This window comes from Panicum hallii, chromosome 1 (genome assembly GCF_002211085.1).
Source record: "Panicum hallii strain FIL2 chromosome 1, PHallii_v3.1, whole genome shotgun sequence".
NCBI classification, from domain to species: Eukaryota; Viridiplantae; Streptophyta; class Magnoliopsida; order Poales; family Poaceae; genus Panicum; species Panicum hallii.
In genome coordinates this window covers 38,909,145-38,981,233 of record NC_038042.1, presented here as the reverse complement: position 1 = coordinate 38,981,233, position 72,089 = coordinate 38,909,145, and positions in this window count along the sequence as shown.

Genomic DNA, 72,089 nt, shown 5'->3' with positions numbered 1-72,089 from the left:
GGTTTACCTTGCAAGGTTGAATTCGATTCAGAATCGTCCGCTTCTCACGAAGATTGAGACTGCTTAATTCCTTTACCACATAGAGTAACAAGAGAAACTTTGTGATTATCAAAGATGATGTTTGACTAAAGATTCCATCATGCTTGAATAGTTATAGTTGCTTACCTAGAATGAATAATCAACTAGAACCTGAAAGCTAAAAGTTGAAATGAAGGATCTACTCTTTGTTGCTTTTCAGCTGAAACTAAACCCAGAACCATTATAAACTTTCATAAGTCTAGTTACATGGCTAAGTATACCATGAACGGGTAAGCCTTGCTGAGTATTAGTATACTCAGTCTTGCTAGTTACTTGTTTTTCAGGTAATGTCCTTGAAGACCCTACTCTTCCCCTGTCTTGGCCCTGTGCTCTTCCAGATGGTTGGTCCATGGAATGGGATCCGTCCCCGACCAACACTGATGATACCGAGTGATGTCATGCCCGGGCTTAGCATGACATCCATCTTGTCGACGTGTTGTAAATCATCGCGTATGTTTTCCGCTGCCAAAAACCATTAACTTTAACAGTTTGTAATAACTTTTCTAAATTTGGAACTTCGTACTGCTTTTAGAAACTCTTGTAACGTAATTCTCTGTGATGTAAAATATGATGGTGACTGTATCTCTGGACTCACCTTCGTGTGAGGTAACCTTATTTGATCCTGTATTCGGTGGTTTATCGGGATGTTACCCGACAGGCCAAGGGATTATACCGTTTGAAGCACGTTGGAGCCCTCAGCGAGTACTTGAGCCGGTATAATTCAGGTTGGTTCTGCCACAACTGGTATCAGAGCTATAAGGTTACTCTGGAGATACATTTTACCTTAAAAATGCTTTCAGTATAAAAATTTGACCAACAAGATGTTTGGCAAAGCCGCATTGGATTCATTAAGGATTGTGTTTAGTACGTAAAGCCCTAGGGTAATGCTTATGAGAGAAATAGAGGTGGCTATAATATATATATATAACTCTAAATCCCAGCATTACTTTTCTGTCAAAACTTAAATTCATGCACAACCCAACCTTATATCCTGTAACGACACCTTCGACAATAAGGTAAGAAGGTAAGGATCCTCAGCCAACTGAGGGAGCTTGGCCTTCTCGTCGGTGATGCGAACCGAACGCTGTTTCTCAAGCAGTGGCTTACTTGAGATGCTGCCAATGTACCAACTTCGGTTGACTACATTGGGAGTATATGGTTCGGCGCAGGGTATGGCGATCGCAGTTCATACCCCCGCATTTTTGCGGTACCCCCGTGAATACGTTATCTTGATAACGTATGTTAACGTTGTCTGTACGGCGGTAATTGTACAGATGCTATTTCTATAGTGAACAGTTATGTTTGGGGACGCTTTCATGACATGCTGGCATGAAAGGTTCGGTATATATATATATCTTGTGATTTTCTGCAGGTATGTTAACCACGGTTAAAATAGGTTAAGACGAATAGGATTTATCGACTAGCTATTACAAGGAGAGACGTATTTATATTGTGCCACCGTAACTAACCACGTAAGACCAAGATTACTTGGCAGTTATTTTTGTTTGTGAGGATGTGTAGTACGTGCATGCATCATGTTATCTTGGATGGATTTGATTGCCTTGCTTGTAACATTGTTGTGTTAAAATATGTTGCTTGTATCTGAATGTCCGCCTAGACTTTGTGTTGTAGGAGCCAACGTAATCTGCTAGGTTAACCTGAAGTGAGAAGGTCTTTTGTGAATCAAGTGGGTTGGGTCATGTTTGAACCTTATCACCGATCTTAGCTTGATAGCCAAATCAAACCCTTGATCTTGTTTTGAATCTGTTTCGGCAGAACCATTGAGTTCTTTCCTTTGATGGTTACATCTTGATAATCATCAGCAAACCCCTCAATCCATCATTCCGTGATTCATCTATCCTCTCTTGATGTTGTACCTTATATTGTTGGCTATTCTGGTTACAACATCTGGAAATTGCACCTTCCATTTTTGCTCAGATGATTTTGGAGAAATTAAAAAGATTTATGACAATAACTGCTTTTGAATACAATTCTCCCGGCAAAAGTCATGCATCATAATAAACAATAAAAATAGGGCCTAACTGTAATTACTTTTGAACTAGAGATGGACTGCGGGTTGATTCCTGGAAAGTCCAGGGACTCTTTATGCCACACCCGATTTATAAGAACATAAATCGAGCAATCATATATGCGCCAGGATCAAGTCACGCATATATACAACAGATTATCAAGATATCACAACACATGTCACGAATAAAAAGCGTATAAATTATAAAATGAATATCTTTATTACAACTGAATCAAGAATCAGTTCAAGGAATGCGGAAGCGTAAAACAAATACATGAAGAGCTGGGCGCCACAGGGACGTCGACTGGGAGACAAACGCCTAGAAGTCGTCGAAGCCGCTGACGTAGTCCTCCACGTTGCCGGGCACTGAGCAGCAGTCGAAGATATCCAAGGAAACAGGAGAGTAGAGAGACAAGGGTGAGTACAAGCTAGTACTCAACAAGTATAACACGAGTATGAGGCTCTAGGCTAGCCGACTCAACTGCATTAGCTTTTAGTCTTGGCAAATTTTATTTAAGCTAATTACTACAAGTGGATGAGTTACCATAAACCCAATTGCATAATAAATTAATCAATATTAATTAAGAACTACTGAGAACCAACCGAACCAAACCACCCGGGGAATCTCCCTAATCAAAGGTTGATAACCCCACTAATCAAAAGGAGGATCTGGGCCGCTCATGACTGTGAGCACAACTGATATATCAGTTTTACACTCTCGAGAGGTTGCACAACTTTACCCACAAGTCGTGAGCTACGCTAGTTGTTCATCACACTTCCTTAGGTGAGATGGCTAGCAAGCACACTACGAGACCGTTACAAAGGACCACGTTGGTAAGGTGTAACCGCTAAGGATTCTGGATCAGCGACGATGGGGCCCACCTCCGGGGGTATAAGACACACAGCACAGACCAAGCCGGAGGAGCAGGGACCATTGAAGCTTACCACCCCTCTTGCCCACGCAGGTAAGTTACTCCCGAACCAACACGACCTAATTAGTAAGTCAAGACCGTCCCATTCCAGTCTTGTGGTTGCGCGGTTGTCCCAGGTTGTCGCTCTATGAACCGGTCCTTATGGAGAGTGGCCAACTAAGCACTAAGCACCGTGCTGGCCCCCTAAACCATGTTTCTACAAAAACATCTTTTAAGGACGCACAAACCACTCAAGCACACAGCACAGAGGGTCGGCTCCAGAATTAAGTTGCATAAGACCATTAATCAAATTTAATTAAAAAGGACCAAGTGTGTTATAGCGCAGCAACCTAGCACAACTAACCAAAATGCAACCCAAAGGATATATATAAAGGATATAAAGTGGCTAGGAAATCCTTATAGGCATACAGTATTAAAATGCAGTATGAAATTGTATTTAAAAGTGATAGGAGGTTCATGTTATACTTGCCTTCCTCGTACTCTCCCGGCTGCTGCTCAAACTGCTCGGAAGATGGCTGCTCCTGGTACTGCTCCGGTGGCTCGACGTCTGTTCACGATCGTAACAGCAATACATGGGCCACACATGCACACACATGCAAACAATAGCAAAATATAAGAAACAGTACATCAATACAATGGAACAGCACATAAAACTGGCCTAGAACTATTCTACGCGTTATAACGATCGCGTGGATATAAGGAACGCTTAAAACGGAGCTAAAACGCGAAAACTACGCTTAAAACAGGATCCAGGGACCTATTTGCAAGAAAACTGGAGGTTCTAAGGGGTTCTGCGCAAAAACCGAGGACTTAAACGTAAATAAACCCTAGACACAGGGTCTAGCACGGTAAAACCTTAAGGCTGGACGGCGGGTTATAATACTATAAAGATCAGGGGCTTCGGTGCAAGAAATAGGGCTAAACTGCAATTATTATTACACTGCAGCGGACCGCGGGTTTATTTGAGAAAAACTCAGGGGCTCTTTAGAAAGATTGCCGGGCTGAAGCGGTACTCTCTTTTCTGGGCCCTCGGATCTACTCTCCACGGCTCAGATTAAATCCATCTCGCGAAGGGGTACGCGCTCACCACGGCCATCCGATCTAGATCGAACGGTCCGGACCTATACTTAAATGGATCTAATCTAGACCACCTAATCCAGATCTGACGGCTCCGATTCATCCCTACCCCGAACCGGTACGCACGATTTAGATCCCTTGGATCTCGATCTCACGGTTCGGATCTAAGTGTGCACGATCTAATCTCCGCCCTTGGTTGCAGATCGGGTGGCTCGCGGCGTTTGGGCGCGAAGGGGGCGGCGCTGGGTCGCCGGAGCTCAGCTCCCGTGGCGGCGCTACGCCGGCGATGGCCGATCTTGGCCGTCCGGCCTCTATCCGGGATGAGGTCAAGCTCTAGAGGATGCTTACAGCACATGCAATCCACCTGGGAAATCAGCGCGGCGGATCGGGGCTCGGGTTGGGGCTTCCCACGACGGAGGCGGCACGGGATCACGGCTGCAAAGGGAACGGGCATGCGCAGAGGGAAAAAGGGAGGGAAAAGGGGCTCGGCGCATTCCTTACCTCCCCAGGAAACTGAGATGGTGGCTAGCGATCGGGGATCGGTGGCGCTGGAGAGAATTGCGACGTCGCGGAGCTCGGTCGACGGCAGCGCCCCTCGGTCGAGCGGTGGCATGGCGGTGCAAGGGCACGGGGGAGCTGGGGAAGGCAGAGGCGGCTGAGGGGAGCACGAGAGAGCGGATGACCGGGTTAAGAAAGAGGGTGCGACGGCCTCGGCGTGCGGGTCAACCGAGCAACGGAATTCCGCCCCTCACGGAGTCGTTGCGGCCCGATCTAATCCAAGCGCGGGCGACTTCCAGAAGGATCCAGGCTCGGGTGCTGGCCAGGGCGCGAGCTCGGGTACGGCGCAAGGGCTCGGGGCGCGCAGCAGAGCGGGGCCACGGGCAGCGACAGGGCGGCCGGCCGGCGGGGAAGAGAAACAGACGAGGGGTCGGGCACTGGGAGAAAGAGGAGGGGGAAAAGGAGACGCTGGCGCGCGGGGCCATGCTGCCAGAGAGAGAGAGGGGGAAGAGCGGGCGGCCGATGGGCTGAGCCGGCCGATGGGCTGGGGTGCGGCCCACGCGGAGGAGGGAGGGGAAAGAGAGATCGGAGGAGCTGGGCCTCGAGCGGTTTCGGGCCGTGGGAAAGAAGAGAGGGAGAGACGGGCCCGAGAAGGAGAAGGACTGGGCCGCCGTGGCCCATTCGGGAGAAGGAGAGGGAAAGGAGCCCGAGAAGGAGAGGGAGTTGGGCTGCTGGGCTCTATTTCCTTTACTTATTCTTTTCTTTTCTTTTTCTATACTCTAAGCATTCAAACAATTCTAGTTGAATTCAAATAAATTTGAATTCAAACCCTACAACTCAACACAAATAAAACAATGCTCCAGCATGAATGCACAAACATGTGGACCCTACAATTAGTTTTATTTTCTTGTGTTATAAATTGTCTTAAATGCAAGGTAAATTAGAGAAAAAGCTTGGAAATTTCATTTGAGCCAAAATGAATTCACTATAATTTAAAGAAATTACCTTTGGGGTGTTACACTTTAGCAAAAGGACCAGGCCGAACCGGTATGTTCTAATTAGGACCGCTGGATCGGTATCTAGCGATACAAATCAAAGGGGGGTGGGGATCGGGGGTCCGACGTCGGCGATTGCTCGCCAGAGGTGGCTTCCGCGGTGGCGCCTCGCCGGCATTGGCCGATCTCGGCCATCCGGCCTCCATTTTGGACGAGGTCTGGCCCTAGAGGTAGAGCATGACGCGATGAACACATCTAGGCGCTCAAGAAGGCTAATTAGGGCTCGGGTCGGGGCTCCCCACGGCGAGGGCGGCGCTGGCTCATGGCATCGAGGGAAACTCGCTTGCGCAGAGGGAAAGGAAAAGGGAGAAGGGGCACGGCGCGGTCCTTACCACCCCAGGGTGCTACGACGGCGGTTAGAGGCCGAGGATCGGGGGTGCCGGGGTCGAATCGCGGCGGCGCAAGGTGGATCGGCGGCAGCGCACCCTCGGCTCCGAGCGACGGCACGGCGGCGCAAGGGTACGGGGAGAGTTGGGAGATGCAGTGGCGGCTGAGGGAGAGCGCGAGGGACGGCTGCAGCCAAGAAAAAGGATAGGGCGGCCTCGGCGTGCGGGTCGCCCGTGCAATGAAGCTCCCGCTTCTCATGGGGTCATTGCGGCTTGTCGCAATCTGAGCGCGGCGCGCTTCTAGAAGGATCCAGGCGGGGGTGGGACCGACGTGCGGCTCGGGGGAGAGGGCCTAGGGGCGTGGCGGAGCGGGGCCACAGCCAGCAACGGGCGGCCGGGCCGGCGGGGAAAGGAATAGAGGAGGGGAAAGGAGAAAGGGGGAGAAGAAGCTGACGCGCGGGCCCTGGCTGGCAGAGGGAGAAAGGGAGAGGAGGGAGGGCGCGGCTCGGGCTGGCGCTGAGGGGTTGAGGGAACTGGGCCTCGGGCGCGTGCTGGGCCGCGTGGAGAGGAGAGAGAGAAGAGAGGGGAGAACGCTCGGGCTGGGAAGTTGGGCCGGCATGGCCCACGTGAGAGGTAAGGAGGGAGAGGGGAGTGGGCTGTTGGGGAGAGGGCCGGGCCAAGGGGAAGAGAGGGAAGGAGAGTAGGCCGGGCTGCTGTTGGGCTGGCTTCTTCTCTCTCTTTCCTTTCCCTTTTCTATTTCTTTTCCTGATTTCCAAGCTAAAATTCATGTGAATTCAAATGGAATTTGAATTCAACCTCAACTATTCAAGCAAACAAAAGAAATGCACCAGCATGAATGCACAAACATGTTGTTCCTAGAATAAATTCTAATTACCTGTGGTATAAACTTAATTTAAATGCAAGATAAATCAAGAAAAACCTTAGAAATTGTATTGACGCCAAAATAAATTCATTAAAAATTTGGAAATTTACATTAGGGTGTTACACCGAGCTACTAGACAACAACACCCGCCTTGTGGCCTACATCCAAGAGCAGCCTTATCAAGAAGGCAGACCCCTCACCTCCATCGCAGAGGGAGAGGGCCACACCGTACTGGTTGATAGCAGCTCCAACTCTGGTGAGTACTCGCTAGAGTGCCAAGTCTACATGGCTTCAACCCATGATCATGTAGAAGGCGACGAACCTAGAAACCAGTACGACAACGAACTACTCGCGGACATCTCTGCCGATGAGAACACGGCGAACGCCCCTCAAGACAAAGACGAGGAGCGTAGGAGGGTGCGCAGGGCAAGAAACGCCAAGCGTGCTAAGCATAGGCGAAACACGGAGGCTCATGTGTGACAAGTTCCTGTTCGCAACCTCAACGCTGCTTTCATTGCAATGTATGACCGCCAGTATACCACCCCCATTGTAAACATCGCTGAAGCTGCGATCATGCTCTAGCGACTACCCCAAAACCCGGAGACCCAATGGGTGATGCAGCTGGCTCAACGTGTTATCATCCAGCTTGATCAGCAAAACCCCATGCCATCAGTGCGCCGCAGCCTTTCGAGAAGCACAAGCATCGCTCCTAAAGCTAGTCGTACGTCGGGAGGAAGACCTAATCCCAGAAGCGATAATGACCGTCAGGGCAGCCACAACCACCAGAACGCCCAGCAGTCCGCGGGTGGCTGAGACAACCAGGAGGTCCATTAGCCCCCACATGGACAAGGCAACCAACAACTCGCAAGACCACGAGGCAGGGACCACCCCTCGGGAGGCCGAGGCCACCGCTACTTGCAAGAAGTCATCAGCAACAACCGCGACGCTCGGGACATCATTGATTCAAGACACCACGAGCGTGACACCGATGAAAGTGATCGCTTCCCAGCATTTACGCATAGGATCACCCGCCATGAGTACCCGAGAGAGCTCAAGCCGGTCGGCATCACCAAGTACGATGGCAAGCAGGACCCACGCCAATAGTTGCGCTGCTACCCGATAGCTATTGAGGTGTCGGGTGGCTCCAACACCACCAAGGCCATCTACTTCCCCATGGCATTGGAATCAGTGCCACTCACCTAGCTCGAGAGCCTCAAGCCACACTCCATCGACTCTGGGGAGGACCTGAAGCGGGTTTTCATCGACAACTTAGGCAGAAGATCAATGATGACCGAGACGCATGGCGCATCATTGAGGCAAGGAGATGGGACCATCCCGACAGGTACGACGACAACGACGACAACGACCGCTTCCCCGCCTTCACCTCCAACATCACTGAAAATCATATTCCAAGGATTTTAAACCAGTCGGAATCCCCAAGTATGATCTCAAGCAGGACCCGCACCAGTCGATCTGATGCTACTCCGTTGCCATCAAGGTCTCAGGGGATTCAACTCCACCAAAGCACTCTACTTCCGGGTAGCTTTGGAGCCCGCGCCCCTCACTTGGCTTGAAAGCCTCAAGCTGAACTCCATCGACTCCTGGGAGGACCTCAACTAGGCCTTTATCGACAACTTCTAGGGATCCATGATCTGAGCAGGCACTCGTCATGATCTATCCCAGGTCAAGCAGGAGATGAACAAGACCCTAAGGTCCTACACCTGATGTTTCTTCGAGATACATGCCACCATCGCCAACATCACCGACGAGGACGTCATCCGCTGCATCCAGAATGGACTCTGCTCGAAGCACACGTACCACGACTTCAGATGCAACCGCCCAACTACTGCCATGGAGCTACATGACATGATGGCACGGTGGGCTGACCAGGAGGACAAGGAGAATGACCACTTCCCCAAACGCAACAGCGACAAGCAGGGCAACGGCAACAACCACTTCAACAAGGGCTAGCGGAGCCACTCGGGGAACCCCTGAAAGTGCAAGCCAGACCAAGAAGTCACGGCTGATAAGCGCAATCCGCGTGGCAAGAAGTCGGGGAACAATGAAGCACAGTTTGAGAAGGTCCTGCACAAACAATGCCCGATGCACCCGAAGTCACGACATACGCTCTTCGAGTGTGTCAGCCTCCGAAAGTCACTCAATGCTCCACCCCTTCCCCAAGCTGGAAAGTGAAAGGACCAGGAGGACGATGACGAGGGTGACAAGTCGGGGGCTTAAGATTTCTAGGACCTGAAGAATGTCGTCAACGTCATCTTCGATGGAGATGGCGCCTTCCCCTCAAAGCACGCGCAGAAGTTGGCCCTGCGCGAAATCCTCTCTGTAGAGCCTACCACGCAAAAGCCTCTGAGATACAGCGAGGTCCCGATCTCCTTCTCTAGGGATGATCAATGGACGAGCTTCTCCGAGCCGGGAAAATTTCCGCTCGTCCTAGATCCTGTCGTGGCGGGCTCACAGCTGACCCGAGTACTCATTGATGGCGGGAGTGGCCTCAACCTGCTCTTCGTGAGTACTCTAAAGAAGATGGGTCTGGACATCTCCAAGATGCTCACCCTAGCAGAGCTCTGTTCTACGGCATCGTCCCGAGAAGGCTAGACCACTCGGTTCAGTGGTCTTGCTAGTTACCTTTGGGATGAAGAACAACTACCGCACGGAGTACATCAAGTTTGAGGTGGCTGACTTTGAGTCATTATACCACGCCATCCTAGGCAGACCAGCACTGGCTAAGTTCATGGCCGTGCTCCACTACGTCTACCTTCTACTCAAGATGCTAGGCAAGACAGGCGTACTCACGTTCCACGGTGATCTGAAGAAGTCATACGACTGCGACTAGGAGGCAATCGAGTATGCCGCGACATCACGCGTTCCAGAGCCTTCTGCGGAAGTACTCACAGCTGGGCAAAAGCTCACTGACTCAAAGATGGAGATCTCCAGCCAGAGGCCTAGCCAGTTGAGGGTTAAATCCAACCCCAGCAACGTCGATATCGAGGCTGAAACGAACCGGGTTCCCAAATCGAGTAATCCAACTCCCTGTATCATTGTGATAGTCTCTGAATCAAGTGCTATCACATACAGAACTCATTCCAGGAATAATATCATAGTCATACTCCTTATTAGGTCAAACATTGGTTTAATTATTATATAAATCCATAGGATTTGTAGTACGGAAATTTATTACAAGCCTCTCGGCTAGAGCGGTTCAAGCGGGAAACGTAAGCGGTAGCTAGGCCTCAGGCCATCCTTCGTCTCCTGGAACCTCCTCCATAGGCAACTCGAGCATAGCACGGGCTTCAGTCGTACCAACCATCATCGTTGGGGTCGAACTCCAGATCGGATCCTGCATCGTACCAAGCTATCCTCAAGGTATGGGATAGGATCACATCACCATCCGGATGCAAGCTTTATAGTGGTCTATACTAAGGGTATAACAAAGTTCAAGGGAATAAGGCTGGGGTTTCCTATGCATGCAACAACATATATAAGTATACATATCTTCTGGCACTCGGGCCCTTCTGGCACTCCAGACTCCCGGTCAGTGCACACCTTCCAAGACACCAAGTCGATGCGAGAAATCCCTCTCCTCGCATCTCAACTACCCCCTGGCAGGAAGTCATTCTAGAGGGAGGTAGAAAAACATGAGTAACACTAACTAATAAAAGCAACAGAAGAGTAGGGATGTCCATGACCGAGGACGCGGCTATACGTATAGTTTTCACCCTGTAGGAGTTGTACACCTGGACCCACTCGAATTGGCACTTGTGGGAGATCAGCCGACTAAGAGATGAAACACCGGTCTACTGAAATAGAACTAGAAGCCACGGCACCATCCGGCTTTCCCGGGTCTTGGGCGCATCCTCCCACAGGAGGTCGTCCCGGGACTGTGAAGCCTCCCATGCGTCTCGGGGAATGTGAGGTCAGCACCTCCTTCCCTTGCACCGATACTCGATCCTCCTACCGGCTTGGTACCGCACTTGCTAGCCCCGGACTGGGCCCACCCTCATAATGGGTAAGTGGTGTGCACGCTTAACATATTCCCACAAGTCATAGTTACTCTCACTCTGTCCTTAACTGCCGAAGCGGGCATCTTCATCATATGCATCTCCACCATGGTGGTCCGCGATTGCACCCTTGACGGGTGCCCCAACACCTCAACCCTATAACCCAAAAGTTGTACCCGTCACAGGTACTCCGTAGGGTGTGCCAAGATACACACCCCAAGCCATAGATCCATGATCGGGATAGGTTTGCCCACTCCCGGCTAAAGCCCTAGACACCAACTCCTGAGTAGTGTATCTCCACTCACGCCAAGACTATCCATTCATTTCCACTCATACACATTCAACGTACGGCAAGGTATTTCATATAGTAAACAAGTGTGATAGGTTTGCAAGGAGTACGGGTAAATAAGATAGGCCATGCAAGTTTATCTTGACATAAATACATAAATAGCGATAGCATATCTAACAAACAATGCCTAATAGGTATTCAGATCGTAGATGGGTGTGAACCTAGCGTCTCTTCGAAGTCCTCCTGGGCTTCTGGGTGGTCTTGGCCGTCGGTCAACTCCTCGTAGTCGGGTCCTATTCGTAGATACGAGTAAGAGCAAGGACCAAAGTGCAAAATGCACAAAACTCTCCAAATAAGATCCAAACCACCACAAAACCTACTCTAATGGGTAGTCCATGATTTTAGAAGAGTTATGAAATTGGTTTCATAATTTTTGGAGGTCCAGTCGATTTAGTATGAATTTTATAAGGAAAAACCTATTTGTGGAATTAATAAAAGAATTTAGGAAAAGAAAACATTCAGTGACACGTGGCAGCACCAGAGCGTGCCACATGGCATGCTGACGTTAGCATGACGTCACTGGTGGGGTCAGTGTTTGCTGACATCAGCAGTGGGCCCTACTGACGTCAGCGTTGACCGGTCAACATTAACCGATCAACGGTCAACGGTCAAGGGGGGTTAGTGGGTCCCACGGGTCAGCCTCACCCCGAGGCTAACAGGTGGGGCGCTTTGTCAGGCCGGGTAAAAGAAAAGGAAAAGGGGCTCGGTTGGGTCCTGGGCTCAAAGGGGTTGGGCCGGCTCGATCGGCCCAACAAGGCTCGGCTTGGCTTCGCGGGCCAGCTTGGCCTGTGGCTCAGCAGGCCGGCTCAAACTTGTGGGCTGACTGGCTGACTACATGCAGTGGGCCGGCTCGGCCTAACAGGCCAGCCCACGGCTCACTCCTCTCCCTCTCTCTCTCTCTCTGACAACATAGGCCCAGGGGGCAGCGCCCCGCGCTTCCCCCGAAAGGCGGGACCCGCTTGTCGTGGGGAAAGGAGAGGGAGTGCTGGGCTGGGCCGTGCTTGCGTGGGCTGGCCTTGGGCTGCACGAGCTGGGCCAGTTTCTGGCTATGGGTCCAAAGGGGTTTAGGGGAATAGTGTTTGGAGTTGAATTTGAATGGCCCATTCAAATTCAAATCCCACTCAATTGAACCAAACAATTTGAAAGCTAATCAAATAAAATCCAACAACAATTTCAAAACAAGATAGGTCGCAATTAAATCCAAAAAGACTCCAATTATTCACACTAGCATATGATTGGTGCTTAGGTTAAAATGACAGGTTAATTGACTAAGAGTTCGAGATAGAGAGAACTTAGTGTCGGTGTTTAACCGGCTACCCCACCGAGGGATATGCCCAAGGTGGTAAGTTTTGGGTGAGGGGACGCCGAGATCAGGAACTCGAAGGTGCAAGGAACACAAAGCTTAGACAGGTTCGGGTCGTAAAGCGCGTAATACCCTACGTCCTTTATGGTGGTTTGTATTGCCTTAAGTGTAGAATGACCTAATGATCTCCTCTTTTGAGAGGGGTCCCTGACCTCCCTTATATATCCGAGAGGCCAGGGTTATAAAGATACCAACCAATACCAGCTAAGGAATCGTACCAAAATATTTCCTGAGTAGATTCCTCCCGTATCGGTTAGCCTTATCTCCTATTTAAATGGAATAAATAAGAGATAAACAAGATGAATAAGAGATAAGATGGACTTAATCTCTTAGACCTCTTTAAACTACGTTATGTGCCCAGCCCGGTGGCCTCGGGTCTGACAAGCCCCCGAGCTCTTCGTAGCTGAGTACTGCAGGCTTATCGAGTACTTTCGAAGCAGTCTTCGACTTCTTCTGAAGCTTCGTCTTTAAGTCCTTCTTCGAGTACTTGCTTGGCTGCATCGAAGCTATGAGGTGCTCATGCCCCGAATTTTTGTTATGGTGTGCGATTTGAAAATCGCACTCCATACGGAGTAGCCCCCGAGCCTTAGGTTGAATCGGAGAATCAGGCTGAGGGTCCCATTTGTCTGTAATCCTCCTTATTCATCAAACAAATTTGAAAAATAAGTAGTCGATGCCACGTACCCCGCAGCCCCCGAGCCTTAAATCCAAATCCCACAAATATGGAGATAAGGATCTAAAAACCGTGGCATGCAGGCTAAAAATGATGACTTGAAAGATTACCAAAATGATGATACACTTGATGGAAACTAGATCATCAACCCGAAAAAGCCCTTTTTTCAGGCTAACTAGCCCTGAAAAAATGATTAATCGAATATTTAATCCAAACAGTCCACCAAATGACCTCTCATATTCGGAATATTCCCAAAAAACGACCCTTGAACTTCGGAACAGCAACTTTTCCCCACCCCGCTGGTTATTTAACCCCGCAACAACAGTAGGGAAAAAACTGTGCTTTCAATCCGCATTTTGCCAAGAACCACCAAAATCCCCAAACAGAGCCAAACGCCACCGCCACCTCTCCGTAGAAATCCTCCCCTTCCAATCTCCCCACCCCTCTCCCCGCAGCCCCCGAGAATCTCGTGGCCAGCGGATTGGAGATGGCGCCCAAGAGAGCAGAGATCGAGGGGAAGAAGAAGGAGGCGCAGCCTTCAACCGCGGAGTGGACACACAGTAAGTGCTCCCTCAACCATCTTAAGAACCTAGTTTCCGAGGGGTTGCTGCAAGAAAAGAACCATGTCAATTGGCGCCCCTCTTATCGTGAACCTTTTCCTATGGAAAATGTTGACGAAATCGTCACATTTCTCCATTTTGCCGAATGGGGTTTGGCCCTCCCCTCTTGTTCCTTCTTCCGAGGCCTTCTGTATTACTACGGGCTTGAACTTCATCATCTCAACCCAAATTCTATTTGCCACATTTCAATTTTCATCTATTACTGCGAGGCTTTTCTTGGAATCGAACCCCATTGGGATCTTTTCCGCTTCTCTTCCGCGTCAAACCACAGCCCACCTCCAAGAATCTTTCCGTTGTGGGGGGCGCCGGCATCCAACTACGTCAGCAGGCCAGCGACAAATATCTGACCTACAAATTCCCCTCCAACCTTCCTGGATGGAAAAACCATTGGTTTTACATCAAGAACCATGCTCCCCACCTCCCGACGAAGTCAAACAGACCACCTGTAGTGAGGGGAGAGTGGAATGTTGAACCCTCCGGTGGGGAGATGGATCAAGTCAAAGAGCTGCTAGACATCATAGAATCACAGAAGAAGAAGGGAGTGACCGGCGCCTCTGTCATGTTCGCATTTTACAAACGCCGCGTCCAACCCATCCAACAGCGCCATCGCCTGGGATTCGAGTACACAGGCCCCGCTGATCCTTCTCGCATGTGCGCAGAGGATTTGCCAGATGAAGCCGCGCTCCAGCGAGTTCAGTGGGTGCTGCTGGACGTGGACGTCGTGCCGTACGTGCCCACATTGTTTTCCGCACGAAATCCGCCCAAACCAGTGAGTATTTGACTTCTTTTTTGCTGAAGATAACCTCTGCTACTCCATTACTTAACTGAAGAACTCTCTGTAGGGGCACACAGAGCTATATCGCAGCTACCCGCCGCGACCCGACATCCCTCGACCGGACCACCTCCTCCCCACTGCCGCCGCTGAAGACAAGAAGGCTCGCCTTGCTGCAGCTCAACGCAGCAGCGAGTCCACCGAGGGCGTGAACTCGCAGGCGGGAGAAGGAGTTGAAGGAGAAACGCACCGAGACAACTCCTCCGAGCAAAGCGTGGAGTTGACCAACGCTTTGCCGCTGGTGCCGCAAGGCCATCGACTGGTGCGCAAACGCAAGGCGCAGGAACTCGAAACCACCGGGTAAGAGCCTACTAGTTTGTTGCAATGCGGTACCTTAATGCTGAGTTGTACTTATGACATCCTCCTGTAGTCTTTCCGCGTCCTCCACCCGGGCCGAGCCCGTAGAAGAAAGGACGACCCCGACGGCCGCTGCCGTCGTCACCATCGCCGTGGCGGGGACCGCGCCACAAGCTGGTGAAACCCCGCCGCCGGCAACGGGGACGCAGCGTCAGGCCGTGCGGATGAAGAGAGCCATTAAGAAGAAATATGTACTATGAGTCTGCCTCTGGTTGCATAGCAAATGATTTGATCTTTCGACTTATGTGTTGACTAACTTCGACTTCATTAGCACTGCAAGTGGCGCGGACCTCCAGCTGACGCCGGCTTCGACTACCCCAGCCCCCGGGTCCCCGACCCGGGAGGAATCATCAAGTGCTGGGCCAGTCGCCGCTGCGTCAGCCCCCGAGGCCTCGGCCCCACAAGGATCAGTGCCCGCGGAGCCAGCCCCCAGGACAGACGCGACGCTGCCCGACCTGCCGCCGCCTGAGCTCCGGCAAGTCAAGGTCGGGGCCCGTGGAGAGAAACAAGTCGAGACCCCTAGCGCCGCTCCCACGGATGGCGCAGGTGAGCATCTGACCACCCCGGCTGGCTATCGGGATCTGCATGTTGTAAGCTGAGAACATATGTGATTGCAGGTGCGCAGCAGCTGACTACTGAAGAAGTCGCGGGAGCCTCCGGGGGACCCGATGAGTTGCCGCTGGCCGGGTCTGGTGGCCAGGATGCTGTCGCCACTGACCCGGCAGATGACCTGCTGCTGACGGACGACAATGTAGAAAACCTCAAGAAGGCGCATAACTTTACCATGGTAAGACCTGAGAGCCTTTCTGCCAATGGCTATATCGGGTTGCTAATCTGGGTTTCCCCTTTTTTATGCAGAGTGTGATCGCCCACTCCCGGAAGCAGGCAGAGGAACTGAAGACCCTTGCCCGCGACCGCAAGGAACTCGTTGCCCTGAGGAAGCGCCTTGACGATGAGGAGATGGAAAACGTACATCTTGAGAAGGTAAACACCGAGCTCCAGCGACAACTCGAGGAGCAGAAGAAGGAGCTCGAGGCACATAAGGAGCAGCTCAGGGAGCAAAAGAAGGCGCACCAAGGTAAACCATTGCTCCCCTCAGGTACTTGCACTGTATGACTTAACCTGGGCTCTGAAAAGCTTTCCACCATAGAGCTTAGGAGAATCTTAACCAGAAAAGAAGAGCTACTTACTGAAGTGAAGAACCTGCTCTATCGCCATACAGATGACGTCGAGAAGCTGCAGAAGGTGATCGGCGACACTGAGCAACAATTCGTCGACAGCCTTCAGCGAATCAAGACGCTGGGCGAAGAACTCGAGAGAATCAGGGGGGCCGCCCGGGAGCTGGTGGACGTGGTGGATCCACCGGAAGAAGGAGAAGCAAGCCCCCGGCCCCTGCTAGAGCGTCTCCGCGAGGCCCCAAAGAAAGTGATGGAGTTCCTTTCCGAGTCACCTGTCACGTGCGTCAACAACGCCCTCGCCATTGTGAAGTCCTTCCTGCCGAACGCGAAGCTGGAGATATTTGCTCAAGGCATGGTGGCGGACTGCACCGCGGAGCAATTCGACAGATACCTCCTAGAGGTCCAACCTGTATCAGAATGCATAGTTCAAAGTGTAATGCAGGATTAGGGTACTGAAAACGAGTATTCGCTTCCTTGTACATATATGTTTTCATTTGATGTCTCTACTTGTGTATGTGCCTAGGCTGGATTGGTATCCAGGCTTACAAGGCATAAGTAGTAGACACTACCCTGGGTGCAACGACCCTAAAGGTAGCCATAGCTCCATGTAGGGACTTGTCTAACAAGTTGACTACAACCCGAACTTGTGGGTCTAAAACTGTTAGGAAAGAACATGAGCACCGTCACGCAATTGCCAGGTTTTAAGGCGAAACTACCCCGAGTGCATCGACTCTGGACGTAGTCGGGGTTGCTCCTCATGGGAGCATGCTCCCCAAGTTATATAGCACCCGGACGGACGGATTGGACTTGCTGGGAGCGAATGCGGGCGTCACCGCTGGTATGCCATGCTTTTGGCCGGGACGAGACTACTCTGGGTGCAACCACGGAGGATGTAGTCGAAGCAGCTCTGTGCACGAGCTCATCCAACAAACTGGGAATAAACCAGTCGAACGGGTCGATTATGTTGGGAAAAATGCGACTGCTGTCACGTGCGACCATCCAAGGTCGCGGCGGAAATCTATGTGTAGAGGAGTTAGACGGAGCCGAGGGTTCCGTCAGAGGATGAGGTCGAAAGGATATGAACGTGGCCATAGCCCCCGTAATATTCACGACAAGAAGTCGATTTATATAAGTGTTTGCACGTGACCGCGGCCATCGTGCGTGTAAGAGGGGATGTACAACCCGAATCTTGTGGCTCATAGCCTCCAAATTGATTCGAGGAAACAAAATCTTCCAAGCCCCCGGGGATTCAGCTATCACCGGGCCTCGTTTTATGGGTAGAACTTGCACAGGTTCTGAATGTTCCAGGAGTTCGGGACATCCTGACCCTTAGGATATTGTAGCTGATAAGACCCGGGCCTTGTAACTTGCTTGACGACGAACGGGCCTTCCCACCTTGAGTTGAGCTTGTGTAGGCCAGATTCGTCCTGAATGCGACGCAAGACCAAGTCACCAACATTGAATGACCGCTCTCGGACGTTGCGATCATGATATCGCCGGATCCCCTGCAGGTACCGAGCTGACTGAACAAGAGCGGTGTAGCGAGCTTCCTCCACAGAATCGAGCTCTAACTGCCTCGCCTCATCCGCCTCGCCTTCATTATACAGTTCGACCCTTGGAGACTTCCACATGATATCGGCTGGTAAAATAGCTTCAGATCTATATACGAGGAAGAAAGGTGTTTGTCCTATGGCTTTGGATGGCTGAGTCCGAAGCCCCCAGATGACATGTGGTAGCTCATGCACCCATTTGCCTCGCTTCTTGCTGTTTTCATCATAAAGTCTCTTCTTGAGGCCGTCGATTATCAAGCCATTCGCCCTTTCGACTTGTCCATTGGCCCTTGGGTGTGCGACTGAGACATATTTAACTATGATGCAAGCATTCTCGCAGAACTCCCAGAATTGGTTTGCCGTGAAGTTTGATCCCAGGTCCGTGATGATGGTGTTGGGGAAGCCGAAACGATGCAAAATATCTGAGATGAAGTCGACGACCCGATCTGGCGTGAGCTTGGCTATCGGCTTGTACTCAATCCACTTCGTAAACTTGTCGATAGCCACCAGAACGTGGGTGAAACCGCCTGGCGCCGTCGTGAAGGGCCCGATCATGTCAAGGCTCCAACAAGCAAAATGTCATACCCGATTTATAAGAACATAAATCGAGCAATCATATATGCGCCAGGATCAAGTCACGCATATATACAACAGATTATCAAGATATCACAACACATGTCACGAATAAAAGCGTATAAATTATAAAATGAATAACTGAATCAAGAATCAGTTCAAGGAATGCGGAAGCGTAAAATGAATACATGAAGAGCTGGGCACCACAGGGACGTCGACTGGGAGACAAACGCCTAGAAGTCATCGAAGCCGCTGACGTAATCCTCCACGTTACCAGGCACTGAGCAGCAGTCGAAGATATCCGAAATAGAACAGAAGAGTAAAGAGGCAAGTGTGAGTACAAACTCGTACTCAACAAGTATAACACAAACTATGAGGCTCTAGGCTGGCTGACTCACTGCATTAGCTTTTAGTCTTGGCAAAATTTTATTAAAGCTAATTACTACAAGTGGATGAATTACCATGAACCCAAATTGCATAAGAAATTAATCAGTATTAATTAAGAACTACTGAGAGCCATCCAAACCAAAACCACCCTGGGGAATCTCCCTAATCAAAGGTTGATAACCCCACTAATCAAAAGAAGGATCTGGGCCGCTCATGACTGTGAGCACAGCTGATATATCAGTTTTACACTCTCGAGAGGTTGCACAACTTTACCCACAAGTCGTGAGCTACGCTAGTTGTTCATCACACTTCCTTAGGTGAGATGGCTAGCAAGCGCACTACGAGACCGTTACAAAGGATCACGTTGGTAAGGTGTAACCGCTAAGGATTCTGGATCAGCGACGATGGGGCCCACCTCCGGGGGTACAAGACACATAGCACAAACCAAGCCGGAGGAGCAGGGACCATTGAAGCCTACCACCCCTCTTGCCCACGCAGGTAAGTTACTCCCGAACAACCACGACCTAATTAGTAAGTCAAGACCGTCCCATTCCAGTCTTGTGGTTGCGCGGTTGTCCCAGGTTATCGCTCTATGAACCGGTCCTTAGGGAGAGTGGCCAACCAAGCACTAAGCACCGTGCTGGCCCCCTAAACCATGTTTCTACAAAAACATATTTTTAATGACGCACAAACCACTCAAGCACACAGCACAGAGGGTCGGCTCCAGAATTAAGTTGCATAAGATCATTAACAAATTAATTAAAAAGGACCAAGTGTGTTATAGCGGAGCAACCTAGCACAACTAACCATAATGCAACCCAAAGGATATATATATAAAGGATATAAAGTGGCTAGGAAAGTCCTTATAGGCATACAGTATTAAAATGCAGTATGAAATTGTATTAAAAAAAGTGATAGGAGGTTCATGTTATACTTGCCTTCCTCGTACTCTCCCGGCTGCTGCTCGAACTGCTCGGAAGATGGCTGCTCCTGGTACTCGTCCAAAGGCTCCGCGTCTACTCACGATCATTAAGCATAGTCCACACATACACACATGCACAACCATAGCAAACTATAAGAAAACAGTACACCAATACAGTAGAACAGCACACAAAACTAGCCTAGAACTATTCTACGCGTTACAACGATCGCGAGGACATAAAGAACACCTAAAACGGAGCTAAAACGCGAAAACTACGCTTAAAACAAGGTCCAGGGACCTATTTGCGAGAAAAACAGAACTTCCAGGGGGTTCTGTTCGCAAACTGAGGACCTAAACGTAAATAAAGCATAGACTCAGGGGCTAGCACGTGAAAACACGCGGCATGGACGGCGGGTTCAAAATCTGGAAAGCTCAGGGGTCTAAACGAGTAAAACAGGGCTTATCTGCAATTTCTTTTGAACTACCCTGGAGTGCGGGTTGTTTTTAGAAAAACCTGAGGGCTCTTTAGCAAAAAGGCACGGCTGAAGGGGTAACTTCTGTTCTGGGCCCTTGGATCTACTTTCTATGGCTCGGATTAGATTCATCTCGCGAAGGGGTACGCACGCCCGGTGACCGTCAGATCTGGATCCAACGCTCCCGACTCTCACTTAACTCGGATCTGGTACCGCCCGCTGGATCGGAGATGGACGGCCCAGATTTAAACCGAGGACGAACCGGTACGCGCCGCTTGGATCCCTTGGATCTCGATCGCATGGCTCAGACCTACTCTGGCTCGATCTAATCGTGGGCGTTGGCTATAGATCGGATGGCTGGGGCTCTTGGGCGCTCGGGCGGCGGCGCTGGTCGCCGGAGTCCAGCACCCCGCGGTGGCGCTTCGTCGGAGACGGCCCAAATCGGTGCTCCGGGCTCGGGTCTGGACGACATCAGGCCTGGGAGCTAGGGCTGGGCACTATGAACGCATCTGGGCACTCGAGGCGGTGAATTTGGGCACGGTTAGGGTGTATCGACGGCGAGGGCGGCTCGGGTCAGCGGCGCAACGGCGGCGCACGCGTTCCGGCCTCGGGTGTGGCCTACGGCCTACGACAACTGGCGCAAAAGGAGCAGGGGATGGAGGAGGAGCTCACCAAGGGGTTGTAGAGGCCGGGGCTGCAGCGGAATAGGGAAGTCGACGACGATCGGCGGAGGAAACGGGGCGGCGCTCGTGGACAGGCGGCAGCAGAGTGGCTCGGGATCCCTTGGCCGCACGGATTGGTCGGGGAAGCTCCTGCGGAGGTAACCAGAGGGTCAGGGCAGCCCAAGACCGTCCGGCGACGAAGGAATTTGGGCGGCGGCATGGCTCACCGGCGGTGGTTCTTCGCGGAATTCCGATGCTGCAGAGGTTCGGGGCTCAAGTGCTGGGCTCGAGAAGTCTCCCAGTGGTGAGGTGAGGCGAGTGCGGGGGTTGTCGGGGTCGGTGGCGCTCCGGAGCAGCGGCCCGACGGTGAGGCAGAGAGGGAGACGCGGCGGAGCAAGGGGCGGCGGAGCTGAGGATCTCCAGCGGATGCTGCGACTAGGTCTAGGGTTCTAGGGCGCGGTGGTTCCCTTCTTGTAGGGCGGTGACGCTGCCTTGGCGTGCGGGCCCAGGGGAGAGGCTCAACGGGGATTTCGGATGGCCGGTGTGCGACGGGGAAGGAAGAAAGGAGGGGGAAGATGGGGCGCTACAGGTGGGGACGGCCGGTCAGAGAGAGAGAGGAGAGGGAGGCCGTGTCGGGCTGAGGGACAGGAGAGGAGTTGGGCCAGGCGTGGCCCGTGCGGGGGAGAGGAGAGGGGCCCGGGGGAAAAGAGAAGAAGGGAGGGAGATAACTGGGCCGGGCTTATGGGGTTTGGGTTGCTTCCTTCCTTTTTCTTTTCTACTCAAACATTCAAACAAAACCATTTGAATTCAAAATACAATTTGAATTCAAACCTATAAACTCAACACAAATAAAACAATGCTGCAGCATGAATGCACAAACAATTTAATCCTATGATAAATTTTAATTACTTGCGTTATAAAATTACTTTAAATGCGAGGTAAATCAGGGGAAACTCTGGAAATTTTATTTGAGCCCAAATAAATTCATTAAAATTTAAGGAAATTACCTTAGGGTGTTACAAACCTACCCCCCTTACAGGAATCTCGTCCCGAGATTCGGATAGGCTAGCTAGCAAAGAGATCGGGATATGTCTTCCTCAGTTCGTCTTCTCGCTCCCAAGTAGCCTCATCCTCCGTGTGATGACTCCACTGCACACGGCACATCTTGATCTTCTTGTTTCTAGTAACTCTCTCAGACGTTTCCAGAATCTTCACCGGATGCTCGATGTAGGTCAGATCTTCCTGCACATCCAACCCTTCTATCGGTGCTTGCTCTTCTAGCACTCGCAAGCACTTCTTCAGCTAAGACACGTGAAACACATCGTGCACTCCTGAGAGATTGAGAGGCAACTCCAAACGATATGCCACCTCACCTTTCCGTTCCAACACCTTGAACGGTCCGATGTATCGAGGAGCTAGCTTCCCTCTCACGTTGAACCTGCGGATTCCTCTCATCGGCGAGACCTTCAGGTACACATGATCGCCCACTGCAAAGGTCAGATCTCGTCGACGAACATCCGCATAGCTCTTCTGACGAGTTTGAGCGACCCTCAGATTTTCTCGCACCTGCTGTACCAGCTGTTCTGCCTCTTCAACAATATCCGGACCAAACACCTGCCTCTCACCAATCTGATCCCAATACAATGGAGTCCTGCATTTCCGACCATACAGGGCCTCGAAAGGAGACTTCTTCAGACTAGCCTGATAACTGTTGTTATATGAAAACTCGGCATACGGCAGGCATCTATCCCAGCTGGTACCATACTGAATAGCACAAGCTCGAAGCATATCCTCCAACACTTGGTTGGTTCTTTCTGTCTGCCCATCTGTCTGAGGATGATACGCAGTACTGAAGCGTAGCTTCGTATCTAACGAATCATGCAACTGCTCCCAGAACCGCGAAGTGAACTGAGATCCTCGGTCAGATATAATCTTCTTTGGAACACCATGCAGACAGACAATCCTGGAGATGTACAACTCTGCGAGTCTAGCGCCGGAGTAGGTAGTGTTCACTGGAATGAAGTGAGCAACCTTCGTCAACCGATCCACTACTACCCATATGGAGTTGTACCCTTTCTGAGTACGAGGCAAGCCAACAATGAAGTCCATGGTGATCTCCTCCCACTTCCACTCTGGAATCTTCAATGGCTGCAATAACCCTGCTGGCCTCTGATGCTCTGACTTGACACGCTGACAAGTGTCACAGATAGCCACGTACTCCGCAACGGAACGCTTCATTCCATACCACCAGAATCGTTCCTTGAGGTCGTAATACATCTTCGTGCTGCCTGGATGGATAGAATATGCTGTATCATGAGCCTCACTCAGAATCAGTTTCCTGAGATCATTCACATCCGGCACACATATACGACCCTTGTACCACAAGGTACCCTGATCATCCTCTTTGAAATGAGGTGCTTTGCCAATCTTGATCAGTTCACAGATCTCCTGCAGCTTCTCATCTTCCTTCTGATGCCGCCTGATCTCTGCCTCTAGAGTAGGTTCTGCCTCGAATGCTGCACTCGAGGTATGATGCAAGAAACCCAGACTCAACTGCTCAAACTCCTCGCATAACTCCTGAGGCATCTGAAAAGCCACGGCCATGTTAACATAGCTCTTCCTACTCAGAGCATCTGCTACAACATTGGCCTTGCCCGGATGATAGTGAATCTCCAGGTCGTAATCCTTGACCAACTCTAGCCATCTTCTCTGCCGCATATTCAGCTCACTCTGAGTGAAAATGTACTTGAGGCTCTTGTGATCGGTGTAAATATCACACCTCTGCCCAAACAAGTAATGTCTCCATATCTTCAGAGCATGCACAACCGCGGCTAACTCCAGATCATGAGTGGGATAGTTCAGCTCGTGCCGGCGCAACTGCCGCGAGGCATAAGCTATCACTCTGCCTTCCTGCATCAGGACGCAACCAAGACCATCCCTCGAAGCATCACAATACACTGTGAACCTCTTGCCCTGGTCTGGCAGAGTAAGGACTGGCGCCGTAGTCAACCTCTTCTTCAACTCCTCGAAGGCCTTCTGACGCTCATCCGCCCAAGAGAAATCCACACCCTTCTCCAGCAAGGAAGTCAAAGGCTTCGCAATCTTGGAGAAATTCTCAATGAACCTCCGATAATAACCTGCTAAGCCCAGAAAGGAGCGGACTTCCTTCACTGTCTGCGGTACAACCCAGTCAAGCACATCCTTCACCTTTCCGGGGTCCACAGCAATACCTCCCTTGGAGATAACATGACCGAGGAATGGAACCTCGTCAATCCAGAATTCGCACTTGCTGAGCTTGGCATACAGCTTGTGCTCTCTGAGCCTCTGCAACACAAGCCTCAGATGGTTCTCATGCTCTGCTTCTGATTTGGAATATATCAGGATATCGTCAATGAATATCACCACAAAGGTGTCCAGATAATCCATGAAAACCTTGTTCATCAAATGCATGAAGAAAGCCGGAGCATTGGTCAAGCCAAAAGACATGACCGTATACTCGTATAGCCCATACTGGCAGGTGAATGCCGTCTTCGGGATATCCTCGGAACGAATCTTCAGCTGATGATAACCCGAACGCAGATCAATCTTCGAGAACACACAAGCACCCTGAAGCTGATCGAAGAGATCCTCAATACGAGGCAATGGATGCTTGTTCTTGATAGTGACTGCATTCAGATCCCGGTAATCGACGCACATTCTCTTCGCACCATCTTTCTTCTCTACGAGCAAGACAGGAAAAGCCCAAGGAGAGAAACTGCGACGGATATAACCCTTGGCTAGCAACTCGTCAATGGTCTTCTTAACTTCCTCATGCTCGACGGGAGCCATACGATAGGGCCGCTTAGCAATAGGAGCTGTGCCAGGCAAGAGATCAATAGAAAACTCAATGTCGCGATCAGGCGGCATACCTGGCAAATCATCCGGAAAGACATCCGGGAATTCAGACACCACGCGAATACCATCCGTGGGTCTAGCCTCCATGTGATGAAGAAATCCAGAAGGCTCTGTAGCTCCAACAGTGACCTCCTGACCATCCGGTGCTGACAGAAGAACAGTCCTCTGAGCACAATCTATCCGGACTCCCCACTTAGCAAGAGTCTCCATCCCGAGGATCACATCAATGCCCTTGGAGTCTAGCACCATCAGATTCGCACTGAAATCTACCCCCCTTATGGCCACACTGACTCTCGGACAGAAGACATGCGACCTCAACTGTCCTCCCGGTGAAGATACTAACATGCACCTCTTTAATGTGCTAGTAGGAATACCATGATGCTCAACAAAAGACTGAGTGATGAAAGAATGCGTAGCACCGGTATCAAAAAGCACTGTAGCAGGATGGGCATTAACCATGAACGTACCAATGACCACGTTAGGAGCCTCGGCCGCTGACTCGGCCGTCACGTGGTTCACCCTGCCCTGAGCGGGGGCCTTGGGCGGTGCTGCACGTCCCTGCTGTCCTGCCTGCGCCTTCCGAGGGCAGACGTTGGCGTAGTGCCCCGGCTCGCCGCAGTGGAAGCACACTCACGGAAATGCAGCGGCCTGCTGCCCGGCAGGAGGAGTGGGCACTCCCTGCCTCTGAGCTGGTGGAGCAGGAGGCGCTGGAAGCCTCTGACCCTGTCCCACCTGCTGCTGCTGCTGAGGACGAGACGGGTACTGCTGCCGCTGCTGGTACTGCTGGGGCGGCCTCTGCTGCTGCTGCTGTGGATGCTGATAGCGGGGACGAGTGTTGCTGCCCGAAGAGGATGAAGCCATCTTCCTCTTCTTGTCCTCAATCTCCCGGCACTTGCGCTCGGTGTTGAGGGCTGCATCAACCAGCTGGTTGAAGTTGTCGAAGCGGTGGTTCAGCAGCGCATACTGGATGTGATCATCCAGTCCCTCCTTGAAGTACTCCTGCTTGTTGCTATCAAGGGCGACGTCAGCAGGGGCGTAGCGGGCAAGCTGAAGGAAACGGTCACGGTACTCCGTCACCGTCATAGATCCCTGAAATAATGGACACAGATAACAAGGATAGAGATCGCTCAATATGTCAAGCTTACGAAAGGAGATCAAGGATAGATCGAAGCTCAACAGAAATTGCCGAGAATCCCATTTAATTTTACCTGCTTAAGGGCACGGAACTCCTTCTGCTTCATCTTCATGATGCCCTCAGAAATGTGATGGTTCCTGAAGCGCTCATGGAACTGGTCCCACGTGATAGCATCATGATCCCGAGCTGGGTAGGACTCCCACCAATCAAGAGCGGAACCTCGCAGCTGCCCTGCTGCGTACAGAACCCGCTCTCGGTCGTCGCACTGAGTAACAACCAACTGGCGCTCCACTGAACGAAGCCAGTCGTCCGCCTGGAGTGGGTCCGTGGCGTGAGAGAAGGTCGGAGGGTGACCTCTCAGGAAATCTGCACGCCTGTCACGGGGCTGAGGCGGCGGAGGAGGCGGTGGCTGAGCGTGGATCTACTGCAGAGCCTGAACGGTGTTGTTCAGGGTCGCCATCATCTGCATCTGGAGCTGGAAGAACTGCTCCGGTGTCAGTGGTGGCGGCATCGGCAGCGGCTGACCAGTACTCTGGTTGTTCTGCTCCTGCTGGTCAGAACCGGAACCGGTGCGCCTGGTGTTCACCATCTGATTGCAACGACCGAAATTTATGAGAAAAGATATGGTGCGGCTGCGGAAATGAAACTTCGGTAGAATATGACAGAGAGAAAGGAATATAGGTTTTACCCCCAATGATCTAACTCAAATTTTTATTATTTAGTTCAAGTTGGGTTAGGGTCGATTTGCATGAACAAGTTTAACTACTAGCCTATGCAATCAACCAAAAATCCAAATCAAACATTTGCACAATAACAAGCATTCAATATTCACAACTTAGTTGAGTTTATCACACTACTCGACTAAAACACTCGTTCTAGCGCATTTTCATTGGGACAATCTAAACTTTTAGCTTATAAGATTAGGCGACTCAGGCCAACGTCTACGGAAAGCTCAAGCTATTTCTCAGAAAAGACAGGAGAGATAGCAAATCAAGGACTTGAGACTCAAGGAATAGAAGCAAAAATGAATGTTTGGGTTTTGCGGAAGCGGAGCAAGCGAAAAGAAGTCCTAAACTCGATCAGTTCTATCTAGGTTTCGTCCTACAGTCGACACGGCTCTGATACCAATCTGTCACACCCGATTTATAAGAACATAAATCGAGCAATCATATATGCGCCAGGATCAAGTCACGCATATATACAACAGATTATCAAGATATCACAACACATGTCATGAATAAAAGCGTATAAATTATAAAATGAATAACTGAATCAAGAATCAGTTCAAGGAATGCGGAAGCGTAAAATGAATACATGAAGAGCTGGGTGCCACAGGGACGTCGACTGGGAGACAAACGCCTAGAAGTCATCGAAGCCGCTGACGTAATCCTCCACATTACCAGGCACTGAGCAGCAGTCGAAGATATCCGAAAAGAACAGAAGAGTAAAGAGGCAAGTGTGAGTACAAACTCGTACTCAACAAGTATAACACAAACTATGAGGCTCTAGGCTGGCTGACTCACTGCATTAGCTTTTAGTCTTGGCAAAATTTTATTAAAGCTAATTACTACAAGTGGATGAATTACCATGAACCCAAATTGCATAAGAAATTAATCAGTATTAATTAAGAACTACTGAGAGCCATCCAAACCAAAACCACCCTGGGGAATCTCCCTAATCAAAGGTTGATAACCCCACTAATCAAAAGGAGGATCTGGGCCGCTCATGACTATGAGCACAGCTGATATATCAGTTTTACACTCTCGAGAGGTTGCACAACTTTACCCACAAGTCGTGAGCTACGCTAGTTGTTCATCGCACTTCCTTAGGTGAGATGGCTAGCAAGCGCACTACGAGACCGTTACAAAGGATCACGTTGGTAAGGTGTAACCGCTAAGGATTCTGGATCAGCGACGATGGGGCCCACCTCCGAGGGTACAAGACACACAGCACAGACCAAGCCGGAGGAGCAGGGACCATTGAAGCCTACCACCCCTCTTGCCCACGCAGGTAAGTTACTCCCGAACCAACACGACCTAATTAGTAAGTCAAGACCGTCCCATTCTAGTCTTGTGGTTGCGCGGTTGTCCCAGGTTGTCGCTCTATGAACCGGTCCTTAGGGAGAGTGGCCAACCAAGCACTAAGCACCGTGCTGGCCCCCTAAACCATGTTTCTACAAAAATATATTTTTAATGACGCACAAACCACTCAAGCACACGGCATAGAGGGTCGGCTCCAGAATTAAGTTGCATAAGATCATTAACAAATTAATTAAAAAGGACCAAGTGTGTTATAGCGCAGCAACCTAGCACAACTAACCATAATGCAACCCAAAGGATATATATATAAAGGATATAAAGTGGCTAGGAAAGTCCTTATAGGCATACAGTATTAAAATGCAGTATGAAATTGTATTAAAAAAAGTGATAGGAGGTTCATGTTATACTTGCCTTCCTCGTACTCTCCCGGCTGCTGCTCGAACTGCTCGGAAGATGGCTGCTCCTGGTACTCGTCCAAAGGCTCCGCGTCTACTCACGATCATCAAGCATAGTCCACACATACACACATGCACAACCATAGCAAACTATAAGAAAACAGTACACCAATACAGTAGAACAGCACACAAAACCGGCCTAGAACTATTCTACGCGTTACAACGATCGCGAGGACATAAAGAACACCTAAAACGGAGCTAAAACGCGAAAACTACGCTTAAAACAAGGTCCAGGGACCTATTTGCGAGAAAAACAGAACTTCCAGGGGGTTCTGTTCGCAAACTGAGGACCTAAATGTAAATAAAGCATAGACTCAGGGGCTAGCACGTGAAAACATGCGGATGGACGGCGGGTTCAAAATCTGGAAAGCTCAGGGGTCTAAACGAGTAAAACAGGGCTTATCTGCAATTTCTTTTGAACTACCCTGGAGTGCGGGTTGTTTTTAGAAAAACCCGAGGGCTCTTTAGCAAAAAGGCACGGCTGAAGGGGTAACTTCTGTTCTGGGCCCTTGGATCTACTTTCTACGGCTCGGATTAGATTCATCTCGCGAAGGGGTACGCGCGCCCGGTGACCGTCAGATCTGGATCCAACGCTCCCGACTCTCACTTAACTCGGATCTGGTACCGCCCGCTGGATCGGAGATGGACGGCCCAGATTTAAACCGAGGACGAACCGGTACGCGCCGCTTGGATCCCTTGGATCTCGATCGCACGGCTCAGACCTACCCTGGCTCGATCTAATCGTGGGCGTTGGCTATAGATCGGATGGCTGGGGCTCTTGGGCGCTCGGGCGGCGGCGCTGGTCGCCGGAGTCCAGCACCCCGCGGTGGCGCTTCGCTGGAGACGGCCCAAATCGGTGCTCCGGGCATGGGTCTGGATGACATCAGGCCTGGGAGCTAGGGCTGGGCACTACGAACGCATCTGGGCACTCGAGGCGGTGAATTTGGGCACGGTTAGGGTGTATCGACGGCGAGGGCGGCTCGGGTCGGCGGCGCAACAGCGGCGCACGTGTTCCGGCCTCGGGTGCAGCCTACGGCCTACGACAACTGGCGCAAAAGGAGCAGGGGATGGAGGAGGAGCTCACCAAGGGGTTGTAGAGGCCGGGGCTGCAGCGGAATAGGGAAGTCGACGACGACCGGCGGAGGAAACGGGGCGGCGCTCGTGGACAGGCGGCAGCAGAGAGGCTCGGGATCCCTTGGCCGCACGGATTGGTCGGGGAAGCTCCTGCGGAGGTAACCAGAGGGTCAGGGCAGCCCAAGACCGTCCGGCGACGAAGGAATTTGGGCGGCGGCACGGCTCACCGGCGGTGGTTCTTCGCGGAATTCCGATGCTGCAGAGGTTCGGGGCTCAAGTGCTAGGCTCGAGAAGTCTCCCAGTGGTGAGGTGAGGCGAGTGCGGGGGTTGTCGGGGTCGGTGGCGCTCCGGAGCAGCGGCCCGACGGTGAGGCAGAGAGGGAGACGCGGCGGAGCAAGGGGCGGCGGAGCTGAGGATCTCCAGCGGATGCTGCGACTAGGTCTAGGGTTCTAGGGCGCGGTGGTTCCCTTCTTGTAGGGCGGCGACGCTGCCTTGGCGTGCGGGCCCAGGGGAGAGGCTCTCCGGGGATTTCGGACGGCCGGTGTGCGACGGGGAAGGAAGAAAGGAGGGGGAAGACGGGGCGCTGCAGGTGGGGACGGCCGGTCAGAGAGAGAGGAGAGGGAGGCCGTGTCGGGCTGAGGGACAGGAGAGGAGTTGGGCCAGGCGTGGCCCGTGCGGGGGAGAGGAGAGGGGCCCGAGGGAAAAGAGAAGAAGGGAGGGAGATAACTGGGCCGGGCTTATGGGGTTTGGGTTGCTTCCTTCCTTTTTCTTTTCTACTCAAACATTCAAACAAAACCATTTGAATTCAAAATACAATTTGAATTCAAACCTATAAACTCAACACAAATAAAACAATGCTGCAGCATGAATGCACAAACAATTTAATCCTATGATAAATTTTAATTACTTGCGTTATAAAATTACTTTAAATGCGAGGTAAATCAGGGGAAACTCTGGAAATTTTATTTGAGCCCAAATAAATTCATTAAAATTTAAGAAAATTACCTTAGGGTGTTACACAAAAGGCCAGGATGGCGGTATAGTGATGGGGCTATGGGCTGGAACATGAGTCTGTTTGCCGACGAATTGACAATTTTGGCACCTGCGCACGGGATCTTCCGCGTCGGTGACTGCAGTGGGCCACCAGCAACCGGCCCTGTATGCTTTCCCCACCAGCGTTCTTGAAGCCGCATGGTTTCCGCAGACGCCCTCGTGGATCTCCCGCAGTATGTTGTAACCATTTTCCTTTGTGACGCACTTCATGAGAACTCCTGACCGAGCGCCACGCCGATAAAGCTTGCCATCGACTAGGACGAAACCCTTGCTCCTTCATAGGACGCATGCCGCCTCTGCGCTCTTGGCGTCAATTCCCGCTGGTAGCTTTTGATCTCGAAGGAAGTCGATAAAAGCCTCTCGCCAGTCCTCCCCTAGCACCATAACCTCTCGATCGGGTTGTTGGGAACCCGTGTCGATGGTTACCTGCGGAGAAGACTTGATGGATGGCTTCTTGAGCTCCTGGACGAAGACTCCCAGCGGGACCTGAGCACGTGTGGACCCAGTTTGGACAGGATATCCGCGCCAACATTGTGCTCCCGCAATACATGGTGAACCTCCAAGCCGGAGAAGTTGCTTTCCAACCTGCGCACTTCCTGTACATAAGCATCCATCGTCTCCTTGTTGCACTCCCATTCCTTGTTGACCTGTTGAACAACAAGAAGGAAATCGCCATATACAAGTAGTCGCTTGATCCCTAGTGATATCGCCAAACGAAGCCCGTGAAGCAAGGCTTCATACTCGGCTTCATTGTTGGATACCGCCCACAGGATCTGAAGGACATATTTCAATTGTTCGCCTCGTGGAGAAATAAGCAGAACACCAGCGCCGCCGCCGTCGAGCTTGAGGGAGCCATCAAAGTACATGGTCCAATGCTCTGGCTTGTCTACTGGAGTGGGGACTTGATTCTCCCTCCATTTAGCCATGAAGTCGACTAGAACCTGTGACTTGATTGCAGTGCGTGGCTTGAAGTCGATTGACAAAGCCCCCAGTTCCACTGCCCACTTGGATATGCGCCCCGTGGCGTCTTGATTATGAAGGATATCCCCAATGGGGAATCTGTGATCACAGTAATCTTGTACTCGTCGAAGTAATGGCGTAGCTTTCTTGATGTGATTAAGACTACATATAAAAGCTTTTGAACAGCTGGATACCGTACCTTGGATTCGGAGAGGACCTTGCTGACGAAGTAGACAGGCCTCTGCACTCCAAACGCATGGCCTTCCTCGCCACGCTTGACTACAATAGCACTGCTGACAACATGAGTTGTGGCCACGATGTAAAGTAGTAGATCCTCCCCTGGCAATGGTGCTGTAAGGATCGGAGGTGTCTGAAGATGATGTTTCAGATCCTGCAAGGCCTGCTCGGCCTCCTCCGTCCATTGGAACTTATCTTGGCGTTTGAGGAGCTTGAAGAAAGGTAGTCCTCTCTCCCCGAGTCGGGAGACGAACCTGTTCAGGGCCGCCATACAACCTGTTAACTTCTGCACATCCTTGATTGTGGTCGGAGCCTCCATATCAATGATGGCCATAATCTTTACAGGGTTGGCTTTGATGCTTCGGTTGCTGATGATGAACCCGAGCAATTTCCCTGAAGGTACTCCAAAAACACACTTTGTGGGATTGAGTTTCCACCGAAATCTACGCAGACTGTTGAATGTTTCCTCCAAGTCTGCAATCTAGTCGCTGGATGCCCTGGTCTTGACGACGACATCGTCCACATAAGCTTCAACATTTCGGTGCAGCTGATCCGCGAAACACATCTGGATCGCACGCTGATAGGTTGCTCCTGCATTCTTCAACCCGAAGGACATTGTTTTGTAGGCATAAGTCCTGTACGGGGTGATAAATGCAGTCTTGATTTGGTCCTCCTCCTTAAGCGCGATCTGATGATAACCTGAGTAGCAATCAAGAAAACAGAGAAGGACACAACTAGCCGTCGAATCGACAACTTGGTCAATGCGCGGCAGCCCAAAATGGTCCTTTGGGCAGTGCTTGTTGAGATCAGTGTAGTCAACACACATTCTCCATTCATTGTTCTTTTTCTTTACAAGAACGGGATTCGCTACCCACTCTAGATGGATTACTTCTTTAATGAATCCAGCCGCGAGAAGTTTAGCGATCTCCCGTTTAATGGCCTCACGCTTGTCGTAGGAAAACCTCCGCAGGCGTTGCTTTTTAGGCGTAGCCTTCGGGTGTACATTCAAAGCATGCTCGATCAACTCCCTGGGCACCCCTGGCATATCCACTGGTTTCCATGCGAATATATCTCGGTTAGCCCGAAGGAAGCTGACGAGTGCGAGTTCCTATTTGTTATCTAAGCCCGCACAGATGACAGCGGTCTTAGATGAATCTCCCTCCTGAAGCTGGATCGTCTTGAGGGCCACGTCATCAGTCGACTGGATGCTTGACTTGCTGGCCTTCTTGGAAGGAATCTCCAACCCGGACTGGGAAAGCTGCTGCATGGCCGCGAGTACTTCTCCAGAAGCATCTGGCACGCGAGTAGTCGAAGCATATTGGATCGCCTCCTGATTGCACTCGTATGACTTCTTCAAGTCGCCACGGAGGGTAAGTACTCCACTGAGTCCTGGCATCTTAAGAAGCAGATAGACGTAATGCGGCACTGCCATAAACTTGGCGAGTGCCGGACGACCCAATATGGCATGGTAAGAAGATTCGAAGCTAGCCACTTCGAATTTGATGAACTCGGTACAATAGTTCTCCCGCGTGCCGAAGGTGACTGGGAGGACCACCGTACCCAGCGGGTGTGCCGCGTTTCCTGGGACGATGCCGTAAAAGGGGGACTTGCTGGGAACCAGCATGTCCTTGAAATCCAGGCCCATTTTCTTCAGAGTGCTGATGAAGATGAGATTGAGCCCACTCCCGCCATCAATGAGGACCTTGGTGAGCTTGACCTCTGCCACCACAGGATCCAGGACCAAGGGGAACTTATCACGCTCCGAAAAGCTCGTCCACTGGTCGTCGCGGGAGAACGAGATGGGGACCTCCGACCAACGGAGTGGTCGTGGTACCGCCGGCTCCATGGACAAAATCTCCCGGAGAAGCAGCTTCTGGTCCCGCCTGGAACCAAAATCCTCGTCTCCCCCGAAGATGACGTTGACAACCTTTGAAGCGTCTTGAAACTTCGGGTTGCGCCCATGATCCTCTTGATCATCATCCTCGGGTTCTTTGTCAGTGGGCTTCTTGTTCTTCTTTCCGCCACCGGAGTTGCTGAACGTCCTCCGAAGGTGGTAGCAGTCGATGGCGGCGTGGTTGGCGCCCGGATGCCATGGGCACTTTTTCTGCAGGAGCTTCTCTAACTCCTCCTGCGTCGTCGACTTCTTGCCCCGCGAAGGACGATCGATAGCCGCGATGACATCATCTGGCTTTCGCTTCCGGGGTGGACCCGAAAAGTCCGCGGGCCCTTGTCATTGCGGTTGTCGTTTGGGCGCCGCCGATTGCTATCTTGACGCCGCGGAAACCGCTCCCGCATCTTCTCCTCCTGTTCGGACCAATCGTGCATCATATCACGAAGGCCTGCAACAGTCTTCGGCCTATTCCGCCCGAAATCCCTGTAGATGCCCGGGTCGGTGATGCTGTTGTAGAAACAATCAATGATGTCATCCTCCGAGATGTTGGCGATGGTGGCGCGAACGTCGAAGAAACGACGTGTATAGGACCGCAGAAGCTCATTACGTTCCTGCTTACACTGAGCAAGATCGTGACAAGTACCTGCACGTGCAATCGCTCCCTGGAAGTTGTCGATGAAAACCTTCTTAAGGCGCTCCTAGGAGTCGATTGAATTGTTGCTGAGGCTTTCCAACCAAGTAAGCGGTGCAGGGTCCAAAGCCATCGGGAAGTAGACGAATTTGGTGATATTTGACCCCCCTGCAACCTCAATGGCCGTGGAGTAGCAACGGAGCCACTGCTGAGGAGCTTGCTTGCCGTCGTACTTGGTAATGCCGATCGGTTTGAAGCCTTCTGGATACTTGTAGCTGCTAAAACGAGCAGAAAAAGCAGGGAATCGATCGCTACAGTCAGTACCTTCAGTTTTGACTTCTTCGCGGACCTTGCACCTGGAGGAGATCATAGTCCGCGCGTCGCGACCTTCATTGTTGTGCTGGCGCAGGTCCTCTGGAGAAGGTCGATGATTGGCCTATCACGGATGACCCCCTTTCGGTGGCTGCTGCCTCTCACCAGGGGCTGCGCTCGAGGATGGCCGTCACCCTGGCGATGTTGGCCACCGGAGTCCTGAAATCCCGTTCGCTTATGGCGGCGAACTCAGGGTCAAGCTCGCAATGCTTAGATCGCCTACGCTCGTTGGCCCTCCTCTGCCGGATTATGCGGGCCCTGTTCCTGGCCCTCCGCGCCTCACGATCGGCGTCGTTCTCATCGCCGGCGTTGGCCGTGATCTCATCTTCGGAGATCGCTTCAAAGTTGATGATGGGAAGATCCCCATCGTCCTCGCCTTCTTCGGCCATCAGCACCTGGCGAGAGGAAGGCTCATGAGAGCTTTCGTCGACTAGTTCAGTCGACCCCTCCACCGTGGTGGCCAATGGCCTGCCTTCTTGAAAAGGCAAGGACTCGAGGTGAGCCATAAGTCGACCCTCTGCCTCGAGTAGATCAGAGAGCATCATGCCCTTCCAAAGCACAATGCATCCCTCTGGCAAAGAGGTGATCACCAGATCACCGGTACCAGAACAACCCGAAGCCCCCCGACACGCGGTGGCTTCCGGCTTTCCGCCCTGGAGTAGCAAATCCAGGTCCTTCTCTAACATGGAGAGGGACCTAGAGACATCGGCCTCCTGAAGATCAGTGGCCAGTTTGCATGAGCCGAGTTGAGATCGGCTATGCAGATCCCTAGATTGGAACAAGTCCAAACCAGGGGAAGTTGTCGCAACACTAGAAGAAGTCGAGCTTGGAGCAGACTCCATCTCGATCTGTGCTGTAGAGGCATGAAGCGGCAAGTTGTCGAGCCCATCGACGAACTTGTCGAGGTCGCTGCGAAGATCCGCAGCGAAGGTCTTCGAACTCATGTCAACAAGGAATCGCCGAAACTTGCCCACACCATCTGCGATGCAGACCCACGAGCCAAAAATGAATGTTGTACCCTGCGAGGGGACCGACCTAGCGAAATTGAAAGATGCCATCGAGCTCGCCGGTGGATCTTCGACGCGCTCCCCTACCTGGCGCGCCAGCTGTCGGTGTTTAACCGGCTGCCCACCGAGGGATATGCCCAAGGTGGTAAGTTTTGGGTGAGGGGACGCCGAGATCAGGAACTCGAAGGTGCAAGGAACACAAAGCTTAGACAGGTTCGGGCCGCAAAGCGCGTAATACCCTACGTCCTGTATGGTGGTTTGTATTGCCTTAAGTGTAGAATGACCTAATGATCTCCTCTTTTGAGAGGGGTCCCTGACCTCCCTTATATATCCGAGAGGCCAGGGTTACAAAGATACCAACCAATACCAGCTAAGGAATCGTACCAGAACATTTCCCGAGTAGATTCCTCCCGTATCGGTTAGCCTTATCTCCTATTTAAACGGAATAAATAAGAGATAAACAAGACAAATAAGAGATAAGACGGACTTAATCTCTTAGACCTCTTTAAACTACATTATGTGCCCAGCCCGGTGGCCCCGGGTCTGACACTTAGGCTTATATTTGGATCCAGTTAAGCACATACATGAAAAGGTTTTGAAAACTCAAAATTTTGTACATTTATAACATTCCGGAAAATCCCAGGATGTTACAGACTCCCCCCCTCACAAGAATCTCATCCCCGAGATTAAAGGTTTACCTGGTCCTCGAAAAGGTGCGGGTACTTTTTCTTTAGATCGGACTCTTTTTCCCAAGTGGCTTCCCGTTCCGTGTGATTACTCCAAAGGACCTTGCAGTAGGGAATGGAGGTCCTCCTCATCTCTTTATCTGCCCGAGCCAGTATCTTTAGGAGATACTCCACATACTCAAGTGTTTCTTGCAAGTCCACTACCTCTGGAGGTATTGTCTCATCTGGCACTCGCAAGCATTTGCGTAGTTGAGAAACGTGGAAAACTGGGTGTATCCCAGCAAGTTCTCCTGGTAGTTTCAACTTGTATGCCAATTCGCCGATCCTTTGAATGATCGGGTACGGTCCAACAAACCTGGGAGCTAGTTTCCCATTAACATGGAATCTCTTGGTGCCTCGAAGCGGTGACACTTTCAGGTACACGTGATCTCCGATGTCAAACGAGAGGTCTCTCCTTCTCTTGTCGGCATAGCTGTTCTGTCTGCTTTGTGCTATCTTCAGGTTTTCCCTGACCTTGGCGACATTCGCTTCAGCTTCTACAATTGAGTCAGGACCAAAATACAATCTCTCCCCAGTTTCTAACCACATCAGCGGTGTTCTGCATTTTCTGCCATAAAGTGCTTCGAAGGGTGAAATCTGCAAACTGGCCTGATGGCTGTTGTTGTACGTGAACTCTGCATAGGACAAACTCTTTTCCCAATCACTCCCTTAGGCTAACACACATGCCCTCAGCAAGTCCTTGAGTATTTGGTTCACTCTCTCAGTCTGCCCCTCAGTTTGGGGGTGAAAGGCGGTGCTGTAATCTAGCTGAGTCCCTAGGGACTTGTGCAAACTCTGCTAGAATTTTGCAGTGAATTGAGGGCCTCGATCTGACACTATGCTCCTTGGTGCCCCTTGAATTTTAGAATGTTTTCTATGTACAGCTCTGACAGTCGACTCACGGTGTAGGTGGTTTTGACGGGGATGAAGTGTGCTACTTTGGTCAAGCGATCAACGATTACCCATATGGAGTCATTGCCCTTCTGTGTCCGGGGCAATCCTGTTATGAAGTCCATACAAATATCATCCCACTTCCACACGGGAATATCTAGTGGTTTCAGCAGACCGGCAGGGCGCTGATGTTCAGCCTTGATCCTTCTACAAATGTCACACTTAGCTATGAATTCAGCTATGTCCGTTCTCATGTCGTTCCACCAGAAATGGTCCTTCAGGTCTTGGTACATCTTCATGCACCCCGGGTGTATAGTGTACTTGGAGTTATGCGCTTCATCTAGTATCTCGGTACGGATCCCTTGATCCTAGGGTACACATATGTGATTTTTCAGCCAAAAGGTCCCTTGGTCGTCGACCCTGTAGTCAGTTGGTTTTCCATCCCGCATTGCTCGCTTGAGCTTCTAGAGTTTTGGGCATTGTTTTTGAGCCTTTTTGATTCAGTCCTCCAGGTTGTACTTGACTATTAACGCGTTCAGGTGCCCTTGCTCTACCATTTCTAGCTTCAGTCTCTCGAGTTCAGCGCACAGTTCGGGTTGTTCGTCACAAACCATCAGATTGTTGCAATAGTGCTTTCTGCTTAAAGCGTCTGCTACTACGTTGGCCTTGCTAGGATGGTATTGAATGTTCAAATCGTAGTCCTTGATCAGCTCTAACCATCTCCTCTGCCTCATATTCAGCTCTGCTTGGGTGAAGAAATACTTCGGACTCTTGTGACCGGTATAGATATCGCACTTGTTGCCAATTAGGTAATGCCTCCAAATCTTCAAGGCATGTACCACGGCTGCGAGTTCAAGGTCGTGGGTAGGGTAGTTCTCTTCGCGCTTCCTCAACTGCCGAGAGGCATACGCAACAACTTTGCGATCTTGCATTAGCATGCAACCGAGGCCTTGACGAGAAGCATCGCAGTAGACTATGAAGTCTTTCTGGATGTCCGAAAGAGTAAGGACTGGGGTAGTAGTGCATCGGGATTTGAGCTCCTGAAAGTTGGCTTCACACTCTGGTGACCAGATGAATGGTACATTGTTCTTGAGTAGCTCGGTCATTGGCTTGGCAATCTTGGAGAAATTCGCAATGAATCGCCGGTAATAACCTGCTAAACCTAGGAAGCTTCGGATATCGGTAATATTCTTTAGCTGCTGCCACTCTGGCACTGCTTTGATCTTCTCGGGGTCTACGGCTACACCATCTGCTGTCAACACATGGCCTAGGAAGGCAACCTTCTCTAGCCAGAACTCACACTTACTAAACTTGGCATACAACTGGTTCTGCCTCAACCTCTCGAGCACAACCCTCAGGTGCTCAGCGTGTTCCTCAGCGGACTCGGAGTATATCAAGATGTCATCAATGAAGACTACGATGAACTTGTCCAATTCCTCCATGAACACCTTGTTCATCATGTTCATAAAGTAGGTGGGTGCATTGGTTAGCCCGAAGGATACTATGTTGAACTCGTACTGGCCATATCTGGTCACGAATGCTATCTTCGGAATATCGCATTCCCGAATCTTCATCTGATGGTACCCGGACCTCAAATCTATCTTGCTGAAGAATCTGGCCTTTCTCAACTGGTCAAGCAGATCATCTATTCTGGGTAACGGATACTTGTTCTTGATAGTCACGGCGTTCAGCGAACGGTAGTCGATGCATAACCTCATGGTCCCATCCTTCTTTGTCACGAACAACATGGGTGATCCCCATGGCGAAGCACTAGGCCTGATGTACTGTTTATCTAGCAGGTCCTTCAGCTATTTCTTCAACTCGGTGAGCTCTTCTGTGGACATGCGGTGGGGTCGCTTTGCGATCGGCGCCGTACCTAGCACAAGGTCAATCACAAACTCGACATACCTGTCTGGTGGTAGCCCCGGCAATTCCTCAGGAAATACATCCAGATACTCGCAAACCACTGGCACATCTTCTAGAGTTCTCTCTCCCAAGTTGTTCAAATTGTACACCTGAGGTACATCCCGGGACTTCAATGGTTCCACCTAACCTTCTTCCCACTAGGGTGTTCTAGTGTCACTAACCTGGGTGAGCAAGATATGACGCCCTTGTGTGCAGTCAACCAGTCCATCCCCAAAATGACATCTATCCCCTTTGATGGCAACACTGTCAAGTCAGCTGTGAACGGCAACCCCTGTATCATGATTCTCACTCCCCTACAAGCTAGTGTGCACCTATGATCTCCAAGCGGAGAGCCAGTGATGATGGGGTGGCTTCTCGGGGTCATCAGAAGGGATTTTTGTGCAACACACTTCGAAGAGATGTAGGAGCAAGTGGCTCCTGAGTCAAATAACACCAAGGCCTTAGAGCCATTGATAAGGTACTCACCTGTCACAACGTCGGGAGCATCCCGGGCCTCTTCCTCAGTCAGGTGGGTGAGGCGGCCACGGTCTACGGAGCGCGGAGCCTGAGCGGGCCTGCCGGCGGAGCCAGGCGCGTGAGTCGGAGTCGGGGTCTTCTTCTCGGGGCACTCGTAGGACTTGTGGCCTGGTTTGTTGCAAGTGAAGCAAACAAACGGCGTCGAGCCACCGTTGGTCCTCTGTGCCGGCTGCTGGCGGTGGTTGCTACCTCCTCCTTGGTTCTACCCTCCATAGGTTTTGTTTGCCAGAGTAGTGGTTGCCTCCCCCACCGTAGTTCCTGTTCAACTGACTAGGACCGGAACGGGAACCGCTCCTTGGTGGAAGGAGTGGCGCGTTCCTTGCCTTCTGGAAGGGCCTATCTCGTACCTAGTGGTCGGCCTTGCGCTTCTTGTTGCGCTGCCGATCTTCCCATCCCATCCTCTCTCTCTCTCCACAGCAATGGTGTGGTTGACCAAGCTGCGGAGTGATGGGTACTCGCATCCCGTCACAATTTGATGGATGCCGTGGTGCAGTCCGTGGAGAATCTAGAATTGTTTCTTCTCCTCGGTGTTGGTGTCATCCGCAACGTACCTCATCATCTTGGTGAAGTGGCGCTCATACTCCTCCACCCACATCGTACGAAATTCCTGGGCCTTCTGGATCATCACCTGCCGGGGCACGTGCTGCTGATGAAATGCCCTAGCGAACTCCTCCCAGGTGATGTGCGCTGGGTCCTGGTGGGAGTCACAGTAGCTGTCCCACCTTGATTTGGCGGTACCCTCGAGCTGGTGCACAGCGAGTGCGACGCACTCCTCATCAGTGTAGTTCGGGAGGTCCAGCTTGGTCTTGATCACCCTCAGCCATTCGTCGGCCTCCATGGGGTCTTCGGCGTAGCTGAAGGTCGGGGCCTTCAGGCGGATGAACCTCTCGATCTTGCGCTGGAGGTCCTCCTCAGGCGGGCCCTGATGGTGGACCCTGTTGTTCCTCTGCTCAACTGCCTCGGTCAGGCGCTGAAGTAGCTAAGTCTGCCTATCCATGACCTTAGCGAGGGTCGGCGGTGGTGGCGGTGGCTGCTGTGCGGGTTCAGCGTCGAGTTACTCGTCGACGTCCTTGTGACAGTTCAATTACTTGTAAGCTAGGCATAATTTGTTAGTGTGAAGTATGTGCTTGTTAGTGTAAAGCTTGTGTGTGTTTATGTGAAGCTTTTGAAACTTTAAATTCACATAAAAGGGTATTTTTATAATTACAGAAAAACGTAGGGTTGTTTTTGCAAAATGTATTAGATGAAAAGAAATTTCAGAATAAGTGAAGGATGGTTTTGCAAACACATTTTTCTCACTTTACCCCCTGTAAAAACAAATTGTATTTATGCTGAATTGTGTAAAAATTTGAGTAAAGTTGTGAAAATAAGGTTGTTTATATAATTTTACAAAAGTACAAGTCCTTTTATTCAAGTAGTTGAATTATAAAAGTAACTCTCTAAGTTACTCAGGGCTAAAGTGTAAAAGGTGCAAGTCATCATGACATGTCTATCCAATCATTATGACGTGTCTATCCCGTCATCATGACGTGTCATAAATGCTTGCATTTAGGTCCCAAATGTTATAAAGTTACACTCTTTAGGACAAAAGTAATTCAAATCCAACCTTTGTTCAAAATTTATCGTGTAAAGATATAAGCTTTGAGTTTTTGAACTTAGGCCCTAAAGCAATGTTGTAGAGTTTGAAAAACTCTACAACTTTCATTTTGGGCATTTCCTCATTAGGGTTTTAGATTAATGGGAAATTTTACTTTACCAAGAGGTCCTTGTATTTTCTAAATTTACGCACAAGTCCTTGGGAAATCCCTTTTCTCCTTCTCCTCTATTTCTCTTCTCTCTGGCGCTTTCTTTTTTCCCCAACTGGCGGTGGCTCTATCTGGGAGCTTCCCCCGCATCCCTCCCTCTGCTCGGCTTCAAGACCGGAGGCGCAAGCGGAAGAGGAGCGGCGCGGCTCCAGGCGGCGCAAGGCGCTGGCGCGGGCGCGCGGGTGCGGCGCGAGCGGGCGGCGCTGGCGTGCGGCTCAGCGCGGGCGTGGGCACTTGTGGCTCCAGGCGGCGCAAGGCGCTGGCGCAGGTGCTGGAGCGGGGCCAGCGGCGCAAGCAGGCGCGGGCGCGCGCGGCTCGGGCGGAGCCGGAGCGGGGCGCGGCCGCGGCTGCCGGAGCTAGCATGCCGGGCCGAGGAGGTCGGAGCGCATGGAGGACAGGCACAACTGCAGGAGCTCGCACGCCGGCGCGAGGAGGCTGGACAGCGTGGAGGACGGGAGCGGCCGCAGCACGCGACGCTGGCGGTGCTGGAGCAAGCGCGGGTCCGGCAACTGGAGGAGGAGGAGTAGCTGTGCAGGGCGACGGCGTGCAGGACGACGGCGTGCAGGGCGATCACGCGCGGTGCGGGAGGAGCTGCAGTGTGGCGGCTGCCGGCGGATCCGCACGGGAGCAGTGGAGCCACGCGTGGAGAACGTCGGAGGCCGATGAGGAGAAAGCAGCGGACGAGGTCAGGCGGCACTACGAACTATTCGTGGAGGACATGGAGGTGGCCTGGTGCGAGCGGACCACGGCCCTCGCGGAGGCAGAGAGGGTGAGTATGGCGCGGCAAGCTCGAAAGGAGCAGCTGCGCAGCGGAAAGGAGGTCGAGGCAGGAGCAACGCGGCGCGGGTTCGACGCGCAGCGCAAGACCGGCGGCGGTGGTAGACCGGTCCGGATGGCGTACAACAGGCGGAGAGGGCGGCAGAGCTACTTTTTGTGCGAGCGGGAGTAGCGCGCAGGAGATGTGACCAGGCGCGGTGGTCCTGCAAGAGGCTACGCGGGTGTGCCGACCGTGTTTCTGCAGCACACGCGCGTGAGCAGAGGAGGCTTAGCCCGTGAGCAGGATGACCCTGAGGTTCACGGAGGAGTCGGCGTAGCGAACCAATCCGATACAACCACACCTAGTTACCTAGGATAGCACTTAGGCACATCTCAGTTAGACAGTCAGTGCAAAGTAAGACAATCAGCTACACAGCTGATATGCCCCAGTAAATATAGGAGAACATTAAGGATGAAAACCAGCTACACAGCCAACCCACCAATCGGCTGAATACGCCAAGACACAGACCATACGAATACATAGTTCGACTAGTCTACCAATACACCATCGGCTAGTTACTCGCACTAGTCAACTAGCTACGCTGATACAGGTTTAGCCAATCAACTAGCACCAGTAAACCTCCAATCGGCTAGACCTGATGCACATGAATCGGTTAAGGCCAAGACCAATGCACCAACCAATTAGATAGACCAAAGACATGCTGATAGTCCAATCCGTAAGATCCTTCCTTTTTCTGTACTTGAAGTACTGTACCTTCAATGTTCCTCTCCATATCAGCCAATTTGACCTTAGGTGAACCCAAATCGGCTAATCTTTTCTACTCATATACAGAGATTGCTCCTGCCGATTTCCCTTCCAAACATAAATCAGCAGGTTTCCTAATACTATGTAGATGGCTCCCTCCTTTACCGATTCTATCGACTAAACCCCTGTTGTTTCCAATCGGCTCTATCGTAATCTTCAACAAGTAGCCGATTCTAATTAATTGTCCCCCTAAAGCTCTGTCTAAGTTTAGTTTCAGATCTTTTTGGTTGTTATGTGAGTAGTATGTTAAATGAGTGTTGGATTGCAACTTTATCGTGAATTAAGATAGTTTTATGTGCACACTTTGAATGTAATGTTGCATTGCATGTAGATACGACTACTTCCGTAGACGGTACCTACGAGATCTCCTAGGAGTCTGCAGAGGATATTTCTGAAGACCAAGTGAACATCACCAAAGGATTATCTGAAGCCCCGAACCAAAGTTCGGAAGATAACAATACTAACATCCCTGACTCCAGCCCCACCAGTAAAGGCAAGCCCCGATGCATACCCCAGTATTAAATTTTTTTACCATTTCTCTTATACATTATATATATCTTGCATTACATCTAGGAGTTGAAATGAAACCCTAGTTGCATAAGATCTTAGGAATCCAATGTATTGTACCCGAGTCCTTATCGCTTAGATGCTCTGCTAAATAGGACCGGTAAAAGTCGGGTGATTTCCTGTAACTCGCGCGATATAGGAGTTGCTTGTTTACAATTCTGCAACCACTATAAGGATGATGGACAGGGTCATGTGCTATATCATGACCTGAAGTTTTACCCTGTCTATTTTGTTAAAAGTTGATAAGGTCGATATGTGTGGTAGTGGTGGCTAAGCGTTTGAAAGTACTAGCCACATGCCATGAAATATGGTAAGCGGTAAGCCTAGTACCCGAATGGCCCGGCAAATGGACATGTCTCCACCACTCGATCTTTATTTTATGTTCACACGCACCAACATGTGGAAGTACATTCTGCAAGGCAGACAGGAATACGGGATCATGTAGTCGCGCTACAGACGTATGTCCTGCACAATTGGTGTGCGTACGGTCCTGCAGTCGCTTGTGGTGGCCCTGACCCATAACCTAGAATATGAGGGAAACGGTTGCTTCAGAACGATCTTTGGATGTTCCAAGCGTGTGAGTTAGGTTTACCCTTGCAAGGTTGAATTCAATTCAGAATTGTCCGCTTCTCACGAAGATTGAGACTGCTTATCCCTTTTACCACATAGAGTAAGAAGTGTAACTATTGATGAAACAATCTTGATGGAAGATAATCCCTACCTTGCTTGCTTAGTATAGGTGCTAACCTAGAGTGGAAAATCAACTAGAATATAAAGGCTAAAACTTGAAAATAGATCATACTCTTTGTTGCTTTTCAGCTGAAAATAAACCCAGAACCTTTACAATGCCTTCATAAGTCTAGTTACGGGCTAATGTATACCCAACCCCAGGTAAGCCTTGCTCACTCAGCCTTGCTAGTTATATGTTTTTCAGGTAATGTCTTTGAGGACCCTACTCTTACCATGCCATGGCCCTATGCTTTGCCTGATGGTTGGTCCGTGGAGTGGGATCCGTCCCCGGCCAACACTGATGATACCGAGTGATGTCGTGCCCGGGCTTAGCATGACATCCGTCTTGACGACGTGTGTAAATCGTCGCGTATGTTTTCCGCTGCCAAAAACCATGACTTTAACAGTTTGTAATAACTTTTCTAATTTGGAACTTCATACTACTTTTGGAAACTCTTGTAATGTAATTCTCTGTGATGTAAAATATGATGGTGACGGTATCTCTGGACTGACCTTCGTGTGAGGTAACCTTATTTGATCCTGTATTGGTGGTTTATCGGGACGCTACCCGACAGGCCAAGGGATTATACCATTTGAAGTACGTTGGAGCCCTCTGGAATGGACTCGCGTACTTGAGCCGGTATAATTCAGGTTGGTTCTGCCACAGTCCTCCTCGTCGACTTCTTCTTCACTATGTGCCAATCCAAAGATGCGGGGTGTGACACCTACGGTTGGTCCCCTACCTCTCCCACGTCCCACCATCGGGGCACGTGCTGGGGCAGCACGCTCGCTTCCTCGGCCAAACTGGCGGCCTCGTCCGCGTGCCTCAGCTGCGGCTTCCTCCTGAGCGGCTTGCTTGAAGCGGGCCATCAAGCGGTCGGATCTCCGGATAGACATTTCCTGTATAAGGTGAAGGGGAACTCTCTCAAGTCAACTTCGTCACTCACCATCCAAAGTAAAAGAATACACACGAGGACAAATCATGCCAATCATCCAGAAAGATGCAAGAATAAAAAGCAATAACTTCCAGAAAATCCATCCATTCATACATCATTCAGGTAGTACAAGGAAACACCGGTGTTATCTCGAGTTCAACTCATACGCCTTCAAGATAACACCCCCAACTCACACTCTATGAATACATCGTGAAAGTTTACAAAAAGGTGGTGACTCCTAACGTGTCTACGTGAACATCTTGTGACAACATAGGACACTAGCCGGAAACATGACATCAGCTCAGTACAAGACTCATGAAGACTCACGCCAGAATGGGTCATCGGCGACTACCTATCTTACACCTACTCTTATTCTATGACTCTGACTCACTCCCTAGTAGAAGGTGACGCGCGGCTTCTTGTAGGTCGGCACACGCTTGTAGTCCTCCGGGTAGTCATCTGGAGAGATGGCATCGATGGTTGCGATGGCCTCCACCACCTCCTCAGTCTCGATGGCAGGTGGCATCTCCTCGTGGGGGCACAGGTGTAGGCGGAGCTCGGTGGGGATGAGCTTGAAGTCCTCCTTCCTCACCATGGGCTGGCTCTCCTCGGGTAGCTGGTTCCTCAGCTCATGGATCTCGTCAACACGGATCGAGTCAGAAATCTCCCATGTCTGCATGGTGCGTGCGACCTTGTCGTGAAGGTACACGGCAGTGCAGGTCAGCATAGCGATGTTCCTCTTGTTTCTTTCCAACCTGGTCTCGAGCTCCTTCACCTTGTCCTCCACCTCGGCCACAAGGTAGCCGTGAAGGGACATGAAGTCCTGCTGATCCTCCACCTGGGACTGTAGCTGACGGCACTCGGCCTCACTGTCAGTCACCCTATCCTTGAGCTTGCTGATGGAAGTGAGGTAGTCCTTCTCCTTGCACTCCCACTCGGCCTTCTCAGCCCGGGGCTTCTAGAGCTCGGTCTCGGACCGAACTAGCTTCGCTTCAGCGGTCATCCTCAGCTGGGCTTTGGCCTCACGCCTCATGTTCAACTCCACGTAGTTCATCCGGTTGTTGCGGGCCTCCACCTAAGCCGCGGCGTAGATCCGGTTCCACCCTCGGATCTCGTGCTCGAGTACGTCGATGTGATGTGTCTCACACTCTCGTAGAATCCCTAGTGGAGTCGCTCGCTCTCCAGGGAAAGGTTCACCATCAGGTGATCCAGGTTGTACAGGTAGGACCCGGTGGTGTGGACCAAGGGCTGGTCCCCTCCGGCCTCCTGAACTGGGGCAGCAAACATCTCCATGTACACGACCTCGGGATCCTCATTGGGCAGGACTACCCGAGGTAACAAGCAGAAGGAGGAACCTGCAAACTTGGCCTGCCATTACTAGGCGAGTAGCTCCATCGTCATCTTCCGAGCTGCTGACTGAACTGCTGTCTCGGTGAGTAGGCCAAAACTGTAGACCATCTTACCCTCGAAGTCGGGTACTGCGGGGTCTAGCATGACGACAAGTGTGGTGGTCTTGGAGTGGTATGGGTGGGCGGAGGTTGTCTTTAGGGAGATCTTGACGCAGGTCAGGTTGATGCCGATGTGCTCCACTACGCGCTCAAACCACTTGAAGACACCCCTCTGGTGGTACTGCGCATAAAGCTCGGGGTCTTTGCTCACACTCTCCATCGTGGTCATCATCGCGGCTTCTACCCTCCGTAGGAACGTAAGAACTGAGTCAGCGTAGGTAAGAGAATAAATCAAGAGTGGAGAGGGAAACTGAGTCAAGGTAATGATGAAGATAATCCAAGGTAATATAGTAAATAGATAGAAATGTGTAGACTTTCCTAGGTCTACCGACCATGTCTAAGGCTCGTGCCACGGTCAAATATGGCTCTGATACCAACTGAAACGAACCGGGTTCCCAAATCGAGAAATCCAACTCCCTGTATCATTGTGATCGTCCCTGAATCAAGTGCTATCACATACAGAACTCATTCCAGGCATAATATCATAGTCATACTCCTCATTAGGTCAAACATGGGTTTAGTTATTACATAAATCCATAGGATTTGTAGTACGAAAATTTATTACAAGCCTCTCGGCTAGAGCGGTTCAAGCGAAAAACGTAAGCGGTAGCTAGGCCTCAGCCGTCCTTCGTCTCCTGGAACCTCCTCCACAGGCAACTCGAGCGTAGCACAGGCTTCAGTCGTACTAACCGTCATCATTGGGGTCAAACTCCAGATTGGATCCTGCATCGTACTAGGGTATCCCCAAGGTATGAGATAGGATCACGTCACCATCCGAATGCAAGCTTTATAGTGGTCTATACTAAGGGTATAACAAAGTTCAAGGGAATAAGGCTGGGGTTTCCTATGCATCCAACAACATATATATAAGTATACGTATCTTCTTCCATCCTCGGCTCGGGCCTTTCCGGCACTCTAGACTCTCGGTCAGCACACACCTTCCAAGCCACCAAATCGATGCGATAACTCCCTCTCCTCGCATCTCAACTGCACCCTGGCAGGAAGTCATTCTAGAGGGAGGTAGAAAAACATGAGTAACACTAACTAATAAAAGCAACAGAAGAGTAGGGATGTCCATGACCGAGGACGCGGCTGTACGTATAATTTTCACCCTGCAGGAGTTGTACACCTGGACCCACTCGAATCGTCACTAGTCGGAGATCAGCCGACTAAGAGATGAAACACCGATCTACTGAAATAGAACTAGGAGCCACGGCACCATTCGGCTTTTCCGGGTCTTGGGCGTATCCTCCCATAGGAGGTCGCCCCGGCACTGTGAAGCCTCGCATGTGTCTCGGGGAATGTGAGGTCAGCACCTCCTTCCCTTTCACCGATACTCGATCCTCCTACCGGCTTGGTACCGCACTTGCTAGCCCCGGACCGGGCCCACACTCATAATGGGTAAGTGGTGTGCACGCTTAACATATTCCCATAAGTCATAGTTACTCTCACTCGGTCCTTAACTGCCGAAGCGGGCATCTTCGTCATATGCGTCTCCACCACGGTGGTCCGCGATTGCACCCTTGACGGGTGCCCCAACACCTCAACCCTATAACCCAAAAGTTGTACCCGCCATAAGTACTTTGTAGGGTGTGCCAAGATACACACCCCAAACCCTCGATCCATGATCGAGTTAGGTTTGCCCACTCCCGGCTAAGGCCCTAGACACCAACTCCTGAGTAGTGTATCTCCACTCACGCCAAGACTATCCATTCATTTCCACTCATACACATTCAAGGTACGGCAAGGTATTTCATATAGTAAACAAGTGTGATAGTTTTGCAAGGAGTACGGGTAAATAAGATAGGCCAGGCAAGTTTATCTTGACATAAATACACAAATAGCGATAGCATATCTAACAAGCAATGCCTAATAGGTATTTAGATCATAGATGGCCGTGAACCTGGCGTCTCTTCGAAGTCCTCCTGGGCTTCCGGGTGGTCCTGGCCGTCGGTCGACTCCTCGTAGTCGGGTCCTATTCGTAGATACGAGTAACAGCAAGGACCAAAGTGCAAAATGCACAAAACTCTCCAAATAAGATCCAAACTACCACAAAACCTACTCTAACGAGTAGTCCATGATTTTAGAAGAGTTATGAAATTTGTTTCATAATTTTTGGAGGTCCAGTCGATTTATTATGAATTTTATAAGGAAAAACCTATTTCTGGAATTAATAAAAGAATTTTGGAAAAGAAAACATTCAGTGACACGTGGCAGCACCAGAGTGAACTTTACTGGGGTCAATTGAGATACCATTACTGGAGATAGTATGGCCCAAAAATTTCACACTATCCAACCAGAATTCACATTTGGAGAACTTAGCATATAACTGATGGTCTCTGAGGTGTTGGAGAACAATGTGTAAATGCTTAGCATGGTCCTCCTCGTCCTTGGAATAAATAAGAATGTCGTTGATGAAAACCACGACAAACTTGTCAAGCTTCGGTATAAAAACCGAATTCATGAGATACATGAAGTAGGCTGGAGCATTTGTGAGACCAAAAGACATGACTAAGTACTCATATAGTCCATATCGAGTGGAGAAAGTGGTCTTGGGAATATCACATGGTCTAATCTTGATTTGATGATAGCCAGAACGAAGATCAATCTTGGAGAATATTTTTGCTCCAGTCAACCGACATCACTGGTGGACCTTCTGGAAAATCAGCAAGTGTAGTGAAATTGATCCTTCCCTGCTGAACTTGAACAGTGTGTCTTTTTCCCTTGTTCTTATTGTTCTGACTAGAACCTTGCACCTGTTTTGGCTTCCTAGGCTGGGGGCATTCTCGTGCAAAGTGGATAGAACTCCCACAATTAAAGCAACGATTTGTGTTGCTCGGACGACCAGGCTATTTGTTACCTAAGGTGTCCTTACTGGCATACCTACTGAGCTTTTCTTGGGTGTGGTGCATCTGGCATGGTCCATCTTTTTTCGGACAGGCGAGCGAGTTCTTGCTCTTATGACTGTGTTGGCATTAGTAGTACTACTGGTTTGCCTTCTACCACGTGGAATGAACTCCGTGCATGTAATTTCCCATCCACTTAAGTCTACATCGCAGGTGTCGTGCTTGATAGTCCGACACTTTACTTGGGGATCCTTAAGTTCCATTGGAAGTCATGGTAGTGGTATTAGGGAGTTCGAGTAAACATCCCTTGTCTCCTTTATTTCCTTATTGAGCTCTTTATATCTCCGTTGATGGTGTTGCTGCTGCAAGAATTGATGAATCGCTTGCTGCTCTTGAACAAGATGTCGGAGCAATTCGATTTGAGCGGCCATCACTTCCACCAGACTAGGTGGCGGTGGCGGTGGCGGCAACTTGCTATCGCTAGCTCCAAACCCATCAGTATTTCCACATGTTGCCCCAACCATCTGAAACCTGGAGGTTTACTATTAGCAAGGGCTTCATAATTCTCCCATGGTTCAAAAAGATAGTATGGGAAAAAATGTAGAACTTGATAGGCTTGATACAAACGGCTGGTTATGAGAAATTTCATAACTCATGTTTTCTTTATCTGAACCCTTTCAAAGGTTGGTGGTGTTTAGGAAATTCAGTGGCCTAGAACTGTGGTATTCAGAACACCTCCAACTATTTCATCTCCGACTGCATTTCCGACTACCAGGACTACCAATCCGACTACTATGGCTGCATCATGGACTACCTCATCTGCATTTCCGTATACCCGGACCACAACTCCGACGGCTACGACTCCCTCATGGACTACATCAACTACCATACGGCTTCTTTGACTACATTGCTGACTGCTTCGACAACATCTACTACTCCTTCGACTACATCTTCGACTGCTTAGCCAACATTTACTTCGACTTCAACTACATCTTCGATTGCTTGAATTGTACCATCATTTGCTACGGCTACAGTTCAACTACACTATATCTCCGACTACCTCGACTGCATATCCGACTGCTTCCATCTTATCTCCGGCTACTAGGACTATACCTCCAACTACTTTGGTTGCACCTCTGTCTAGTACGACTACAACTTCAACTACCTCGACTGCACATCCGACTACTTCCACCTTGTCTCCAGCTACTACGACTATACCTCTAGCTGCTTTAGTTGCACCTCTGTCTAGTACGACTACAACTTCGACTACACTGTATCGATGACTGCTTCGACTGTATTTCCGACTGCTTCCACCTCATCTCTAGCTACTTCAGTTGCACCTCTGTCTTGTACAACTACAACTTAGACTACACTGCATCTATGGCTGTTTCGACTACTCTCCGACTGCATCATCCTTACCTCTAACTACGACGACTGCATCTCTGACTGCTTTAGTTACACTTCCATTTACTACGACTACATCATGGCCTGCTTTTACTGCATCTCCAACAAGTACGACTACTTTTTTGATATGTCGGCTACATTTTAGGCTGCTTGGACGACACTTCCAACTACTCTGACTACATTTTCGACCACTTTATCTTCATCTTTCACTACTTCTCTGTTTTGGCCATTTTTAGATGAACTACTGCATCCTTGATTTCCAACTGCCTGCCAATATTCACATACATCCAGTCCTTCACTAAAGCCTACATACATTCAAGTGTTCGAGCTTGTAGGCTACATTCCTATATCTGGTGGTACTTAACTCGAAGCTAGCCTATTACCACCTATCCAAAAAGTTAGGCTACACTAAGAGGAGTATATACCAAAGTACTCCAAAGTCTTCGCCTAGTAGTCGTCAAGATTGTTGACACTCCCATCAGTGCGGGCTGCGAGGCTACAACATCATAGTCAAAGTCAGAGACACCCTCTATCTCCTCAGGCTCCTCGTCACTGTCAATATCCATCATATTTGGTGGAATGTGAAGGGCTACCTGCTGTGCATGATGAATGTCGATATGTCCATTGGCATCCTCCGAATCGATGTTGAGGTCATGGATCTGCTCTTCCAAGAACTCGATCCTTGCCTCGTGCTCACCCACGGTGCTCTCAAGTGTTAGCACTTGGCCTTCAAGCTTGCCAATCCTAGCATCTCGATCACCAATCTCCTCAACCAAGTACTGCATCTGCTCGTCCCTCAAATTTACTTCCCACTAGAAGGACTGAGCAAGGTCTATCACCTATGCCATTCCCTTACTCTGAGGAGCCTGCAGTCGGTAGAGTGTATTCATGCACCGGACTGAAAAGACTATGGTCTCGACAGGAACCTGATCTACCAAGTGGCCTAGACGTGCCAACCTATCAAGCCATAGAGGGTCGCTTTCGCTGACTGCCAAAAACAGCCCAGCTGGAGCCAAGATCACCTCCAATGGGTGCTGCTCACAAAATGTGGTGACCGCCTTCATTGTTGCTGCCTCCCACGAGTCAATGAGGTGGTGTCCGACTACATCTATCTCAATGGCGAGCCACGTGGGGTTGAGTCGGTGCTGAGGAATGGTCATGCGCACATGGCACCGATGGACACCTGTCTCCATGAACTCCTACCCCACATAAAGAGGCAAATTCAGGTACCTAGTGGTGCTCGACACACCCCAAAAGATGGAGGGGAAGCTCTCCCAATGCAGGCACGCTGAGTGCGCATGTCCTTCCTCGTCAACCACCATAAGAACCAGATCAGCCATCTGATTGAAAAGGTTAAAGGGTGAGATAATGAAAACTGATGCTCAATCAAATAAATAGATTATAGATAGTGCATAAAACTGAGCATAACGTCTGCAGGTGATGTGCAAAAATTCTCAAATGTTACTAGAGCATAACTAAGGTACTTGTGCACAACTTTGGTGGTCAAACCCAAAGCTAGATCAGACTCTAAGATAACTATATCCTTACATTTCTGACTTACTGTCCAGCCTAAAATTCCAGGAAATAGAGGCTAACGTTTTGTAAACCTGGGAAAAATCTATCTGGCCAACGATTACCAAATTTTAACAGTAGCTTATTTACTCACTTTACAACAACTTGCTTGTTGAACTCCTATAGATAAGGTCATTTGTTATGATTAATAAATTGATTTCTTTAGATAGGATAGAAAACAACGGGAACCAAGATTAGTTTTGGTTGGTGATTTAGTTATTTTAGGGGTGCATTTTGTCCGATTCATCCATAACTCAATTTTAAGATATGCAGCATGTACGACCTTTCTGTCCTCACAACTTCATAGTTGCCATTAACTTGGCCTTACGGAGTTAATTCGGTGGCTTAATTTAGTACCTCTCTCCCTATAATAACTAGTTGAGCTCTCTTCGTTCTTAACCTATCGTACTCGCGGTACTCGCGATTAGTGTACTTGCAGAAAACTCTCATAGATATATAAATCCTAATTCATATTGCCATCTAGCTATATTCCCATATTCTCATAGGGCTTTACGAACCAGATATAATCCTTAACGAGTCTAATGCATTTTTCAAATAGGAGTTTTGTGGTCAAGTCTTAAACTCTGGTGTACACTTTTCGCTCTGATACCAGCTGTGGCAGAACTGCCTGAATTAACCCGGCTCAAGTACACTAACCATCATCCATAAAGATGAACTGGCTACCATGCACTTCAAACTGAGTAATCCGATGGTCTGTCGGGTAATCCCGTTGCGACCACTTAATATTTCGATCAAAACAAAGTGTACACTTAACTGGCATGAAGTCGAGTCCAGAGATTACAACATTCCATAGCTTTTATCTCACAAGTCTGACATCAATTATTACTAGTCAAGTTCACCAAACGAGTACTTTAGAGTTCAAACATAAAACTTTGATCAGAGTTTAACAGCAGCAGAAGGAAAACATGATCATCTAGCATTGATTGGATACCACGATGAAGCCCATACATGGCATCACTCGGCAGAGTCATTATTGGCCAGGGACGGATCCCACTCCATGGACCAACCAGTCGGCAAAGTACTCGGCCAAGGCAAACCAGCTATCATATCTTCAAAAGGCACACCTAAAAACATTGCCACAAACAAGGCTGAGTATACTAATACTCAGCAAGGCTTACCCGACTAGTGGTATGTAAATACCGACTACTAAGCATGCATGGCTCTAAGGTTCTAGGGTTTCTTTTTGCTGAAAAGCAATAAAGAGTAAGTCCTTAATTTCATATTTTAGCTTTCAATATTCTAGTTCATTTAACCATTCTAAGTGAGCATCTATCTGTAAGCAAACATGGTGGAAACCATTTAATCATCCGACAAGTATCATCATAGCCATAGTTCCTCTTGTTACTCTATGTGGCAAGAGTATTAAGTAGTCTCAATTACCACGAGAAACGGATGATTCGAATCGAATTTCTTAACCTTGCAAGGCAAACCTAACACACACGCCTGGAGTACCGAAGGGTCACCCCAATCAACTATTCCCCTTTCTTTCCAGGTTGTGGATCAGAGTCACCCTCCCCGACTATAGAGCCACGCTCTGCACTCGCGTGTATATATCCATCTAAACTTTGTTCAAGTAGGGTGAAAGTAAAGTCCACTTGCCGGGCCAATCAAGTACTTAACTTATCGAGTACCATATTTTCGACATGTGGTTAGTACGTTCAAACGCTTAACCATTGCTACCACACACTATGGCCTTAGCATTTTTCTCTACTTAGACGGGGCCTCAACCATGAGCATCATACCACAGCCCCGCCCGTTGACCTTATAGTTGCAGGATGAGGTAAATCATTCAACTCCTAAAATTCTTTGGAGTGGCCGAAAACCACTCGACTTTTACCGAACCTATTAGCAGAGCATCTACTCGAACTTCCAATTCTAGTATTCAACACATAGTTGCCTAGGATCATGCAGCTAGGGTTCCAATCAACTCCTATGAACTTAAATGTACAGGTAAAAAGGAACAGTAGTTGCATGAATTTAAAACACTGGGATCATGCACCGGGGCTTGCCTTCTTGGGCAAAACTAGTTGAGAGTTCTTCCGAATGTTGATTCGGATCTTCAGCGACTTCTGTTAGATTAACTTGAGCTTTGCGCTGCTCACTCTTGGACTCGGCACCAGATCGTAGGTTCCGTCGGCGAGAGTAGTCGATTCTATATGAATGCACATGTATGAAAGGTTTTAAAATGGTACAGATAAGCAACTATTTTACAGATAAGTAGTCAGTCAACAAAAACTCAAGTTAAGTAGTCAAGTAGTTCATTTCTTTTGCATTTTCAAATTTAATAGATTGGTTTTTACAGTTCTAGTTTCAGGCTTACAAATGAGTCCTTAATATTTTACTGAAATCTTCTCGGAAAGATTGAAATCGAAGCAAATGGGTCCTTTGCACAGGGGAATGGCAACTGTCGGCCAGATTTCGGCGACTAATGTCACCGGCAGTGAGGGGTGAAGGTGGTAGAGGCAAGAGGGGAACAAACCACACCTATTTGAGGCCTTGGGTGGGGAAGGGGTGGATCGAGGCGGCTTGCCAATGGTGGCATAGAGCCGGCGGTGGGTGCGGGTGGTGGTGACGATGCTCCGATGAGGAAGAGGGCGCAGGGAGCGGCTATGCAGCTATGGGGTGAGGTGGAGAAGGTGGTGGGAGGGTTAGTTTGGGCAATGTGGGGGCGGAGTGGTGCATCCATGCGTTAGGTGACTGCTCGCTGGAGTTGGTGTTGGGGGCGACGAGCCTAGGGGCCTCTGGTGGGGCTTTTATAGGCGCGAGAGGGAGAATGGTGGCCTAGGCTCGAGCCGCAGGAGAAGGCCCGACCAGGGGGCAAAATCGGGGTTGCACTTGCCTTGCTGGTACCGGCGGGGGCTCGGCGTGGTGCCAGCAGCGCCCGTGGCAGAAGAAAGGCACCGCATGGAGACTTCCTGAGGGAGAAGTGCGAGATTTTGTGGGCCAATGGGGGATTTCCCGTGCGCTGGCAAGCCCACTTGGCCAGGTGGCCTCAGCTGTGCTGGGTTGCACTAGCCAGCTGGCCTGCCGGTGATGGGACAAGGCTGTGGGAGGAGAGAGGAGGGAGAAGATGATGGGACTTAAGTGTGAAAAACGACAATAGCAGGGGTCTGGGTGGAAAAGGGAGCTAAAACTCATTCTTCCCAAGGTCAAATAAAAAAAATTTGAATACCATTTTTTTTCAAGTTTTCAAGAAAAACATGTTCTCTTTTATGACTATGTCCATTCAGAGCAATGTATAAAAAGTTATTCTGAATTTCTGAAAATAAGTATTTATGTGACACATCATTTCATGTGAATTTTTGCACTATTAGCCCTAGAGTTCAACTAGACTTTTGTTGCTCTTGTTACGACAGATGTGCCATTAAATTTTTAGAGTCAGTTGTAATCAACTTTGAAAGTTACAAGGGTTTGTTTGCAAAAGTTCAAATGTTTATGCATATATACATATACACATATTCATTTGCTTGAAAGGTAGATTTGATAGGTTTTTTCATAATTCTCTTGCTCTTTTGTAACTGATTTCATGGGGTGGATCTTTGTTTAGTCTTTTAGACACTTAGGGTGGCACATAAGTACTCGATAAAAGGCTGCCCAAGGAAAAAAATAAAGTGCTCGACTACTTAACTTGAGTTTTGTTGAATGACTACTTTATAGTGAAATGATTATTTATCTTGTACCATTAAAACCACTCATACATGTGCATTCATATAGAATCGACTACTCTCGCTGATGGAAACTATGAGCTGGTGCCCGAGTCCGAGATTGAGCAGCGCGAAGCTCAAGTTAATCTAACTGAAGTCACTGAAGACCCGAACCAAAGTTCGGAAGAACCCCTGACTAGTTTTGCCCAAGAAGGCAAGCCCCGGTGCATGATCCCAGTATTTCAATTGATGCAACTACTGTTCCTTTTTACCTATGCATTTAAGTTCATAGGAGTTGATTGGAACCCTAGCTGCGTGATCCTAGGCACATATGTATTGAATACTAGAACTGGAAGTTCGAGTAGATGCTCTGCTAATAGTTTCGGTAAAAGTCGAGTGGTTTCCTGCCACTCGCGAGAATTATAGGACTTGAATGATTTACCACATACTACAACTATAAGGTCGACGGGTGGGGCTGTGGTATGATACTCATGGTTGAGGCCCCGTCTGAGTAGAGAAAAATGCTAAGGCCGCAGTGTGTGGTAGTGGTGGTTAAGCGTTTGAACGTACCAACGACATGTCGAAAATATGGTACTCGATAAGCTTAAGTATCTGATTGGCTTGGCAAGTGGACTTCACTCTCACCCTACTTGAACGAAGTTCAGATGCGTATACACATGCGAGTGTAGAGCGAGGTTCTGTAGTCGGGGAGGGTGACCCTGATCCACAACCCGGAAAGAAAGGGAAAAAGTTGCTTGGGGTGACCCTTCGGTACTCCAGGCGTGTGTGTTAGGTTTAACTTGCAAGGTTAAGAAATTCAATTCGAATCATCCATTTCTCATGGTAATTGAGACTGCTTAATACTTCTACCACATAGAGTAACAAGAGGAACTATGGCTATGATGAAACTTGTTGGATGATTAATTGTTTTCCACCATGTTTGGCTAGAGATAAATGCTCACTTAGAATGGTTAAATGAACTAGAATATTGAAAGCTAAAATATGAAATTATGGACTTACTCATTGTTGCTTTTCATCCAAAAGAAAACCTAGAGCCTTAGAGCCATGCATGCTTAGGCGTCGGTTAGTTTATACCTCAGTCGGGTAAGCCCGGCTGAGTATTAGTATACTCAACCTTGCTTGTGGCATTGTTTTCAGGTGAGTCTTTTGAAGAAATGATTGCTGGTTTGACTTGGCCGTGTACTTTGCTGCCTGGTTGGTCCATGGAGTGGGATCTATCCCCGGCCAACAATAACTCTGCCGAGTGATGCCACGTATGCGCTTCATCATGGTATTCGAATCGACGATAGATGATCGTGTTTTCTTTCCGCTACTTTTAAACTCTGACTAAGTTTTGATGTTTGAACTCTGAAGTACTCGTTTGATGACCTCAGATTGTAATAAATAATTGCCAGACTTGTGAGGTAAAAGCTGTGAAATGTTGTAATCTCTGGACTTGCCTTCGTGTAAGTGAAGTGTACGATCGCATTAGGAATTACCCGACAGACTGTCGGATTACTCCGTTTGAAGTGCATGGTAGCCATTTTGCCTTTATGGATGATGGTTAGTGCAATTGAGCTGGATTAATTTAGGCAGTTCTACCACACTCGAGTGGTTAGCTAACCCTGTACCAGTCTTGAAAAAGAATAATAATGAATGGAGAATGTGTGTGAATTATACTGATCTCAACAAACACTGCTCGAAGGATCCCTTCGTGCTCCCAGGGATCGACTAGGGCATCGACTCCAAGGGTGGCTGCATCCTGCTCTCCTTCCTTGACTGCTACTTGGGTTACCACCAGATTGCTGTCAAGAAAGAAGATCAGATCGAAACGGTGTTCATCACCCCCTTTGGAGCATATGCATACACAACCATGTCCTTCGGGTTGAAGAATGCAGGAGCCACCTATCAGCGGCCATCCAGCTATGCCTTGCTGATCAGCTACATCACAACGTTGAAGCCTACGTGGACGATGTGGTCATCAACACCAAATCCCACGACAAGTTCATCCCTGATCTCGGGGAAATCTTCAACAGCATACGCAAATTCCAATGGAAGCTTAACCCAACCAAGTGCATCTTCGGCGTACCACAAGGAAAACTACTTGGTTTCATTATTAGTCACCAAGGAATTGAAGCAAACCTAGAGAAGATCACTAGCATCATAGCCATGGACTCTCCACAGATGATCAAGGATGTCTAGAAGCTCACAAGTTGTATTGCGGCCTTGAACAGATTTATCTCCCAACTTGGAGAACAGGGATTACCCTTCTTCAAATTGCTCAAGCACCACGACAAGTTTCAATGGACCGAGGAGGCAAAGCAGGCGCTGTAAGATCTCAAGCATCATCTGTAGTCGCCCCCCATTCTGACGGCTCCCCAACCAGGCGAGAACCTGCTACTCTACATCGCCGCGACTACTCACGTCATCAGTACGGCAATCGTTGTGGAGCGCCAGGAGGATGGCCATGGTTTCGGTGTGCAGTGGCCAATCTACTTCATCAGCGAAGTCCTTTCTAAATCCAAGGTTCGTTACCCGATAATTTAGAAACTACTCTACGGTATACTCATCACTTTCAGGAAGCTTCGCCATTATTTCGACGCATACAACATCTCGGTGGTCACTGATTTCCCATTGGCGGATATCCTCCACAATCGGGACGCCACCGGGCGCATCTCCAAATGGGCAGTGCAACTGGGAGCTCTCAACCTCGACTTCAAGCCCCGGACGGCCATCAGGTCGCAGGCACTTGTCGGTTTCATGGCGGAGTGGCGAGAAAATCAAGTGGAAGCCCTGGCCAACCAGCCAGAGCATTGGGTCATGTACTTCGATGGCTCTCTCAAGCTCGGAGGCGGTGGCATGGGAGTACTCTTCATCAGTCTGAGTGGAGAAAAACTCTAGAATGTGCTCTAAATACTATTTGAGGACTCCAACAACAAAGCTGAGTACGAGGCACTATTGCATGGGCTACGCTAGGCAGTCCCTCTGGGCATCAAGCGACGACTTGTCTACAATGACTCCTTTTTGGTGGTCCAACAAGTCAACAAAGAGTGGGACGTCAACAAGGACACCATGGACGCATACGTCACGGAAATACGCAAGCTCGAGAGCAAGTTCTCGGTGCTGGAAATCCATCATGTGATTTGCGACAACAATGTGGAAACGGATGTGCTCTCAAAACTGGGTTCTAATCGAGCTAACATCCCACCGGGAGTTTTCGTTCATGAGTTGCATCACCCATACATCAAGACACCACATTCAAGTACCATCGCTTAGGATCCAAAGGAACTCGAATAAGAGGTCTTGATGATCGAGGTCGACTGGCGGGTGACCTTCATCAACTATATTCAGGAGCACAAACTACCCCCCATCAACCCAAAAAGCGCTGAGGCTACACACATCTTAAGGTGCAGTAAAGGGTACGTTCTATTTAGGGATAACTAGTACAAGTGTGGATTAGTGTCAGGCATACTCATGAAGTGTGTCCACAAGAAGGAAGGTAGAGAAATACTCCAGGAGATTCATGAAGGCGTGTGCGGGAACCATGCTGCCTCTCACACACTAGTCAGCAAGGTTTTTAGATCTGGTTTCTACTAGCTGACTGCTTTGGCAGACGCCAAAGCACTCGTTCACCGGTGCACAAACTACCAGTTCTTTAGAAAACAACCCTATGTCCCGGCTCACAACCTTATCACCATACCACCTTCTTCGTCGTTTGCATGCTATGGCCTGGATATGATAAGGCCTTTGACAACTGCGCCAGGTGGTTTTACTCACGTGTTGGTGGCCATCGATAAGTTTACCAAGTGGATCGAGTACAAGCCAATCACAACGGTCTCTGCAGATCAAGTGGTTAGCTTCATCTGTGACATCTTGCACCGTTTTGGCTTCCCCAACACCATCATCACGTTCCTGGGATCCAATTTCCACTCGCATCAATTCTGGAATTTATATGAACACAATTCCATTGAAGTCAAGTACGTTTCAGTGGCTCATCGGTGGGCCAACGGCCAGGTTGAGCGCACCAATGGCTTGATTCTTGGTGATTTGAAGAAAAGACTCTACGATGAGAACAGTAAAAAGGGTGACAAGTGGATCGACGAGATCTCATCAGTAATCTGTGGCCTTCACACACTGTCGGTGTTTTACCGGCTGCCCACCGAGGGGTATACCCAAGGTGGTAAGTTTAGGTTGGGAGACACCGAGATCAGGAACTCGAAGGTGCAAGGAATACGCGATTTAGACAGGTTCGGGTCGCGATGTGCGTAATACCCTACGTCCTGTATGGTGGTTCGTATTACCTTGGGTGTAGATGTTATATTTTGAGGGGGTCCCTACCCCCCCTTATATATCCTGGAGGACAGGGTTACATAAATCTTAGTCCAATACTAGTCAAGGAATCGTACTCGAGTACAACTCGAGTAGTTTCCTTCTGTACCGACTAGTCCTACTTCGCATGCGAGTAGAGTACAACACAAATAAGAGATAGGACAAGCCTTATCTCTTAATCCTGTTTAAACTACGTTATGTTCACAGTCGTGTAGTCCCGGGTTTGACACACACAACCAAGCAAAGCCATAGGACGGTCACCTTTCCTCCTCGTATACAAGTCTGAAGCTATATTACCGGCTGACATCATGTGGAAGTCTCCTCGACTGGAGATGTACGAAGAAGGCAAGGCTAAGAGCACCAGACATCTCGAACTTAACTCAGCTAAGGAAATCAGATGCAACGTCTTGATCCAGTCGGCTCGCTACTTATAAGAAGTTTGTCGTTACCACGACTGGAATGTCCAACGATGGGAGATATGGTTCTTCGACGTATCCAGGATGAAATCGGGCTCCACAAGCTTAACTCAGGATGGGAGGGGCCTTTCATCGTGCACAAGGTTACAGGATCATATCGCTTATAGTACCCTGATGGCCAGGAGGTTCCAAATTCTTAGAATATCGAGCATTTACGATGTTTTCATCCTTAGCCAACCAAGACATCTTCTATTGGCGCCTGGAGATCAAAACTTCCAATACAACTCCGTTTTACTAGTTTACGACTGGTATCATGCGCAAGTTTACTGAAGAGGCCTCGCTCCCATACTTCCAGTAGCAGATTACTAGTTTCCGACTAGTATCCTATGTTACTGAAGGGGCCTCGCTTCCATACTTCCAGTACAACTCCGTTTTACAAGTTCACGACTGGTATCATGCGCAAGTTTGCTGAAGGGGCCTCGCTCCCATACTTCCAATAACAAATTACTAGTTTCCGACTAGTATCCTATGTTACTGAAGGGGCCTTGCTCCCATACTTCCAGTACAACTCTATTTTACTAGTTTACGACTGCTATCATGTGCAAGTTTGCTGAAGGGGTTTCGCTCTCATACTTCTAGTAACACATTACTAGTTTCCGACTAGTATCCTATGTTACTGAAGGGGCCTCGCTACCATACTTCCAGTACAACTCCATTTTACTGGTTTATGACTGGTATCATGCGCAAGTTTGCTGAAAGGGCCTCACTCCCATACTTCCAGTAACAGTTTACTAGTTTCCGACTAGTATCCTATATTACTGAAGGGGCCTCGCTCCCATACTTTCTGTACAACTCCGTTTTACTAGTTTATGACTGGTATTATGCACAAGTCTGCTGAAGGGGCTTCACTCCCATACTTCAGTAACAGATTACCAGTTTTCGACTAGTATTCTATGTTACTGAAGGGGCTTCATTCCCAGGACAAGGCGTTTACTAGTTCCCGACTAGTTTTACCTGTGTTCGACTACTTCGACTACTCGTCTTGCTATTCAACACTAGTCGGAAAGGACTTCGACTAGGCAGCTTCATCGGCAGTTCAAGATTCAACATCAACTTGGCCGATGCTTGGGCTTGGGGGCTGGATACGACATGGCACTCAGCTACCAAGGTTTCATTTGAGTGGTAATTTCGACCGCTTTTTGGTGAACTTATTTTTTCAACCATTTTTTAGGGAATTCATCCTGAAAAGAGCGGTTTTCGAATCCCTGAACCAATTTGCCCACCTTAACCATCAAATCTTTACTGTCATATATTGCATGCCACGATTCTTTGGATTCTTTATTCAAATCCTTGAGGATTTGGATTCAAGGCTCGGGGCTGCGGGACACGTGTCATCAGCTACTTATTTTTCAAATATGCTGGAGGATAAGGATAGATGACTCAAGATTAAATTGACCCTCAGCCTGATTCTACGAGTCAACCTAAGGCTCGGGGGCTACTCCATATTGAGTGCGAGTTTAATCGCACCCATATAAAAGAAGACTTGATAACTACTCAGGGCATGAGCACCTCACAGACTTGACGCAGCTAAGGAAGTACTCAGAGGACACTTTCAAGATGAAGTTTGGGAGAACTCGAAGATGCCTTCACAAGTACTCGGACGCCTGCAGTACTCGGTTACGAAGAGCTCGGGGGCTTGTTAGACCCAGGCACACGAGACTGTGCACATGGCATACTTTTCCTAGGATAAGGGATGGGACATGGCCCACGCCCTACATCCGTTGTAACTACTCATAGCCTAGTAGAACCACACGGGTAGGACCCCTGGGCTCGTATCCGACTAGGACTTCCATGTAACCCCGTCCCCCCAGACTATATAAGGGCGGACCGGGACCCCTCCAAATAGGAGGTCACTCAATCACCACCTAAGGCAATACAAACCACACAAGACGTAGGGTATTACGCTCTCGGTGGCCCAAACCTATCTAAACTTTATGTTTCTCACCTTCGAGTTCCTGATCTCGGTGACACCCTACCTACGAGCTCACCACCTCGGGGTATCCCTCGGTGGGTGTGGCAATAAAACACTGGCAACCTCTTCCCGATCAAGACGGAAAGAAGAAGGACAAGGAGGATGGCGAGCGTGACAAGTCGGAGGTGCAGGGTTTCCAACACCCTGTGAACGTCATCAACAGCATCTTCGATGGCCACTCCAGCTTCCCCACCAAATGAGCATAGAAGCTCACTCTGCACGAGATCATGGTGATCGAGCCAGCCATACAGAGACCCCAGAGACACAGCAAAGTCCCGATCTCTTTCTCTAGAGAGGATTAGGGGACCAGTTTCTCCGAGTTGGGAAAATTTCCGCTCGTACTGGATCCCGTGGTGGTAGGCTCACAACTCACACGAGTACTCATCGATGGCCGGAGTGGCCTCAATGTGCTTTTCATGAATACTTTAATGAAAATGGGGCTGGACATCTCCAACATGCTCACCCCCAGCAAGGCGCCGTTCTACGGCATCGTCCTAGGGAACTTGGGTACACCGATCGGCGTGGTGACACTGCCGGTCACCTTCGAGACCAAGGAAAACTACCGCACCGAGTACATCAAATTCAAGCTAACCTCTTCAACCTCGGAAGATCTACTCTAGCCAAATTGATGGCCATGCCCCACTACGTCTACCTGCTCCCCAAGATGCCGGGCAAGATAGGGGTACTCACCTTTCATGGCGAGTTGAAGAGGCCGTACGACTGTCACCAAGAGGCAATCGAGTATGCCTCAACTACCCGTGTGCCACATACTCCCACTGAAGTCTTCGTGGCCGTGCAACAGCTCCCTCAGTCTAAGATGGCGATCCCGACTAAGAAGCCGAGCCAATCCTCAATGAAGCTCATGTCAGACCCGCGCACACGGGATTGTGCACATGGCGTACTTCTTCTAGGATATGGGATAGGATATGGCCCACGCCCTACATCTGTTCTAACTACTCGTAGTGCAGTAGGACTACTTGTACAGTAGTGAAACTAATCGGACACGGTAGGAAACTACCCAAGCAGCACTCGGGTAAGACTCTTAGGCTTGTACCTGTGACACCCTAGGTGTAAAAATAGTAAAATATTAGGAAAGAATGTGTAATGTATGTATTGAATTGAGTGAAATTGAGTGAATGTGTGGAAATAAGGACTTATGTGTAATTTTTCAAAAGTATGAGTCCTTTTATGCAAAATATTTGAATTACAAATGTAACTTTCAATTTTTACTAGGGGTTAAAGTGTAAAATTAATAGTCATCATTACATTGCATGAAAACTTGCAATTAAGTCCAAGGTTACATGAAATTTACCCTAATAAGGACAAAAACTTTAAAAAGTTTGAAATTAGTCCAAGGTTTTAAAATAAATTTCTATCCTTTGAGTTTTTGATTTTGAACCCTAAATAAAAGTTGTAGGGCTTGAAAAGTTCTACAACTTTTATTTTGACCATTTTCTCATTTGAGATATAAAACAGTGAGAAAACTTGACTTTACACCGAGGTCCCTAGAGTTTTTGGAGTTTACATCTCAGCTCCTGGCGCCCCCTCCCCCTTTCTTCTTCCTCTGTCTCCTCTGCCACGCAGCAACGCCACCGCTGGCCACCATGCTGTGCCGCCCGAGGCCCCTGCCTGCTTCTCCTGGCCTCCACGCGTCGCCCTCGAGCTCGCCCACCGCCTCAGCGCTTCCCCGCTGGCTTCCCCCGAGCGCACCACGCCGCTGCCGAGCCGCCAGCAGCTGCTTGCTGCCGCAGGCCGCCGGCGCTCACCACCGCTGCAGCTCTGCCGGCGCTACCTCCTGCTCTAGTAGCTCCCACATGCCGCCCCCAGGCCGGCCGCCGCCCTAACTTCTCTCCTCTGGCCTTCTTCCGCGCACTCCACGTCGCCCTGCCTCTGCCCGAGCTCTGCCCGGCCGCCACCTCACCACCGTCGCGGCTAGCGCCCGTGCGTGCCTCCCCCACCCTTCTTTGCTGGTCTAAGACGCTCAGTAGCTTCCCCTCCCTCCATTTTGCTCTCTCTGGCACTCACATTCCACAATGAGTTTTGAATCCACCGTCGCCGCTCGAGTTCTTCTCTGGTGACCTCTCTGCTCACCATGGGCAGACCACCATAGCTCCTCCCGATCCACGACAGCCCCTCCTCTAACTTTGCCATTGTGGCAGAACCAACTTGAATTATACCGGCTCAAGTACGCGAGTCCTCTCTTGAGGGCTCCATCATGCTTCAAACGGTATAATTCCTTGGCCTGTCGGGTAAGGTCTTGATAAACCATCGAAAGCAGGATCGAACAATGTACCTCGCACGAAGGCGAGTCCAGAGATATAAGTGCCATTACATTTTACATCACAGGCAGGTATATTACATAAGTGTATAAAAGCAACATTAGTTCCCAATGAAGGGACATTATTACAAAACAGTTTAAGTGTTAAGTCATAGCAGCGGAGTTGAAACACGGATACTGTACATGTTGTCACTACGGATATCATGCTAGCCCTGGCATGATATCACTCGGCGGAATCTGTGTTGGTCGGGGACAGATCCCACTCCATGGACCAACCATCAGGCAGGGGGTAGGGCCACGGAACAGGGAGAGCTGACTCATCAGGGGGGTTACCTGAAGTAGAAAGTCACAATGCAAGATTGAGTATACTAATACTCAGCAAGGCTTACCCGTTCATGGTATACTTAGCCATGTATCTAGACTTATGCAGGCTTTTCAGGTTTTGGATAGGGTTTCCAGCTGAAAAGCAACAAAGAGTAGATCCTTAATTTCAACTTTTAACTTTCAGGTTCTAGGTGGTTATCCATTCTAGGTGAGCACCTATAGCTATTCAAGCATGGTAAAATCTTTAGCAAAGCATTATCTTTGATAATCACAAAGTTACTCTTATTACTCTATGTGGTAAAGGGATCAAGCAGTCTCAATCTCCACGAGAAACGGACGATTCCTGAATCGAATTTCAACCTTGCAAGGTAAACCTAACTCACACGCTTGGAACATCCAACGATTGTTCCGAAGCAACCGTTTGCCTTTCATTCCGACTCGTGGATCAAAGCCACCACAAGCGACTGCAGGACCATATGCACATCCAATGTGCAGGACGTATGTCTGTAGTGTGACTACAAGACCATACTCCTGGTTGCCTTGCAACATGTATTCCTACATGTCAAATTGAGTAACAGGAAGAACCAAATTACGAGTGGTGGGAGGTATGTCCACTCCTCGGGCCGATTGGTTACTAGGCTTACCGCTTACCATATTTCGCAGTATGTGGCTAGTACTTTCAAACGCTTAACCACCGCTACCACACACTGCAGCCTTAGCAAGTTCTCCAAAACAGACGGGGCATCATCTCAACCATGATACCTCACAAAACTCCCGTCTGTCATCCTTATAGTGACTGCAGGAATGTAAACATTACAATTCCTATAAAGCTCGCGAGTGACAGGCAATCACTCGACTTCTACCGGTCCTATTAGCATGACAGCTATTCGGACTCAAGTTCTAGTGTTCAGTTCATCGGTTCCTGAAATTATGCAACTAGGGTTCCAAGCAATTCCTAGGAACTTAAAGCATAGAAATATGTAAATATATACAGATTGCAGTGTTAATAAAGTAGGGGTTATGTCCGGGGCTTGCCTTCTTGCGTAGGGTTGGGGGCAGTAGGGTCAAAGTTTTCCGAACTTTGGTTCGGAGCTTCAGTTAGACCTTCGACGGCGTTCCCGGGGTCTTCGGCTGGTTCCACTCCTTGTTCCGGAACCACTTCGTAATCACCGTCGGCGAGAGTAGTCGAGTCTACATGATATGCAAAACTATAAGTTGAAGAATGCATATTCTTTTGTATTATTTCACGATAAAGTTGCAATCCAAGAAAGTAGAAATTTTCCTTATTTCATATATCATTTATTTCTGCACTGGGCAGTCATTTATCGGGTATTAATTATTTTATCTAGACGCATTAAACAGCAGGGTTGATTACATTAAGTATCTAACTAGTGGCATAGGGTAATAGGTTGGGTGGGTTTCCAATATTAAAATAACCATATTAAATAGCTTTATTTATTTGCTATACCAATTATTTACATGAACCCTATGTTGATATTAAATTATGGACTTATTATAATATATCCAATTTATTTTAGTTGTTTGACACCTAATCCTAGGTTGGGAATTTAATGATAGGTTATATTATTTAAGAACAGTACCCTAGAATATTTTCATGATTTTTGAGTATTTAAATCCATAGATATTAATTATATAAGGTTAACTATGCATTATTCATAACTAAACTCATATATTGAGAAAATACTACTTAAATAATAGAATGATTATTTTTCTTAAATTCTACATGTCAAAAGAAAACTAACACAACTGGTTTCACATTTTTATCATTTTTCTATCAATTACTATGCATTCTCTAAGCCTACAACTAATTAAACTTAACATTTAATTAGAGTACCAAACATTCAGAAACTGAATTTCATCCCTTAAGTAAAGTTGTAGATCTTAAAAAGAGAATTCTAATAAATTTTAGTTTGTATTTTATGATTTTTCCTTGAATTGATACAGAATTTCAAAGTTTGCATCAAAATAACACAAAGGGGTCCTTCTAGAACTATTCACACGAGTCTATGGTTTTGCAGATAGCCCCCTGGGCTTTCAATTCTTCTAAGCCCGGGGTCCTTGGCTAGAGATAGAAGCAGAGCAGAGAGAGGACGGCCATGCTCTGGTGAGAAAGGTCGCCGGCGGTGAGGTTTGAGGGGAGGGAAGGTCTCAGGAGCTCACGACGGTTCGGTTGCACCCCGTGTCGAGGGCTGTGGTGGTCGGAAGAGCGGATCTCGATGAGAACCCGAGGTGGTGGCGGAGAGGTCACGGTCGACGGCGAGGCTCCGGCGGCTAACGTCGGTAGGGAACCTGCACATGAGCTTTAGTGAGTCATGGGGAAGGTGTTGGTGCAAACAATTGGAAGCATACGCGTCGGATTAGGGGCAACCAGCGAAGACAGTGACGGTGGCGGCGGGGATGGATGCCGGTGAGCGTCGGGAGAACGATGCAGGGCACTAGAGACTCCACTAAGTGGTTGTAGAGCTTCACGGGGATGATGTAGTGCTGGCTAAGAGGTCGTGGTGGCGCGGGAACGCTCGGAGTGAGTTGCCCACGGTGAGCCGAGGGCGGCAGCGGACGACGATCGTTGACAGCCGTGTTCCGGCCAAAATTGGAGGGCTACTGTGACAGTTCAAGTACCTGTAAGCTAGGCACATAATTTGTTAGTGTGAAGTACGTGCTTGTTAGTGTAAAGCTTATGTGTGTTTATGTGAAGCTTTTGAAAATTTAAAGTGCAAGTAAAAGGGGTATTTTTATAATTATGGAAAACTAGGGTTGTTTTTGCAAAATTTAATTGGATAGGAGATAACTTAAAAATAATTGAAGGGTGGTTTTGCAAACATGTTTTTCTTACTTTGTCCCCTGTATAAAAATATATATTTATCCAAAAGTTTCATTTGAAATGTATGTGTTGAAGTGTGTAAAAATTTTGGGTAAAGTTGTGAAAATAGGGGTATTTATGTAATTTTATAAAAGTACAATTCCTTTTATGCAAGTATTTGATTTACAAAAGTAATTCTCAAAGTTACTCAGGACTAAAATGTAAAAGGTGAAAATCATCATGACATGTCTATCCAATCATTATGACGTGTCATAAATGCTTGCATTTAGGTCCTAAATGTTATGAAGTTACACCTTTTAGGACAAAAGTAATTCAAATCAAACCTTTGTTCAAAATTTCACGTGTAAAGATATAAGTTTTGAGTTTTTGAACTTGGGCCCTAAAGCAATGTTGTAGAGTTTGAAAAACTCTCCAACTTTCATTTTGGGCATTTCTTCATTAGAGTTTTAGATTAATGAGAAACTATGCTTTACAGAAAGGTCCCTGCAATTTTCTAGATTTGTGCATAAGTCCTTGGGGAATTCTATTTCTCTTCCTTCTCTGTTCTTCCTCTCTCTCTGCTTTATCCTCACCCTGGCCCCTCTCTCTCTCTTGCTTTGGGCGGCGCCTCTTCCTAGGGTTCTTCCCCTGCCTCCCTCCCTTGGCGCAGCTCCAAGCGGTGGTAGCGGCGGCGCCCAGGGGCGCTCCTGCCCCGGGCGGCGGCGGCGCGCAGCTGCAGCAGTAGGCGGGCCGGCTCCAGGCGGCGGCGCAGCGCACGCGCGGCGGCCCCGAGCAGAGCGGCTCGGGCGTGCGCAGGGCGGCCGCGGCGTGCGCAAGGCCGAAGCGGGGGCGCGCGGGCGTGCTGGCGCGAGCGGCCGCGAGCGAGCAGGCGGCGGCGCGGTTGGCGGCGTGGCTCGGGCCGAGCAGGCGCGCGCGCGAGCGGCTCGCGGCGTAGGCGTGCGAGCGCAGAGGTGGAGTAGCAGCGTGGGCAGGCGCGACACTGGCGCGCTGGAGCGAGCAGGCGAGCGGCTGGCAGTGCAGGCACGCGGCGCAGGCGCAGGGTGGAGCTACGGTTGCGGCGTGGCGGCGTGCGAGCAGAAGAAGGGCGGCCGCAGCAGGCGTGGCGCAGGCCAAGGACGCACGCGGCACAGGCGTACACGGATGGCGCAGAGGCGCAGCAAGACCGGGGCGAGCGCGTGTCCAGCAGCAGGAAGAGGATGAGCAGTTGCATGGCGTGCAGGACGACGGTGTGCAGGGAAGTCACGCGCGGTGCGGGAGGAGCTGCAGTGCGGCGGCTGCGGGCGGATCTGCACGGGAGCAGCGAGGCCGTGTGTGGAGAACGTCGGAAGCCGTCGAGGAGAAGGCAGCGGCAGGCACGGCCCTAATGCAGGCAGACCTCGGTCCTTGCGGAGGCGAATGGGACGGTTATAGCGCGGCAAGCTCGGAAGGAGAAGCTATGCAGCAGCAAGAGGCGGTCGAGGCGGAAACAGCGCGGCGTGGGTTCGATGCGCAGCGCAAGACCGGCAGCGGTGGTAGGCCGGCCCTGATGGCTTCACAGCAGGTGGAGAGGGCGGCAGAGTTGCAAGACCTGGAGGTCTGGGCGGAATTGAACTGGCGCGTCCGCGGGTGCGAGCGGGAGTGTTCTACCGGCAGCCGGCTCGGCTCGATTCCACAGGCGTGTGCGCATGCAGGGCAATAGACCAAGCGCGAGCAAGTTGAGGGCCAGTGGTGTGAGAGCAGAACGGGAACAGCGCGTAGGAGATGCGACCGGGCGCGGTGATCCTGCAGGAGGCTACGCGGGTGTGCCGACCGTGTTTCTGCAGCGCACGCGCGTGAGCAGTGGAGGCTTAGCCCGTGAGCAGGAAAACCCTGAGGTTCGCGGAGGAGATGGCATAGCGAACCAATCCGGCTCCATCGTCTTGTCCCATGGTCCACGACATCCAGCAACTCCTTCCTCGTCGATCGCCCGAGCAAGACCACAACACCTCAAGAAAGCTCCTGGACCCCCCCATCGAGCCTCTTCGATCCCTGTATGCTGAAACATCGCCGCCGTGGCCAAGCCAACCGCCATCACCACGGGTCACCGTGAGGAATATCCCTCCGGTCATCCTCCACCCACTACAATCCCCTAGCAAGCTTCTTCGTCACCCACGGAACCTAGCACTTCTCGTCACCGATCCTGTTCGCCACGGGAATTCACTTTCCACCCATTCTCCTCCACAATCAAGGCTACCCCAAGGTTTGCCCTGACCCACTGAATCTTCCTAATGCCGGCGACCCCTTTGCCGGAACGTCGTCGCTATCTTCCTATTCTCTGTTTTCCCTGACCAGGGACTTAATTGCTTTGATTTAGAAAGTTCTAGGGTGTTCTTTGTAAAATTTCCAGAGCCTTCTTTATTTTCAAATCAGTGAACTTCTACATTCCATAGAAATTCGTAGGAAATTCATAAAAATACAAAATCAGTTTTGTTTGAATCCTTAGGTCAAAATCTACAAGTTTTATGTTGTGATCTTGAGTTTAAAGTCTTTGATCTGTGGTCTAGGTTAAATATTAGGAAATGAGTGCTTTATTTGTACCTTATGTGATATGCATGTGTTGTAGCTGAAAGGTAAATCATAGGATGTATGTCTTAAGTAGAGATGTGTGATATTTAGTTAGTCCTTTCACACGAGTACTCATATCCCTGCCATCAAAACTTTGTCCTTGTTTTGATTACCGTTTCCTTAAGGTCCTTTTCGTATAGGGATCCTTGTTAGTCCGTGTGTATCTGCTGCTTATTCAATACATCTCTGCAGCTATGCTTCAGTGTCGGCTATCAGCTCAGTCGCTAAGCATCCGTTTCCTTTGAGTCTATGATGTTTCTGTGTAACAGCTGTCAGCCGATGCATTTCTTTTGATATACTTCTACCATCGGCTGGTTAGCTGATACGGTTGTTATCTTTCTAATATCGGCTACTGCCGATACAATTCTTTTGTTCTGTCCTACAGCGGCTGCACATAGTCGATGTATCGAAGATGCACACACGATCTTAGGGTTCTTGCTATCGGCCGATCCAAGCCGATTCTAGTTGTTTTCCATATCGGTCAAATATGGCCGATCAATCTTTAGTTTTCCCATCCTTATCCGCACACTTCTATCAGCCGATTTATCAGCTAGGAAATCGGCTATATTATCGGTCACATACCCTCAACCACACTCCAATCGGCTGCACATCTGTAGAACATATCCTCCTCGGCACAAGCTCATGAGCCCCATACTCTTTAGTCTAAATCTGCACTTATGGTCTCTTTAGCCTAGTCCGGTATTAGTGTTCTGTTCTACCTACTTCTTGTAACAGGTCTAACTTAGATAACCCCATCGGCTGTACGTCACTCAATTACTGTGCTGACGTAATCGAGTCGATACAACCACACCTAGTTACCTAGAATAACTCTTAAGCACATCTCAGCTAGACATCTGATGTAGATAGCATATCGGCTGCACCTGCCGAAACACACCACCACAGATCGGCAAGTTAGCATAGTAAGAATCTCTGTTAGGCACAGCCGATACAGCTTTGGCCAATCGGCTAGCACCAGTAGACATCCAATCGGCTAGACCTGATGCACATGAATCCGCTAAGGTCAAGGCCAATG